At 32.6% G+C, this 61636-nt stretch overlaps 5 protein-coding genes, 1 long non-coding RNA gene and 1 pseudogene across 6 annotated transcripts; 3 read left to right on the forward strand and 4 right to left on the reverse strand.

Moving 5' to 3' along the window:
* Positions 1–8443: 8443 nt before the first annotated feature.
* On the forward strand, positions 8444–10229 carry LOC142527065 (PAN domain-containing protein At5g03700-like; annotated as a pseudogene).
* Positions 10230–17122: 6893 nt separating this feature from the next.
* LOC142527072 (fructose-bisphosphate aldolase 6, cytosolic-like) lies at positions 17123–19379 on the forward strand. The gene is made up of 3 exons (XM_075631791.1): positions 17123–17319; positions 17970–18197; positions 18288–19379. Exons 1-3 carry the CDS (start codon positions 17292–17294, stop codon positions 19106–19108), a joined length of 1077 nt encoding a protein of 358 aa, XP_075487906.1. The 5' UTR covers positions 17123–17291; the 3' UTR covers positions 19109–19379.
* Positions 19380–24216: 4837 nt separating this feature from the next.
* On the forward strand, positions 24217–24834 carry LOC142537186 (ethylene-responsive transcription factor ERF024-like). Its single transcript, XM_075642743.1, has one exon. It carries the CDS (start codon positions 24217–24219, stop codon positions 24832–24834), a length of 618 nt encoding a protein of 205 aa, XP_075498858.1.
* Positions 24835–29504: 4670 nt separating this feature from the next.
* LOC142537317 (UPF0481 protein At3g47200) lies at positions 29505–31160 on the reverse strand. Its single transcript, XM_075642857.1, has one exon. The coding sequence runs from the start codon at positions 30972–30974 to the stop codon at positions 29640–29642; it is 1335 nt and encodes a 444-aa protein (XP_075498972.1). The 5' UTR covers positions 30975–31160; the 3' UTR covers positions 29505–29639.
* A 3543-nt stretch (positions 31161–34703) lies between these two features.
* LOC142527082 (uncharacterized) lies at positions 34704–37975 on the reverse strand. The gene is made up of 3 exons (XM_075631802.1): positions 36947–37975; positions 35908–36082; positions 34704–35291 (listed from the first exon to the last, which is right to left on the reverse strand). The coding sequence occupies exons 1-3, from the start codon at positions 37706–37708 to the stop codon at positions 34813–34815; spliced, it is 1416 nt and encodes a 471-aa protein (XP_075487917.1). The 5' UTR covers positions 37709–37975; the 3' UTR covers positions 34704–34812.
* Positions 37976–46053: 8078 nt separating this feature from the next.
* Positions 46054–47109, reverse strand: LOC142537318 (uncharacterized). Its single transcript, XR_012818520.1, has 3 exons — positions 46982–47109; positions 46727–46900; positions 46054–46431 (listed from the first exon to the last, which is right to left on the reverse strand). It is a non-coding gene; the product is annotated as an uncharacterized LOC142537318 (long non-coding RNA).
* A 4605-nt stretch (positions 47110–51714) lies between these two features.
* On the reverse strand, positions 51715–55755 carry LOC142527091 (serine/threonine-protein kinase D6PKL2-like). Its single transcript, XM_075631808.1, has 3 exons — positions 55576–55755; positions 52859–54798; positions 51715–52727 (listed from the first exon to the last, which is right to left on the reverse strand). The coding sequence occupies exons 2-3, from the start codon at positions 54646–54648 to the stop codon at positions 51887–51889; spliced, it is 2631 nt and encodes an 876-aa protein (XP_075487923.1). The 5' UTR covers positions 54649–54798; positions 55576–55755; the 3' UTR covers positions 51715–51886.
* Positions 55756–61636: the final 5881 nt, after the last annotated feature.

The following is a 61636-nucleotide window of genomic DNA, read 5'->3' on the forward strand; positions in this document are numbered from 1 at the left end:
TTATCTTTTTTTCTTCTTTTTTTTTAGAGCAAACCCATTCCGCAGATACAATCTTGTGGCAAAACAAATTTCTATATGGGCGAAAAAATTAATTCAGTACTTATTTTTTTATTTGTAATATTCGAATTCAATATTTTATTTCAAATATCAAATATCTCGAAATTAGAATTTATATATATTGATTTTAAAAAATTCCTCTTTAATTATTTTTTCCATCTCTAAGTTATTCTTAAACTATTCACTCCGTTTTTAGTTTAGTTTTAACTCCAGATATAAAGAGATAAGCACTGTACTAATTACCGAGCAATGGTGTAAAAAATTCACAAGATTAACTTTTTTTCAAAAATTTCTTTTATCTTTTGATTATATTTGTTTCGATAAATAAAATCAAGTGATCAACTTTGGCTATGATTTGATATTTTGGTTTGATTGCAGAAACAAAAAATAATATTATTTAATGGCAAGTCAAAGCAAAAGGTGAATCAAAATCATATCCTTCATGCACAGTAACAGTGTATTGAAAACGAGTGGAATTTGAACTGACATTAATTCAATTTTTTCGTCAATTGACAATTGAAGTAAAAATGATTCATCATAACATAATTTAATTTTAATATATTCCCTCTGAATCTAAATCCATTTATTTATTTATTTATTTTTGTCGGTAAAAATGTAAAATTTATAGATCACAATAGTTCAAACATATAATAAATACTTCGGATATATCCAAGGAGCAGGTCTCTTGTGAGACGATCTCACAAATTTTTATCTGTGAGACGGGTCAATCCTACTAATATTGACAATAAAAAGTAGTATTTTTAGCATAAAAAATAATATTTTTTCATGGATGACTCAAACATGAGATCCGTCTCACAAAATACGATCCGTGAGATCGTCTCACACAAGTTTTTGCATACATTGAAATGACCATAACTAGGTATATAGTCATTGTTTACTACAAATATTCCTAATTTTTAATTTGTGAAAATACTGAGAATGATAAACTTGAAACTTTCAGCATCCACGAGTAAATAATATAAAACTTTTGTGATATAATATTAAATTTAAAAATAATATAATCATATTTTGTTCAATGGAATTTGGGAGTCGTTGATTGTAATTGATATTTTTGGATTTGAGTGGAATGTAACATTAGCAGTCAGCTGGAAAAAAAATAAAATAAATAACAATAAATCTACTTTCTATCCCACTTTCGGTTGATGTGATATATACGAATTTCGCTCCAATTCATCATATCTTCTTTGATTATTATTTTATTAATTAATAGTGAATTAACTCTCCATTTTTTTAAATAATTTTTTTATTCTATTTGAACAACAAAATCAAGATTAAAGGCAAGATACACTCGCATGCTATAGATCAAATTTAAGCCATTTTGTTTCATATACTTTCTATATTTGGATCGAATTTTTTAAAATTTTCAATAAAAAAAAGTAAAGGGAAGATGAAAAGATGATCACGTCCGATTGCATCATCCTTTACCTAATCTAAGATATCGTTGGAGTAAAATGTACGAGTCAAAAAGGGTAATCTATAGGATCTCCATGCAAAACATATGGGATTGAATCACTACCAAATCTCTTTATACTGTTTCTGCATGCGTAACACACCATGATTTTAACATTTTTTTTTCCCAAAATATGGGCACAAAAAATATAAGATAAACTTATGTTAACATATTATAATGACATACAATAATGAAATTTGTATTATACAACAAGTTTTTTGTGAGACGATCTCACATATCTTTATCTGTCAGGTAAGTCAGTCATGCATGCATTTACAATAATAAATAATAATTTTGATATAAAAAAATATTACTTTTACAAGTGACCCAAATAAATATATGTCTCACAAATTTTTTGTGATTTTTTTTTTATATATAAAAAAAGTAACTAGGAATGACTTGCATAATCTTGCCAAGGAACTCTTAACTTTTTGGTAGTTGCCTAACTTGGATAACATCGACTTGCGCTCAAAATATTAAAAATGGATTAAGGACACAAGTAAAAAAGTATGATATCTTCAATGCATGCGAAAGATCTACCCACTACGAAATATATATCACGCATTCAATTAAAAAAAATATCATAGACCAAGCGTTTGACTTGGCTATAACTATCCCTAATAGCACAATTCAAATATTTAAATCGTATAACGTCTCAAACGAACAAATATTGAAATTTCCAACAATAATCGAACATGTTAATCTTCACTCCCTGTAATTGCATCAACAGACTAAAATTGAGAATTGAATGCATAATTTTGGATATTACACAACTCTTTTAACTTTACTGAAATGTATAGATAATGGTTCAACTCGAGTCTTTTCAATCATGAATTCCATGCAGAATGACATATTCAATTTTGACATCTTCATTAGGTGTACCCCAAACCTTGTCACATCATGCAGATGGAAAGTTTACAATATCCTCACTTCTTCCCACTTCGGAGCACTATTGGAAGTTAGATAATTTCCAATTATATTAAATCTTAAACCTATATTTATTTATATTATATGGTCCTACCATTTATTTAATGTCACTTAGAAAATTACTTAATAGTAGTCGAAGCCGACTCGAGAAAGTACATTTACTTTTATAACCTTCATCAAGAATTGACTTAGAACCTTCCACAAAACCATCATTAATTAAACCTCTAAATAGGGCTAATACAGATTATAAACCAAATTTAGTTTGGGCCTGAAAACTTCAGAGGACCAAAATTGTGAGCCCAAAATATCATATAAATGAAGGGACTTAATTTAATTTGATTTTATTTTATTTATTTATACAAAATAGATTCATATAGGTGAGTATTGATCGTCAACCCCTACCAATACATAATTTTATAGACAGATTATTACAGAGTATTTACAGAAATTATTACATTAATTAGGGAAGTGCTGAGCTATCCTCAGCAAAAAACCATAGACACAACCTTAATTTATTAAAAGCTTAGAGATTATTTATGAAAATGGTTGAAACGTTGGTTAGGACTTGTGATAAACCAAGGCTACTGCAGTTACAGCTTCAGAAAATATTTTGCCACCATTCATTCTACTAGGAAAGCGACCAAAATGAATTTCTACGGCCGACGAAGAACAGTTAATCGGAACAAAAAGAATAGAATACTTGATCATCTTAGCTACATGATGATCTTATGCATGATATTCTTGTCGACGTTACAATATACGTTCAATGATATTATATTCTTTTATTTATATCTCGTTCCTAAATTTAGGAATTTTAGCCTTTTTTTCAATCCCCGAGATTAGTTGATGGTCACCGGTTATTAACAGAATTGAGCATGTGGAATGTACGTGCCCGAATTCTCTTTCAAAATGGTTATATCATTGAAGGAAAAAATCGAAATATGCTGCGAGGGGAGGAAGAACTCATCTCCTTTTAAAATTCGAACTTCATATTATAAAATAAAGAAGTAGTTGTATTTGACGTAAATTTCCAATATATAGAAATTCTAGAAGAGAGCCAAACGAAATGGAAAAAGTTGAAGTAGAGGGGAAAAAATAGGGTAAAATTTCAAAGTCAAACCCACTTAATTGTGGGTTGACCAATAAACATCCAATCCAAATATTTAAATATTCACGTGCCCATCAATGTCTCGATACAATAGGGATTTGAAATTTGAAACTTTTTTTTTTAATTGGTATATTCAGATAGTGTGCAAGTAGATACTAATAATAAATTTGACATTCAATTTTTCTACATACACATATTTTAGATATTTCACAAGATCAGACATGACCCCATCACAAATAAGTAAATATGTCTGAATTTTTATAATATATGAATAAAATATCTTTCAGATATTTCAAAAGTTATCAATGCAATTAGCTCGAAAATTTTATAGTATAAAATAATTGACTTGTGGCTTCCAGTTTATGAGTGGGTCTCATGTGAGACCGTCTCACGGATCTTAATCTGTGAGACGGGTCAACCCCACCAATATTCACAATAAAAAGTAATACTCTTAGCATAAAAAGTAATATTTTTTTATGGATGACCCAAATAAGATATCTGTCTCACAAATATGATTCGTGAGACCGTCTCACACAAGTTTTTGCTCCAGTTTATTGTCGTTGCACCTATCTTATCCCGGAAATTATTTTGCCGAAAGCCTACGTTCTATGGTGGGTCGAGTACCTCAGAGTAAAGTCAAACTAATTAAAACATCGTAATACTTTCCATTAAAAAAATATATTGTAATAATTTTCGAAAATAAATAGAGAGAAGCAACTATATATATATGACTTTTAAAATATAAAAGGTCAAAGAGGTTCGCAAGTAGCCAGCTAACAAAGGCACCAGCCCCTACCCAACCCTTTACAAATTAATAACAAAAAAATGATTGGAACAGATGATATATTCACAATAAAAAAATTTACTTTTTAATTGTGAATATATACACACACAAAAGTATTTATAATATTTTTAGTATTTAGTTTGAATTGGACTTCGATACAAGAGTAGAAATTCGGTGTTTGAAAAAATGAGTGGTTAAGCAGAATTAAATTGAAACGTGGACAAAAATAATGATTTGAGTAAATTTTTTTTCGAAAAAAATCAACTCAAGATTGATAATTTTAATTAAGTGCGGATGATATCAATAAAAAGTTAATATTAAAATCAATAAGATAAATTAAAATAGTTTTTTTGTTAACTCAAATGATATGAACTTTTGTACTCAAAAGTCAAAGACTCAAATAAGAGTCCTAAACTCATTAGTCGTCCTCCAAATGAAACGATTATTTTTGAGATATTTGTGTTTTTTATAGGCAAAAAATTGTGTTAGACGGTCTCACGGATCGTATTTTGTGAGATGAATATCTTATTTGGGTCATCCATGAAAAAATATTACTTTTTATGCTAAAAGTTTTATTTTTTATTGTGAATATCGGTAGTGTTGACTCGTCTCACAGATAAAGATTCGTCTCACAGATAAAGATTCGTGAGATCGTCTCACAGTAGATCTACTTTTTGTTTTTTGGTTTTTTGTAAGAGGAGAGTTGGAAATTCCTGTTCAATCTAACTACCAGTCAAATAAACGAGATTTTAACTCAAAATCAAATGATTTTGGAATGTTCACCCTTACATCTAACCTAATGGATCTATAGCTAATTATTTGTGTGTATAAGAATTGAAAATTCAGTACATTTATTCTCAAACTTATTATTTTTAAGAACATAATTGTAATGCAATGACATAAACATATCTATAAAATACGCAAGATAATCGTGTTCGATTCCAAGTGATGTCGAAATAACTCCGTCCTCGTGTACTAATTTTTTTGTTATAATGTTCTAGTAATATTTTATTTGTTGTTTGTTTTGAAATAATAAAATAAATTAAACATCGACTATTGATTTTGCACACTCAAATTTGAATAACCATACTTAAATTTATAATAATCAAAGCTTGAACCTGACGATTCATTAACGTGACAAGCTTTCTAAATCTTGATTAGAATATGCAAAATATTTTAAAAAGAAAATTTAACGAGGCCATTCACTAGCTTTTAAATGAATAATTAAAATTAAGCTTATTTTTCCTAAACATTTTTTCGCCCTTAGACCTTAATTTATTAAAATCCAACTTCCAAAGAATGGAAAAAACTTATCTAAAGTATACTAAACTATTAAGTATGAACCTTCAAAGTAATTAATTTGTGAGATTTAGCTTGTAATATATTACGTGTTAGGTCAATATAATTTACCTGATCGTTGTAATTAGGGATGTAATCGAGCCGAGCCGAGCCGAATTCTTGAATATTTGAGCTTGGCTTGTTTATAATCGAGCCGAGCTCGAACTTTATTTAACGAATATATTCATGGCTCACGAGCTTATTCAAGCTTTTATCGAACCTAAACGAGCTCAATAAATATGAATTGTACATTTAAATATTCATTAAATTCATTAAAAAATAAATTATACATTTTAAAAAATATAATATTTTTATTAAAATTTGTCAATTTATTATAATAAATAAATTTAATAGATTTTTCTATATATTTTATAATTAATGTGTTAAAACAATAAATTAAATATCAAAATTATTATTTCGCATCTAAGATATTACTTATAAATTTATTAACGAACATGTTCACAAGCTAACGAGCCGAATATTGTAGAGTTTAAACTTGATTCGTTTATCTTAACGAGCCTCATTAAAAAAGATCAAACAAGCTTTTATCCAATCGAGTTTCGAATAGTTCACAATCGATTTAGTTCATTTACATCTCTAAGGGCACCCACAATGGGTGTTATAACACCCCTCTCCATTGTCAGTTTATTTTTTTAAAAAAATTGGACAATTAGCGAAAGCTTTTCAGAAACCGTCGCTGATTTGCTGACACGCGGGCCCCACATGTTTTGAATTATTTTAATTATATTTTAAATTTTATGAACGCCCTCTATCCGGCTATTTGCGATGGATTTCCACAAACCGTCACTAAATGTTGTTTTCTTATTTAATGTTATTTAATGTATTGGTTTAAAGTAGCCGTTGGAATATAGCCGTTGCAAAGTAGCCGTTGGAATATAGCCGTTGCAAATTTCAATATACATAGACACCTTGTACTATACAAATCTTCATTCTACAAACATACCATTTGGCAAACACATACACTTGAATTTGTTTACTCCAAAATGTTTCAATATTCCAGTAGTTCAACCTCTAGCTCGACAAGTGAAAACGAAGCCCAAGTTGAAGTTGATGACGAAGATTATGATCCGGGGAAAGAGCAAATGTCATTGATACTTCAACAAAGTCAACAAATAGTTGAAGCATATCAAAGTAATAACGTGATGCGGCGAAGAAGAAGGTTCATCCAAAGAAATCGTGAAGCCGGGCATGCGAGGCTCTTCAATGATTATTTCTCCACAAATCCGGTGTATCCAGATCAAATATTTCGAAGAAGATTTCGCATGCGAAGAGAGTTATTCTTTCGAATAGTGAATGCACTTGAGGATCGTTCACCGTATTTACAGCAAAGGGACGATGCTGCGAGAAGAAAAGGCTTGTCACCACCACAAAAATACACGGCTGCAATTCGTCAATTGGCGTATAGAGTCCCGGCCGACCATCTTGACGAATACCTACGCATGGGTGAATCAACTGCCATCAAGTGTCTTTTCAAGTTCTGCGGATATGTGGTTGAACTATTTAGTGATCGATATTTGAGAAGGCCAAATGCTGATGATGTTCAACGTCTTCTTCAAATGCATGATGAAAGGCACGGGTTCCCTGGAATGTTGGGCAGTCTTGATTGCATGCACTGGGAATGGAAAAATTGCCCAGTTGCTTGGAAAGGCCAGTTTACAAGAGGCCATGGGTCACCGACAATCGTGCTTGAAGCGGTCGCGTCTCAAGACTTGTGGATATGGCATGCATTCTTTGGTGTCGCCGATTCACGTAATGATCTTAACGTGTTGTACGAATCTCTCATATTCAATAACGTCTTGCAAGGAAATGCACCAGAGATTAATTTCATGGTCAACGAGACTCAATATACGAAGGGGTATTATTTAACAGATGGAATATATCCGGAATGAGCCACTTTCGTTAAGGCTTTTCCTTGCCCGGAGGATCCAAAGAGGAGGCTTTTTAAGGAAATACAAGAGTCTGCAAGAAAAGATGTTGAACGAGCATTTGGGGTGCTCCAAGCTCGATGGGCAATTGTCAGAGGTCCAGCTCGTTATTGGTACAGAAAAAAGTTAAAATATATTATGTTAGCATGCATTATTTTACATAACATGATTGTCGAAGATGAAGGGGTTCACGTGACAAATTGGTACAACGATGAAGGTGACGAACCCGCACAACCCGTCCAGGGCTCAAACCGAGGATTTCATGAATATCTCCGAACAAATTCCGAAATACGTGACACTCATGTGCATCACCAACTTCGTGCCGACTTAGTTGAACATATTTGGTCACAATACAACAACAATCCTTGAATTAGTATTTTGCATCTTCTTTTAAGTTTAATTTATTTTCTTTTATTTTTATGCAAGTGTTATTTATTATTATATGTTGTACCGTTTTATTTTAGGTTTATCATAAATTTTTAATTTTAAATAAATGACACTCATAAAATTAAATTATTTTACGTACTAAATATATAAAAACATATTATTATTAATATAAAATAATAATAATTTAAATTTCTTAAAAAATTTGAAATTGAATATATTTAATTTAAAGTAAGAATAAGATGAATGAGTGGACAGCGAGACCTACAAATAATGAGTGTGAATGTTAAAATGAATGTTGAAGAATAAATGTGTTAATATAATGTGTATGTAACACGTTGACCTTACGATTTTTGACGAAGCAGTAGGTGTTAATTCGGGTGCCGTAATTGTGATTTATAGAGAATACTATATTGATATTTTGGGTTTATGGTCAACAATATATAATATAAAGACACGTGTGTCCGCTCGCAGAAGAAACCTACAAAAACACCACACTAACACTGTTTCTCCTTCCTTCCCGAATCATCAAAATTCAAAATTATGTATGTAACGCTTCAAATGAATAGCATCTTCAGATCACTGAATCATATCCTTCTCCTCGCAATTCTCTCTGCTCTGTATGGGATCACGAGCAGCTCGCATGCCGGAGAATCCCCAACGCCGCAGGAGCTTCGAATCGGATTCAAAGTAATTCCAGATCCGTCTGTTACATCTTTCCAACCTATACTCAGCGATTCAACTGGTAACTACTCATTCGGTTTCCTCAGAACTAACAAGAACCAGCTCACTTTATCTGTGATCCACGCGCCGTCTTCCGTGCCGGTTTGGTCCGAAAACACGAACCCTTTGGCCAGATGGGCCCACCCGACTGAACTTTTCTTTAATGGAAGCTTAGTATTATCCGACTCCCGCACGGGGGTATTCTGGTCAACCGATACTCTCGGGGACCGTGTTTGGCTCTCCAGTACATCGAATCTCCAAATCCAGAATCTTGATGGCGTCACTGTGTTGTGGCAAAGTTTTGATTTTCCCTCGGATACCCTCGTGGAAAACCAGAATTTCACCAGTTCCATGAGTCTGGTTTCATTGAATGGCCTTTATTCAATGCGGTTGGGTCAGGATTACTTCGGGTTACACGCGAATTTCATGGGTTCAAACTCGGGACCGGGCCAAATGTATCTGAAGCATGGAGCTCTAGAGGCTAAAGCGGATATAGTTGATGGTCATCCTATATACCTGGTTCTCAAGCCCGATGGATATTTGGGCATGTTCCAATTCGGGTCGACCCCGGTGGATGTCGAAGCTTTCAACAGTTTCCAACAAAATACGTCGGGTAATCTACGGGTCAGGATCGAACCCGACAGTAACCTCAAAGGGTATTTCTGGACCGGGTCGAACTGGGTATTAGATTACCAAGCAATATCCGACCCATGCGAGTTACCCAGTTCTTGCGGGTCGTACGGGCTTTGCACACCGGGAAAGGCATGCTCCTGTTTAGACAACCGGACAGTGGGTGACTCCGGAAAGTGCACGTCGCCGGAGAATCGGATTTTCGGCGACTTTTGCGGAGTTTACGACAACAGATACAAATTACTACGTAGAAGTGGGGTCTAACTGCCATTCAAAGAATTAATGGAGTACCAAAAAAAGGACTCCTTGAACCAATGCGAGTCTGCATGTGAACAAAATTGCACGTGCTGGGGAGCGGCGTACAGTAACTACTCGGGGTTCTGCTACATGCTAGGATTTCCCATACAGACACTATTGGCTGTCGGGGATGACACAAAAATGGGGTATTTTAAAGTGAGAGGGTGTAGGGAAGAAAGGGGTGGATGCATGGTTGGGGATAGGCCTGGGATTACTATTTGGGGCAATTGTGATATTTGTAGGAGTTTTGGGGTTGGGTTTGTATAGGATGAGGAAAGTAGGGGTAAACTGGTATTTAGAAGATGACAGTTGCGCTGGGATTGGGCCATACAAGGATTTGCGGGCTGCAAGTTTCAGGTCAATTGAATTAAGCGAGAGGTGACGTAAGGGGTGACGTCTGATTTTCTGGAGTGTTGCCGCTTAATTTTAGAGTTGTTTAGTCGATGTGGGAGACGTGAACCCACATGTTTCCTCACGTGTGGATGGAGAGAGAGTTTCACTTATCTTACTTTCATCAGCAAAAATTTTTAGATAAATTTTTTATTATATTTTCGAACCTTCTCTGGGCTTTGGTTCTTGTTTATATTCATCACTCATGTCTAATAGTATTCGATGCCAAGCATTCTTAGTTCAAGGACAAAAATTTGTATGAAATGATCTCACAGGCGTATTTTGTGAGACAAATCTTTTATTTCGGTCATTCATGAAAAAATATTACTTTTTATGCTAAGAGTATTATTTTTATTGTGAATATCATTAGGGTTGACCCGTCTTGCAGATAAAGATTCGTGAGACCGTCTCACAAGAGACCTACTCTAGTTTAAAATATTCCACCATAACATCATAAATATCATCAATATAACTAATTCAACAAAAAAATTAAGCATTTAATAAAATTTTAAAAAAATTATATAAATTATGATTATAATATTACACACACAACATGTGTATGCTGTGTGTATAAGTTACTAATTCTCGTATAATGACGGTGGTACATGTGTAATATATTACTAGTATATCGTTTAACAAAAGGTCACTTTGATGTACGTACGCCAACGGTTTGGAGATTAATTGCAACGAAATGTTCCATTTTAATCTTCCTACAATTTGGGAATATCGGAACAAGTATATTCACAAAATTGGATTCTTTTATAAGAAAACAAAAACAAATTAAACGATAATTATTAAATATTTTTACTAATTTTTAAAAAGAAGGGGGAAGCATGCTCAAATTGAAGAATTTATATTTACGAGAATAATGTTTTAATATTTAATAATACTAAATCACAACATTTTCCACTTTGCCCTACCTAGCATTTCGATTAACACAATCTTTTAACAGGCTGGAACATTTTTAACATGTCAGGCCCAAATTAAGTTATCTTACTTATTGGTCATCGTGTTACAAGATTTTGATTAATTGAGAACCGTATAATCTTGCAGCAGCAATACAGAAACAAATACTGCCGAGTCTAGTAGATAATTTGTATTTTATATAAGATTATCCATGTTTTGATCAATATCCAACTCCACGTATGTACATACATATGAGTATGTGTGATACATATACAGTTTTGATATACTGCACATTCACTGTGCACAGCTACGTGATCACGGGCCTATTGAATATGATGAAACATCGAAAAATTGAACATCTAACATGTGATTATCACATCAACGATGCTCAAATAACCGTGCACGATGGATGTACAACATAATAAAACTGTATACATATCAGTTTGAGCCTGATATAATTTTCTACTGGTCTTACTGAAATCCCCATAGTTGCGCAAAGCTCTAGGATCCCATCCGTTCATTATCTTTTTATAAACGGAAAGAAAAGAATGATAATTTTATCTTAGATTTTTCGCCGGTTTATCAAAATATACCAAAGTTGTTGCCATTTCCGAAAAATAAAAAAGAATGGCACATATAAATCTTCTCTCCTAACTTAAGGAACTCAACAAAATTATTAATATTTTTATTGTGTATAGTATATCTATAGATATAATTTGATTATTAACTATACATGCATGCCCTCGAATCATGGTCTTGTTGGTCCTTTGTGGTTTCTTGCTCCTTAAATTTGCTCATAATGCATGCCATCCTTAATTCCGAGGATATGGATGCGATAGATGCGAATGATCTTGTATCCACTTTGTCTTGTCCCAATATTGTCCAGTAGTGGAGTCAGAAATATGATTATTCAAATGCTAAAATTTTAAACTATAGAATTTTTTAATATTTTAAATTAATCTACCCGAGCTATTATCATATTATTCCAAAATTATACAAAATTTACATATAAATTTTATAAAAAAAATTAGGCCACTCGGACTTACACGCACGTGGCTCCGCCACTTATTATGCCTCTCACATTATTACAAGTTTACAACTAGCGATCTTTTGCATGTGTATATTATATATGATAGTTTTTTGTGTTTATTTTTATTTAATGATTTCTAACAATTATATTTTTTTATATTAGGAATTATATAATCATTTGAAAATTCCAAAAATTAAATAAAGATTACAGGAAAAATTTAGTAGTTTTAAAAATTTTGAAAATTGGATATGATAATGATAATAATAAATAAATATATAAATTTACTAGAATTTATTTTTTGTAATATTTTTTATTAAATGAAATAGAGTACTTTTAGAATTTTAAAAGAGCACTTGATATTTTTTTAAAAATACCATAACACCAAAATTAATTATTGTAGATGCATCAACCTTAATTATACACACACACACACACACGATATATGCATGCTATGGTCTATGTATCTTAATTTGTCAGTCATCTTAATATTATATTTGGATTATGAATTAATTATATCAAAACATTTTAATTTCATGAATTCAAAACATTTTAATTTCATGAATTATTGGTGTTAAGTTTTGAAGATTATATAATGTTTTCATGTCGTATCTGGACCGATGAGTTTGAATTTTATCAACCGATCTTATGTATTAACTTCGAATGGCCGGATTGGGTCTAGAATAATTTAAATTTGTATATAAATATGACGGACGTTTTAGTTTATAACACTGGAAGGAGATATAATTTGAATTTCAAAAGATTTCATGTAATTTGAACAAATATAATCATTTTGCATAGTTAATTTTGAACTTTTTTTTGCAAAATATATAATCCAATCTAAAAATTCACCTTGATTAGCAGAAAGCATGTGATTTTAGCACATTATAAACTACACATGGATTAGTAAAAAATGTGAGTCCCTCATCCAAATCATAATTTTCCCACATGCTAGAAGTCAAGATTTTGCTTTGATCTTTCAAATAAAATTAAACCAAAAGATATATGATTTTTTTAGCAAAACTGCTCAATCCGCTCAACTTATTTTATTTGTATATGCACGAGGTCTGCGCTAGGACACGGACCGTAAATGTCTTTCTTAAAAATGTACATAAAGTATATGGAAGCGTCGATGCATATTTATTATATGGTTTATTTAAACAAAATGAAAAAGAAAAATATTTTACGGAATGTGAATTGATTATGACTAAGAGGTAGCAAGATCCCTAGGAAAACGGGAACGGTGAACTCATAATGAAAATGGGGAAAATTTTCGAGAATGGGAACATGGATTTCACATTGGTATTAATGGAACCGTTGATAATGTGAAAATGAACTTACCATTTGATGGTTAGAGGGATTCGACGATAACTAGGTCGTTGAACTATGCCAGCCTTGTACTACAATTTATAGATTGATCAATCAATACAGTTGTTAGTTTTAATGAACAAACTTTAAAATAATTATGTCGAGATGTTGATGTTATGAACAAAAACTATTTTTAAGATTTAAAAATGATGTAGATGCATTTGATTTAAAAGCTAAAAATATTTTCAGTTAATGTAATTTTAAATGTATGTGATTGTGTGTGTGTCTATATATATATATATATATATAATGGTTTGAACATGTTGAGTCATTAGAGTCACTAAATTTGAATGTGTGCAGGTGAGGATGATGCTTAGAAAGGGAAAGGCTGACTATTGGGCAAATCCATAGCAAAGTCAGTACACTCCTGAAGACCTTGCACTCTGCTATAATTTAAAATTTAACGAACGTTGACGAGAGACTTTTTATTTAGCATGGGCGATTATTTATTTTATTTGTTGAATTTTATTGCCTATTAAGTATCTAAGAACCTTATTCAAATATTATTCTAATATTTATGTGTTATCAGGATAGTTCTGAAAACTTGAAATTTTTATTTAAATACGGTATCGATCTAAAATTTTATTAAAAATTTATCAAAATGAGGTTTCGAATATTTTTTTGATGAATAGTGTTTTTGTGAATTGTGAATCCTAAAATAATTTTTTTGTTTTATTTATTTAAAATTTAAGTCTGGGACCTTTCATATTTTATATTATATATACTAACGTTATCACTTGAATACGAGATATGAAATCGCATGTGGGGGGGATGAGATGTTTCCTCACGTTTCGTCAAGTCATATCATCATAATTGAACACAATAATTACTAGTATTAAACTTTATTTATACAGTAATAAATACTTTTAAAAAAAATAATTTCGTTCGCTTTATCAAAAATTATAGCGGACGATTCTTCAACAAAATAAGTTACTTGACACCCGACGTTTTCCATCCATCAAGTTTTCACACTTGCTCGTATATTTTTTGAAAGATGCAATCTTAATAGGCTTAATAGTTGGCATGAAGCTCAATTGAGCTAATTATTTAATGTAATTTGTGTCTGCAAATAATGCTTGTTGCATGTGTGATATGGAATATTCTCGAGTTGATTCCATGGGTAATAAATATATCCAATATGATCTGTTGAGGAGCGAAGATGTCGGAAGCCTGACAATCAAATAAGAGGAAATTCTATATTTTATTTAACAATTTAATTATTCAGAAGTAAAAAAAAAATCGTAAAAATCATATTGTTGTTCCTCACACACGTCACAAATTTCCATTAATTGCTCAAATTTTAGATGAATATTAAAAAAACAAATATTAACCGTGCTAGATTCTGAGTGTTCTACAATAATTTTTTTAAAAAAACATGCGTCTGATTAATATTTGACTACGCATAAATTCTGTACAATTGTTGAAATGCAATTATAATTTAAGAATATTCTATTTAAGGGTCAGCATGTATGCTATTGTGACCTCCAAAACTGACTCAATTTTGAATTCACCACCTCTTACGTCAAATGACATCAAATTATGTGTAATTTGGTCAATAATATGCATCTTGTGAGAGATTCGCCGATCTACTTTCGTGTGACAAGTAAATTTTATCTAATAGTTAAAGTGAAAAATAATATGTTTACCATAAAAATAATTTTTTTATGAATCAGTTTGGATTGGAGATATGTATCACGAAATTGATCTATGAGATATCTCACGTGAGTTTTTTTGTCTAACTAAACTAAGAACTGTCCAAAGTCAAATTAAGATTCAATAATTTCTTTTCGTAATATACGACTTTCAAATTGTATGTATTTGGACCTTTTAATCAAGAATTTGTGTTGCCTAAGTCATGGGTCACGCGTGATATATTCTAGAACCATGCTTGACATTCTAGGCCGTCTAATTTCTCAACTTTTAATATTATATATATAATAAAATTAAATAATTTATATGAAGAGAAAAGTAATATTTATCGTGACTTAATTATTTAATTAATAAAGAAATGTGGTATCACAAGAGGATCGTGAAAGATGAGGAGTTGCAAGCGTCATGAATATTTTTGAAAGAAAATAATATGTAACCTTTTGATTTAGTTTTGTCTTAGAATATTTAATTACCCACAAGCCACAAAAATCAATTTTCGAAATATAATTAATTTTAGATTTTTTATTTAAAAATTTTCAAGTCTAAATTAAATAAACAAGATTGAGACTTTGAACTAATTCCAAAAAATTTTATCCAACCGATTTGAGATAACCAGAATATCCTCTCACGTTCATTAATGAATATCTAGGACATCAAGTTTACAAGTGACCTAACTATGGTTAGAACGAGTGGTCCAGCTATGAACAGTCCAACTCATAGCGATGAAATCTAGGCTCAGATACCATGTTAAAATTGACAAATCTGGATCTAACTCAACCCAAAAAACTAGTTGAAAGAAAAAAATTGTTGAAATTCATATATACATGTCTAAAAATTTTACCCAATCGAGACAAAAGGCAAACAACACTATCCTTTCAAATGTTCCACGTCCCTTGCTAGTTGCAAAAAGTTGCTCCAGCCCACAGCATTTTTGTCCAAATTTATGTCTCAATTTTAATAACCTAATAATAAACTGAATGTTGAAATTGACATTATTATCTTTTGTTTTCCAATTTTACCCCACCCACCAAACTAACAGCACTTCCTAGTTTCTGCTTTTTTTTATAATACAAATTAATCAATTTATATTTTAAATAGTTTGTACTGTAATTAGTAAAAACGTGCAAGTGTTCGTGATTAAAATAAATAAATTATAACCCTAAAAAAATAAGTAAATTATGTAAAGTGGGGTATGTAATACATTTGACATAAAGTACGTCAGTTGTCACGTATTTATATTTAGAGGACACGATGATAATAAGAACAAAGTGTCGATTTTCAATTATTATAAAAATACAATATATAATAAAGTGAAGTAATCAACTTTTGAATAATAATTGTCTTCTTTTATTTAAGAATATCACAAAAAAGCATCCGAATATAAACCATATTGCAAAGATGTAAAAGTAGCATCATATTCACATATATTCGCTTCAATATAATTAATACAAGGTTTTTTTTTATTATTTACAACAAGAGTAGGTATTTTGTGAGACGATCTCACGGATCTTTATCTGTGAGACGTGTCAATTCTACTGATATTCACAATAAAAAATAATATTCTTAGCATAAAAAATAATACTTTTCATGGATGACCCAAATAAAAGATCTGTATAAAAAATACGATCCTTGAAACCGTCTCACACAAATTTTTGTCTTTACAGTGATGATCCACTTCACCAATAGCAATTTGGAAGTCAAAGTTTACCAATCATTTTAAATCTCAATATTATTTTAAAATTAGTATGCCAATTCCTTAGTAGGGAAGATTCTTAATAGTAGATAAAAAAATGTTACTTATAGATAAGTTAAAATAACTAAAATAGTTTTTTTTATAATATCTATTATTGAATAAAATGGCGCATTTGTAATAAATGGATAGGGTAATTTTTTTGGTATAATTTATAAATTCAATACAACTTAAGAATAATTTACTCATATTTATCATTGAATAATACAACTACTTTGATGAATAAAAACTTAAATAGTAAAAACAAAATTTCGAGTTGTCAATTTTAAACAATTATTTGAAATATAAGAAAATAGTAGGGGTAATATGGGGACAGGAATAATTTACTAATTTATTTAAGACAAATTTACTTTAGTTGGAGGAAGGGTCCAGATTACGAAGCGGAAGCGGTAACACTAAATGACCCAAACGGACTCGCTCTCTGTATAAGAACCCGAACCTATCCCCATTTCCTCTCCACCAAACTCTCTTCTCTCTCTCTCTCTCTCTCTCCGTTCATACTATTCTTCTCTCCTCGTATACTTCGCTATCGACGATGTCTTGCTACAGGGGAAAGTACGCTGGTAACTTTTTAGCGCTCTGAATTTTCGATCAACCCTGTTTTTATGTCGGATCGTGATTTTTTTTGCGGTTTCTTTTGTTTAATTTGGAGATCTGGTAGATGATCTATGTTTTTATGATATATTCTGGCGTGATGTTTGGTGTATTTGTTGATGTGGTTGTGTGACTCTGATTATATAACCTAAGATTAGATCTTTGTACTTTATATTTCTCACATCAGTTCATCGATCGATCTAGATTTCCCTTTGTACAGTTTAGCGACAGGCCTGGAATTTGTTAGATGGATTTTATATCTTGCTGTTTAATGACACAGATATTTCACAGATGATTTCTACACCCGTGGATTTGACTTTTGGTTTTTGGATCTAGATTCTTTTATTCGTGCTGTTTGGTTAGTTAATTATTCAGATTGCTCCCAAACCTTCGATTATTAATCACAGATCTTATAGGGTCAGGAGCATTCTGTTGATGTTTGATTCGTGGACTTAGATTGCCTGTCTGCATGCTTTTATGCGAATTATGATGTTCCTTATTTTCATTTGGCTTGTTTAGAAATGATCTCTATTATTTGTTAGATGGTTGCTCTTGCATCTTTTTCACCTATAACATTATTCTGCTTCCTTGAAGTTTAATAAACCTTCTATTTTTGTAGATGAGCTCATCGCCAATGCTGCATACATTGGCACCCCCGGAAAGGGTATCCTTGCCGCTGATGAGTCTACTGGTACAATAGGCAAGCGTCTATCCAGCATTAATGTGGAGAATGTTGAAACAAACAGGAGGGCTCTTCGTGAGCTTCTTTTCACGACGCCTGGTGCTCTTCAGTACCTCAGCGGAGTTATCCTCTTCGAGGAAACTCTATTTCAGAAAACAGCTGCAGGTATATATTATGGGGAAGAGATTTTGTTGTAATTTCTTGTAACCCCGTTTGTCTCTTAACATATGCACTGTTGGTGTTCTGAACTTACAGGTAAGCCCTTCGTTGATGTGATGAAAGAGGGCGGTGTCCTCCCCGGTATCAAGGTTGACAAGGGTACTGTTGAGCTTGCTGGTACCGATGGTGAGACCACCACTCAAGGGCTTGATGGCCTTGCCCAACGTTGCCAACAGTATTATACTGCTGGTGCTAGGTTCGCCAAATGGAGAGCTGTGCTCAAAATCGGTCCCAACGAACCATCACAGCTTGCAATCAACGAAAACGCTAATGGTCTGGCTCGTTACGCCATCATCTGCCAAGAAAATGGCTTGGTACCCATAGTCGAGCCTGAGATCCTCGTCGACGGTTCTCATGACATCGTCAAGTGTGCTGATGTCACAGAACGTGTCCTAGCTGCTTGTTACAAGGCACTGAATGACCACCATGTCCTCCTCGAGGGAACTCTCTTGAAACCTAACATGGTGACTCCCGGCTCTGATTCTGCCAAGGTTGCTCCTGAGGTCGTTGCTGAGTACACAGTTCGTGCCTTGCAACGCACGATGCCTCCTGCAGTACCTGCTGTCGTGTTTTTATCTGGTGGGCAGAGCGAGGAAGAGGCAACGGTCAACCTCAATGCCATGAACAAACTTAAAACCAAGAAACCATGGAATCTTTCTTTCTCATTTGGACGCGCACTACAGCAGAGCACCCTTAAGAGTTGGTCTGGAAAAGAAGAAAACATCCCAAAGGCACAGGCTGCATTCCTGACACGATGCAAGGCAAACTCTGAGGCAACACTTGGAACTTATCAAGGTGGTGGTGCTTTGGGCGAGGGTGCATCCGAGAGCCTCCATGTTAAGGACTACAAATACTAGGTGAAATTTTGTCCTCCTTTGAAACTTTTCGGCGTGCAGTAGAAAACGGAGTCCTAATTTTAGGAAGTTCTTGTTTTTAGTTTTTTTGTTGGAATAAAGCCCGACGAACATCAACACTCTCTGATAATATTGGATGGGTGCTATCTGTTTGTTTTTTTACTTTTCGGTGTGTTGTCTGAAGACTTGCCGTTGATAGCGCTATTGAGTTGGTGATTTTTACTTATGGATCGATTCTGGAATTTGGATCCAATAAATTTTCAAGTGCCTAAAACTATGTTTATCATTCCAATATTTTCTTGTTGGTAAACAGGTAAAGAGGCATGTCTTGCTATTAAGTTAAAACAAAAGCTATATCTAATCTTGTTTTATCAGCAAGATAAATTATCGGACATCTCGTCCTAAAAAACAATTAACTATATCAGTAAGAGGTCCTTAGGTAAATCGAGGAAATGTGTACGAGCAGAAATGACTAGAGAGTACAACAAACATCGATCTTTACAAGGTGTCGATAACTTTCAGTGGCAACCTAAGATTTCTAAGTCATCATTCAATCAACGTATACATAGAAACAATGATAAATCGTTTTTTCAAAAAAAAAAAAAAATCGATGAAGTTCAAAACATAATTTTTAACATATGGATGGAACATATTGCATTATTTTGTAATAAATAATCATTTACTCACTTATATCAAGTCGATAAACATTTTTTTTTCAAGAACAAGAAGAATTCCATTAAACTGTTGACATGTGCATACGTATATGATGTAAAAATGATGGAAACGAGTCAATGCACTCTACATCCTCCCTATCACATCGAGCAAAGTTAGTTAGTTTGTTTGTTTTATTAATGAAATATTTGGTTTTGGGAGACCATCCGTTTCTAATTTATGAAACCAGCGTAGCATCCATCCATTGGAAATGGACAAAACTTTGGGGATGGCAGAAAAAGCCTATCCTCAATTCAGTTAAGGCAGAAGGAAAATACCGAAATTGAAATTTTGTGAGGACGAGTCGAATCCCCACTCCCCTTAAGGACAAATTTTGGGTTCATCAGAGTGATTTGAAATTGAATTTCATACTCCGGCACAAGCAGCGTCCACACGAGCATAGAAGTATGCCATCTCAAGGGCGGCAGCATCCGCGTTACCCTGACACGGACATGGTGAAAAATATAGTAAATATTGGTGCAGGATAAATATGAAACTGTTGGTAAGTTGTCATAGTAGACGTTGCAACAAACCAGTGAACAATTCGAGAACAAAATGTAGTCGAGGCTATAGTTGGATTCTATCTCTTGAATACGAATTTTGTCCCACATACAATATTCATGTAACGCCACAATCGTCTCCCAATATGTGACTTGTGGTCGTGAGAAGTGCGAAGCACACCTTCAATTTGTCCTTTGCATCATGCACGGACTAGGTCCGATTGGTGCGTTGCATCTCCCTTCTCCTCGGTTGACTTTGTCGTGATCGACTTGATCACAGATCATGTCATCACAAGCGCTTATAATTGATAAAAAAATTATAATTTTTGGGATCTGTACCTGTTTAATTGTTAAAAAAATATTAACAGTAGTTTAGTTTAGTTTAATTGTTAAAAAATATGATTTTTCTAGGCTAATCTGGACTTATTGACAATTATGAAATTCTTCCTAAACCTGTCTTTTCCATTTATATGATTCAAATATTATATCATCTAAAGAAATCCAACTCTTGTTTTTTTTTTTTTAAAATTACAAAGTAGGTGAATGTTTTACTTTAACGAGGGATCGAACTCACGTTTCTCCCTTGTGGGGGAGATGTTTATGACATTATAACACAAGAAATATTGTAAAAGAAATCGAATTCTTCATCACTACTTGAATCCGTAGGTGTTGATCACCTAATAAAATAATTTATAGCACTAGTTGTACATTGATACATGCATAATATACCTAGTACCCGTGTGCTATAAATTATTTGCTCTGTTTTCAAATAATAATATTAAATGAATAAATATTGTTCTAAATCAATGTGGACCAAAGTGTAGCGAAGGTTTTTTTTATGTATCATTATGTTAAAAAAATCAATTCTTTTTAGAACTTTCATGTAGTAATTTATATAAAATGTAAACATGACCTAAATACTTTTGTGTCCAGTAACGCATCCTCTCCTCTTCTGTAACTCATCCAGACTCCAGTAGTTAGCGCGCAAATTAGGATCATCTAGTCCGGCATTAGTGGTTTCAACGCAAAGCACACCCCTTGCCCATACGTGCAACGTTTTGGCTACAATCTTACACCTTCACAATAGTATATTTACACATAAACGAACCTGCTTTCCCTTTTGTCTTCCGACTGTGGGAACAAAGCCCCAAATTTCCAATAGCTCATCTATCCATTAAACTGAGTTCCTAATTAGACAATTAATCTATATGAAGCTTTCTAAACAACTACATTCGATCGGGGTTGTCTTGAACTATGCCACATCCCGGGAAACATCCCATTTTGATGAAGGGTGAATGCGAGAACCATTTTATATTGAATCAGAAAATTGCACGACTCACTTTTAATAAGATTCAAATCCAAAATATTGATAAGATAAAAATGCCTACGCTGTAGGGTACTTTATGTTTTTTTTTTTTTTTTTTTCTCTGGGGAACATGCAAATCCCACTGTAAATCACTTTGTTAAAAAACTTTTAGTGGGCTCGGTTGTTGGGAGCTTCTCATTTTCTATGTTTACCCATTCATTTTTGTACAAAAAGTAAAATATATATCTATTAACCAAAATCTTTAAGAATCTAATCAATGGATGCCCGACTTCAAGTTCGTGGTGAATAAATTGCCAAGAAAGGTCACCATCATTAGTTTTATTCGTATATGGTTTCATTATGTTTCTAATTAGTGAGACCAAATGTTTGAAGTTTCTTTGTCGGTAATTAGTTTTTTAGGACGTGTGAAATATGAATTTATCGAGCAATTAGTCGGCTAACCATTTAGAGTTTAAGTAGATTTATCTAATACGAGGCGATCGAGTATATTATTCCTTTTGTCAAGAGACTACCTATCCCTATTGTGATTTTAAGTTTAGTTTAGTTAACACTTATAATTTATTTCTGCAAGTTGACTCGACCGTTCTTCCGGCTGGGATGAATTCATATTATTAAGGGAAAATTATGATTATTTTTATCATGTATTTAATTTGTCTGTTGATAATCTATACTTACAAATTCAATTTTATTTTTGTATATTTCAATTTTAGTCAATTTTTTCTTTGAGTGATATTATTGCACTGCATGTATCAACATCGTGTCGTTGCCAGATCAATGTTGCGTGAAAAAGAACTAAAATTGCAACAACAAAAAAATTAAGATAGATGGTAGAATTAAAATTTGACAACATAAAATGATCAAAATCACAAAAGAACAAGCATATATTACCAAACTTGTAGTTTTCTTATTATTAAATTGTTTACATGCTTGGTGTCAATTGCTCGGCCAAGAGCATTGTGAATTGTCATCAACAATATTAATAACGAGCAAATTGAATCCTGCATATTGAAGATATATCGGTTGCTAGGGAATCTCATAATTCAAATGATTATATATCAAAATTAGTATCAAACTGAAACTCTCGAAGTATGTTTAATTTGTTTAATAATTATGAGAATTTTTTTTCTTTTGTTAAAATAAATTGCACTTATTTAATCTTGGTGTATAAAGTATAGGAGTAGGTCTCTTGTGAGACGGTCTCACGATCTTTATCTGTACTGATATTCACAATAAAAAGTAATACTTTTCATGGATTACCCAAGTAAGAGATCCGTATCACAAATACGGCCCATGAGACCGTCTCACACAAGTTTTTGCCAAAGTGTAGTTAGAAATTTAATAAATTATACAATTAATTACAAGATAATTTTCAAATTAAAAAAAAAAGAACTAAGATACGTAGTTATAAGTTTTAATGAATTTTGTAAAAAAAGTATAGCATTTAATGATAACTATCATAAAAAATGAAGAATACTTCCTTATTTAAAAAATAAAATAAATTATATGAGTCTTATACAGAGATGCTACCTTATTGGTAATGACATAATTTAATTTTTTAAAGCCCTAAATTTCTTTCGATTTTCATGGCTCAATTTGATTATTCAACCCCATTATTGAACCCTAAATTATTTACAAAAGTCAAAATCAGTTACATACTCCTAAAAAATCTATAAATAAGGGAAAATTCTCATTCTCTATGTCGGGCAAACCCCTCTACATACAAGCTAGCTGGAGTACCAGTTTACGATTACTTTGATCCGTTTACAAGCACGTAGAGTAGTCCAGATAATTACATTTTTTGGCTAATTCACTACCCACATAGGTAATTTCATCATCTACTCAATATATGACACATGTGCTGAGTAATAAATCATGATCACTCATCCATCATCATGATTGAATGAGTGATCGTGATTTATCCATTGAATGCATGCATCATATGCTAAATGGATAAAGACAATACCCATGTGAATAACATGGACAAAATTGACCTCTTATATGTAATCAAATGTCGGAGGTTAAGATTCAACGTATTGCTGTTAACTAATTATTTAAATGCAATATTAAGCATAGATATTCGAACTAATTAGCGACGTTTGATTGGAGATCAAACAAGTTAAATTTATTTGAAATTTTTTTTCTTGTGGTGTTTCTTTCCATTTCCACTAATTTTTGGAAGGAAAAGTTTTTCATGATGGGATTTTCTTTTCCTTTCTTAAAAAATCTCCCAAACAACACTATTTTAAAATCTTCCTTTTAAATTTTAGCTTTTCCTTCCTATTTATTTCTCCCAAACAAATCCTAAAATAATCCCCCACCCCTTTAAATTTCACCCCTATTCACGTAAATACAGGAAACACCATCCAACCAAGAAATCCATCACCATTCCTGCGAAACAACCCACATCTCACAGCTTACCATTCTATTAACTGGTTTGCACCACCGCAACTTGGAATATCTTGATCTCAGATATCAAGAATTTGCAGTATAAAAATGGATGATACCGTAAAGTTGAGTATAAATCAGTCACTTCTTCATGCACATGCAGTACTCATTTGTGTTGAGTTGATACAATGTCGCAGTGTAATAACGATGGAAGTGGAGAGAGCAGTGTAAACATTTATCAGCCATCTGAGGGCGGAGCTGCTGCATCTTCCGGCAGGCACCCGGCTTACCGCGGGGTGAGGCGGAGGAAGAGTAATGGGAAATGGGTTTCTGAAATAAGGAAGCCGAGGTCGCCGAATAGGATTTGGCTGGGCACATTTCCTACGGCTGAGATGGCAGCGGTTGCCTATGATGTGGCGGCGCTGGCTCTGAAGGGGAAGGAAACCGAGCTGAATTTCCCCAATTCATATTCTTCTTTACCTGTTCCTGCTTCACTGTCGCCGCGGGACATTCAAGCAGCCGCTGCCAGTGCGGCAGCAGCCGCAGGGGCAGCCGTGGATGCATTAAGTGGAGACCGGTATGGGGGGATTCATGAAAGCCCGGTTCTGCGCCCCCAAAACTTGGGATTCGATGATCATTTTGTTGATGAAGATTTGATTTTTGACATGCCTAAGGTTTTGGAAAATATGGCACAAGGGATGATGATAAGTCCTCCACGAATTGGCTTTGGTGATGATGAAGAAAATATGCATGAAAATTCACAAGATGAAAGCACCCTTTGGAGTTTCCATGAAATTAACAAGTAATAGGTATTTCGAATTTTTGTTATACTATACAATGTTGGTTAAATGTCTCATGTGGCAAACATTTGATTAATATCACACATAGTGATTAAAAATATTAAGAAATTGTAATTGAACTAGCTATAATCGTGTTTTACTCCAATATTCCGTCATCGAAAAAGAGTGTCGAACGGAAAATAGGAGGTTATGTGAGTGTCCTAATCAAATGAAGTGTGTTAAATTTGAGGTGTGTGGTTTGTAATACATTTGTACTTCAATTAGTCAAGATTGATATTAAAAAAAGTTATGTTTTACACCGTTTTTCATTAATTATGTTTGAAGTAAAGTTTCAAAACATTCAACTATGACATCCAAAAGATAAATATTTGAAATGCTGTGTAATGTGCTTTGAAAATAATGATGATTGATAAATAAAATGAAATGAAAGGTTTGGTGGAGAATGGCTGCCGGGTAAGTAATTAGGGGTTTAGTCATAACATAGGAATCATTGGTCCCTTTGAATTTTAGGGTTTCGACACACTGTTTCATTGAATTTGTGCTTAGAATGATGAGTAGCGCAAAGCATGGGCCCAATATTTTCACATCACAGGATTTCATTAATTCAAAAACATCCTCTCCTCGCAGTAAATGGCATACAGTGTATACTCATTCTTGGTTGATATGTCATAATTAATACCTTGTTTCCATACATGATAAATTAGTGAAACTCAAGAACTAATCTAGTAAGAACACTTTGTTATGTTAGACGATTTATCACATTCAAAGCATATCGAATCGCGCCTAATTTCTATTCCAAATCAACCGTTGTCTCCTGTGTCCAAGACATTTTTTTTAAAAAATTAAAATTTTTCATCTATAATACATTATATTGTTACTTTTTTACAATTAGGCAAACCTTAAGCACTATGGGGACTTTGTATTTTTAAAATAATATTTTCAGACCAATTTGCAGAACGATATGTATTCATACTAATTTAGACTGGCGTAGCAGATCAATTTAATTGGAAAACTTTGTTGTTTGTCGGTCTCATCTTGTATCAGCATAGTTGATCAGCACATATTTGATTTATCTTGATGGTTTTACAGCAATAGTCTTGTCGGTTTAGTTAAATAAGCTTTCTGCATTTATGAATTTTAACTAAACCAGATTGGTTTAGTCTAATCATTAAAACTTATATTCAAATTTTTATCTCAACATTTAGTATTTATAAGTGAAACTAATACTTGTTAGGTTGATATTATTTATGTAGTTGGCCAAAAAAAAAAAAAATCAAAATTAGATTTATTCTTTTATTGAAGGCTTTACATGAAATAAACTGAAACTCAAATGCAAATGATTCCGACTTTAGTAAAAGATATGCAACGTGGGAAAAAAAATAGAAAAAATAAATGAACGGCAAAATTAATAAAAGAACATGAAAATTTCACTAATAATCACTAATTTTCCTCCTTGACAACTCCTACTCCTGCAATGTTCACGGCCTTCACTTTGAACCGCTCAAGCTTAGGCTCTTCCATTCCTCCCTGATTTGATGACAAAATATCACCGATATCTATACCTCTCTCCGAATTTTTAGGATCATTTGAGGCTTGCGAATGAGATCTTGATGAGTTTTGGAACAAATCCGAAACTACGCTTCCCTTGAAATCATGCAATATTTCTCTGAATTTTCTGTCAATCGTCCCATTCTTTCTGAATTTGAAATGCAGTTTCTTGCCTTGCTCGTCGACTTTCTCATGAAATCTTCTCAAGATTTTCGACGACTTGCCTTCATCATGTTCATTGTCTACATATATGTTGTTTTCTTCTTCTGATTCGTATTCCGGATACTCTTCGTGATCAATAAATGTATGGTTTTCGTCTTCCATTGATTCGATACTTGCATCGTGTGCATGGAAAGACCTGCAGGGTTGAGCAAATGGGTGTGATATTGAACTGCGAAATTCACTCGTTGCCATGTTTTGGTTTGTGTATAAGGATCGATGGGGAGGCCCTTTGATTTGGTCTGAAAAATGAATGAGTTCTTTTTTTTTTGGGTTTTGTTTTGAGTTTGGTGAGTGGAAATTGATTCAAATGAAGTGGGAGGTTTCCATATTTATAACCAGTTTTGGTCAATGGTGATTTGTTGACTAGTCAATGAGGGAAGATCTTTGGCTATTAATTAATGGAATGGTTGAAGGCTTGAAGCCTCCAAGTTCCAATTTCCCACGTGGTTTCTTTTAGCTTGCCTCTGTTTTTTACATGTTTTATTTGACTGTACATTTTAATTTTTTTAATGAAGGATGGCTGTATTTTTTATTCTTAATGTTACCGATAAAGTTATGTTCGATAATTTTTTAGAACTTAATAGATATTTGAAGTAACTTAATTCCTTTTACATCTTATTTTAAATATTAAATTTTCGAATAAAATGTCCTCGCGGGAAGAAAAGTTTTAAGAAGAAAGTTGTGCAAAATCAAATATGTATTTTTTTTAAAAAAAAGGAAGGTAGCACCAACCTTCTTGTTTTTTATTTAAAGGTCAACTACATGCAAATAATGAATCTATTATCCCCTTGGAGACTATTTTAATGTTTGGGAAGACTTCAATTTTGAAACCATCTAAACCTTTCAAAAACATAGATTTGTCCAATTGAGAATATCGCCCTCAATTAAATCCATTGTGATAATCCACTGATCGCAATGGACCACATATATTGTTTCTACGAAGTTCCACAACAACAAAAACACAAAATTTTTATTGAGATGATTTACGAGCTAATTTTGTGAGACAGATCTCCTATTTGAGTCATCCATTAAAAAAATATTACTTATTATTGTAAATATGGATATAATTGACTCATTTAAAAAATAAAGATCCGTAAAATCGTCTAATAAGAGACATACTTCTTATGCATGGTTGAATACATAATGTAAATACTGTTGAAACATTTCATGTTCACAATCTTGATTTTGATGTTAACAAAACTTGTTATTTTGTTACTAATGATTTATAGTAGAACGCAGGATACTATAACTGATCATACGCCGAACTGATCAGTTATCTCGCCTAACTGAAGCTTTCGAGAACTGCCAACTGATTGCCGAAGCTGAATCAAGTTCAACTGATGTATCGAAAACAGTTCAACCGATTGATCAGTTGTTAGGTAATTCTGCAGAAGACCGACCTTCAGAAGCCCGGCCAGCTGATAAAGTGCTTAACTGATGGAAAGTCCAACTGACAAGTTCAACTGAACCAGCGTAACCAGTTAAGCTGACGAGCCAACGGAATTTACTATACCAGTTCAAGACCAGTTCAAAGCATCGGTCAGGAATCTATCAGTACGGAAAACACGACAAGCTTATTCAATGGAATCCAGCTGTGTGCACTGTGTAAAATAGATGTACTATCAGTTGTACAATTAATGTACGTTGCAGCAAAGATTAAAGCCGAGAGATTCCTGGAGACTTGTCGGAAAATTCGAGACACAAAGTTCTAGGAACGAATTCAAGCTACCACGGATAAAATTATTGAGTCTCACTGTACGATCAGTTTCCTGCCTATATATAAAAAATCAGTGGAGACGAAAAGAGAGAGAGAGGAAAAACAAGAAGAGAAAGCATATCAAGAACACATCAATTCAAGTGAGAAAAGGGCATGCTTAATGCTTATCAGCTTTGAAGAAGCAATCAGCCCAGAGAGACATTTCAACGTGTTATCAGCTTAGTTTAGAAGCTCATTTTTTTCAGTTTGTGGGAACACCTTTCTGGTGTATTCCTTGTTCAGTTTCCACACACACACACACACATTCACGCACTCTCAAATATTGTCTTGCACAAAGACGTTAAACTTGTGTATGTAGTCTTTGACACACAGACGTTAAACAAGTGTTGGCTGAAAGGTGCTGCCTTCAGTCTGGGCTAGGAGTTCAGTTGAAGCAATAGTGTAAGTTTTAAGCTGAGTGGGTTTGTACAAGTAGTTGTATAAATCAAAGTCTTCTAGTGGATCCTATCCGAGGTGGTAGAAGGGGTGACGTAGGAGCAGTTGAAGTCTCTGAATAACCATAAACATATCTTGTGTATTTGACTGATTAACTGTTGTTTTCAAACTGACTTGATCAGTTAGATCATCTGTCAGTTCAGTTTTTACCATAACTGAACTGACATATGCGGCAACTGATTTTTTGTTTTTCAGTTATTCAGTTTACATAAGTTAAAATTTTTTCTAATATAACATGTTTCATCACGAAAGATTACTTCGAGTTTCTTCTTCTTGGTTTTTAAACCAAACTCGATTTAATTCATCGGTATTAACATTCTTAGAACACGGGCTATTGTAGCTCATTGGAGAATATAGTGTTTGAAAGCATCTTTGAATGTGCTAGCACACGATCCTTCAAATACCATCAGTCTAATTTAGTGGGCAAAAGCTAAATTAAAACAATTAACATATATTGCTGAAAGCTTGTCTCCGTGATGTAACGATCAAAATTTCCGACCAACCAAGAATTGTTTGTACCAAAACCAAATAATACATTCAATTTTCATGATCTTAAACGGTGGATATTGGGAGGATACGTACTTAGTAACGCAATAAATCCTAAGCTACTAGTTGTGGTACACGGTTCTTAACAAATATTAGACCTTATCGAACTAAGAATTTTTCCACACAATTTCCATATCCAACTTATACATTAAAAAAAAGAATTGCTGCTATATTCCTTTCTTTGGAAAAAAACCAAGAATAAATACAAAAATTCCACAGCAAAAAAAGAAAAAAGAAAATAAGAAAATCAAGATCAGTACAAACTCAAAACATCGTTGGAGGATCATGGATGAGAATATGACATAATAGTAAAAGTTGTCTGAACCACAGTAAGAATTAGCAAAACAAGAGCAGCCAAAGCCGAGATGAAAGACCAAGGAGTCTTGAAATAAGTATACTTGAAGCTCGCCCAATGCACATGCCAATGGTTCTTATAGTAGTTATTCACTTCATTAAACAATCCGGACAAATAACACATATCGATATCGAACGCCACATCTTTCCCAAGATTGTTGATGAATCTAGCCAATTCTGCATCCGTCCCGAAATAATTTTCGATGATGTTCCGATCGGATAAATATTCTACATCCGCTGCCGTATTGATCAAACAATCGAGCAACGTAGCGTAGGTGGTCATGTGCTTGGAGCATGCCCTGTGGCATTGTTCATATGCCACACAGTTTTGCAGAAACGCGCTCATAAAGTCGTCAATCGAGATTGTTGGCATTTCGATGACTCCGCGACTAAATTTGATGGCTAAAAAGCTTTCTTCCTTTCCGGGTTTTAGCTGGATTCCGGCACGGCGGAGCTTGGAAATACAGTGGATTACATGTGTGTTCGTGTGAGCGTTTTGACTAGGTTCCTGGTACCCGTTGGGGATGAAACTTGACCTCAGGAAATCTAGAACATGTTTCGCCATTAGACCCTCGAATTTCTCCAAGGAATCATCGGATCTTTGAAACGCGTTGTCAAAGAATCTCAGGGTAAGATTTCGTAAAGAGGGACCCGATTCTTCGGTGGGTAATCTTGTGAGATCAAACAAGCACTCAAGAACGAAAAATGGGATCTGATTTTCGAGTCTGATCAAATCCCTCAAGAAAAATGAGTAAACCCACGATAAAGAAAGCAAAGGATCGTCGGATTCAAACGCAATAACCCCACCAAACTTCCTGAAAAGCTCGATCATAAAACAACCATCAAGAACCAACATTTCCACAAATTCATCACTGTTAAAATTTATCTCTGCAGAATAGCACTCTCTGGCCCTGATTTCAATTGGGTAAACGGCTTTCAAGTAATCATCCAAGATCAAACCTTTACTCTTCGTGCGATTCAACAGAGTTCCCAAGAATCTCCACTTGTGTTCCTCGATCATTTTGAGGCGCGAATCGGCATGATGGTAGGGGCCAATCGAAACCACGTGGGGATGGTAGCTGCGGCCGTTGACATCGATTAGGCTTTGGGGGACTTTGAAAATGCAACAGGAGTTCCGGCCGGCGGATCGGCTGAGGATCCGTGGGGTCTCGGCGAGTTTTTGGTGCATCAGAGCTAAACGACTTTGGTTCAATTCCCATACTTCAATGGGATGTTCTGTGTTTTGTTTTAAATTTGTACCCATAGATTTTGATGAACTCGATGGTCAGGACCGTAGGAGAAAAGATACAAGTGTAGCTATGATTTCGTGCAAAACCGAGATTCCCCAGCTTAAGTTGAGTTTTTGGGCATTAACATATTCTTGAAAATATGTCACTTTTACATCTTTTGCATCTTCAAACAAATTTTTTCACGAAGAAGGAAAATAATCAAGATTGTACCGTCATTGGGATTTACTTTGTAATCATGGGATGTGTTGGCAAAATAACAAATGGCTTAGCCGAGAGTTTCGAGGTCTTTGCTTCTGATCTAGCCTTGTGTGAAACTTCTATTGGATGCTTTTAACTTTACATACTAAGATTAATCATTATTAATGTAATTATGGAGTTTAAAGCAAGGTTTTGGCTTTGAAGTGATATATTTTTTATAGTAGTTTGTCCAATAAATAAACTGCTTATTGTATTAACGAAAACATTTCAGATTATTAAACAAAATCAAATACTAACCTAATTCTCAAGTTCAAGTTTCACAATGATTTATATTATATATCCCGACTTCATAAAATATGTAAAAGTTGCATCTTGATAGACATGATGCATGCACTCAAATAAATAATTGTTAAGTTGGGTTAGTTTGGCATGTACCAACTAATCCATTGGGGCAGCTAAGCCGCCGCAGCTCAAAGTTGGACTTGGAAGGAAGCATGTAATACGAATATAAGAGAGAACACCTTTCAAAAAAATTTGGTCTTTTTCTCTTGTCTAAATTACGAAACTGTTAAAATATAAACCTTGTTTACTATCTATATTACTATATAATTAAAGTTGATGGCCCTATATTCTATACGAGTTTCTTTTGTCAGTTCAATGTATCACCGATAGAAATTTCTTATGCGATTTTCAATACTTATTTTTAAAAATTGTGAATAAAAATAAGATAAGATGAGATATATATTGGATGTGATGAATCATATTGTCACGCCTCGAGTTAGAGCCCGCGACTGTACAATAGTTTTCTATAGTAACTACTTCGTATTCGTCTTCGGAAACGATTAACTCAAGTTGCTATAAAAGTCCATTGTAGTCCATTATAAATTCATTTAAATCTTTAATTTTTACCATTTGAGACAAGATGTATCACATATATAGTTTTGATATGTTGTTCACTCATCATACTCACTAATAAGATAACATATATATATATATAGTTTTGATATGTTGTTCACTGATATACTTACCAATAAGATAACACTTATCTATTGGATGTGAACATCCAATAGATAAATGTAATTACACAAAAGTGTACATGATTTCATAACTATATTTACATAAATCTATAAATGGTAGACATTCTCTCTAAAAACCCCAATTAAAAAGCCCCATAATTTTTATGCAAGCTATTAAGTGAGTGAATGGACCTAAGCTCAATATGTGATTACATATTGGTCCAATAACTAATGGGCCATCATATATTTACACTGCGTGTTATGAAAAACATTATAGAGGTGTTTGTTAAAAAAGAAAATGGACCAGACCCATTCTTGCAAATCTTCCGAGATTGTTAAATAAAAGGTAAAATTGCAATAATTAAGTTGGTTTATTTTTTGTTTTAGTTTTGTAATTTTTAATTTTGTAACTTTCATTTTTTTTTGTTTATTTGTTGTACTAGTCATTTACTCATTTTTAAATCCAACTCTTTTTTTGCATCAAGCCAATATCCAAAAATATTATTTATTTTGCATCGGTGTGCTCTTACTTGTTCATGGTGTGAAAATAAAACTATATTATATAGATTAAAATCTATCTGAACAAAAACTAAAGAAAACAACGAGCTTTTATCATCTCATTTTGAAATATTTGACGTTGTTTTGTTTTACTTTCCCATTTATTTTTGTTTATATTTATTTAATGTGTGTATTTTAAGCTCAGTTCTTGTTCCAAAACCTTTGTAAGAGAGCATAAATAATAAATAAGTAACCTCGACGAGTTTAGTTGTTTCTAGTAAAAAAAATGATTAAAAAAAACAAGTTATTAGATCACAACCGAACTTTTATAAATTACATCAGACAAATCCAAAACAGTTTACACGAGTAAAATTATAATTTTTCATTCTACGAAATCTGGAACTTAATTTTTGGTAATTTTTACGTGGGCCATATGCTAAATTTTTTTTACGGAACAACATATATTTTTAAAATAAATAAATTATCTTCGTTCATAATTACTTAAATTTAACTGTAATATATTTTAGAAAATTCATCTCTAAACTCCTTAATTTAATATAATATCTAGATTTTGTACATAAAAAATTACGTGATATTAAAAAAAAAAAACTATTACATACCAAAAAAAATCTGATTTATATTGCACACAAATGTGTGCATAAATAATATGACAAAAAAAAAATAAGCATTAAATTAATTCTTAAAGCAAATGTACTAATGTGGTTCAACTTTTATAGAGTGGATGCGATAAAATTATCCATATCACATGTTAACAACTTAATTCTAACTGTAAACCAACTTTTTGTTTAAATACGATAATAATCATTTGTGCCACCGAATTCGTTCGGAACCGACCGTAGGAATATTATTTCAATTAAATATTGTTTTATTTGGTGTGGGCCTAATTATTGAATGTGGGTTCAAAATTTATTCTTGAATTTTGTTACATGTAAGCCCAGCTTAATAAATCTTACCAGTGGATTATTTTTTTTAAAAAAAATTTGTTTCAATTTGGTCAATGATTTAAAAACTATTTCATCAATTAGTTTACAGATGTTATTTTAACTTATTTTGAAGTAAAAATAAAAATTGACAGAAGGATTTTCAAATCCAAGACTTGAATATGAATTATTTGTTTGATTCCTTTCCAGATTCAACGAGTTTCATCAACCAAGAAAAAAATATTAAAGCCAAAATTGAAAATTAATCAAACTCAATCTATTTATAAAATCACAAAAAGTATCAGTTTTCTTCTTCTTCTTTTATCCAAGTTTAATTATGTTTTCCAAATAATAATGAAGGCAAAAACTTGTGCGAGACTGTCTCACGAGTCGTATTTTGTGAGACAGATATCTTATTTGAGTCATCCATGAAAAAGTATTACTTATTATTCTAAGAGTATTATATTTATTTTGAATATCGGTAGGGTTGACTCGTCTCACAGATAAAGATTTGTGAGACCATCTCACAAGAGACCTACTCAATAACTAAAAATGGTTGACTAAATTAACTCAAATGGATGGGTTGGGCCATCTATTTGGTAGTTGAGCCTTATCAATCTTCTTCGCTTTCAATGATATAAATATACATTTTTTATGACGTACATATCGCAACAAATCTTACCCAAATATTAATCACACGTCATTTAAATAGTTTATAAATATAAAAATTCATATAATCTTCGAAAAAATAATCGCTTTAAGTAATATTTAAACTTGGATTCGTTTTAACTTTGGAAAAAAGCGTGGAATAATTAATGTCGAAAATTTCAGCAACTTACCCTAACTTTTAAACTTCTTTATTCCATATATGCGCAACAATGGATGTTACTTTTTATCTACTTCCGGGCATCTTTCAAAAATTAATTTTTTAAGAAATCTTTTTTTATATTGGCGACCCTTTGATTCTTAATATTTTATATTAATAACTAACATACTTTATTAAAAAATTAAATCGGAAGATATTTGATAGTAAGAATTATTAATTTGCATGTACAAACCCATACAGATAATTTAATTAATAGATAAAAAGGGTGAAAAATAAATTTTATATGAAATTTGTAATAAGGAACATCATTTTTCCCTATCCCCTGAAAATTATATTGGAATTCGGAAAATAGCAAACACGAGTGTACAAGGAATCATGTGCAATCATGATCCATGCAAAACAATTCTCCATGCAATTCTTCCACAAGCATTCCAAATAATTCAAGCTCGAACTCGGCTGCGATCTCTTTCACCACTTCCTGAGACCCATTCCATCCATCAAAATCCATCTTGAAATCCAGATCAATCATCCTATCAATGGTATCGAACTCTACTTCTTTCCATGAACCCAACCGATTGAAAATTCTACCGAAAACGACTTCTTTATTACCCCTTAAAGCTATTTTTCCTTTTTCCTCGACTATCGGTTGAGTGGCAAGGTTCTTCAGGTTTATCGACATCAAGAAGGTGTCGTTCCTTGACAAGGGTTCGTCGTCTTGGTCGGGTTCTGTTATTGTTTCTTGGTCGAATTCTTCGTCAGAACTGTCGAGCATCTTTCTCTCTAGTTCTACTGGATCCAATTCTGCAAGTTTTTCAAATCTTCTGAGCCTGTATAGTAGCTGCTGTTTTGCTCCTACATGATCAATCACAAAAAAAGGTAAAAACGATTGCTGTTTTTTTTTAATATAGAAAATATTATGCATATGATATATAAATTTGAAACTTATTTCTTCTAAAGCTAAACTCTAAACTCTGCCACGATCCCAAAAAAAATTACATATACACGTACATAATTGCCGTATATACATATACATACATGTACACACAATACATCGATATGCATATACATATATATGTATGTATATCGTATACAGTGTTACATTAAAAAGACATCAACACAATAACAGAAGGTATAATTATCCTTGTCGATTTCCCAATTCAGTAATGGCGAAAGGACCCTAGCATTTATCACGCGGGGGGTTATTCATGTACATCTTCTATTTACTATCTTGCGAGGACAAAAACGTGTCACGTGTGACTGAGAACTGATGTCGCGTTACAGCAGTTGTATTAAAAGCGCATGTCTGTTTCTGATCCCGTTTAGTTGGACTTTAGAAAAACAGTCAAAATCAGATGAAGATGAATAATTTTGACCGTGTATGTTAATATTTAAAATTTTAGTACATGCTTATGTTATGTAACAGAATAATAAAAATAAATAAAAAAAAAGTTTGTAAAATATGGCTTACTTTGAACATTTGCGTAACTCCCATCGAGATCATGATAATCTTCTTCGGATTCTTCTCCGGTTTCATGGCCATCCTCGTCCTCGAACGGGGGATCCAATATCGATACCGGACTACAATATTTTTTATCTTCATCGGCTTCGTCTTTCAGACTTTTGGTTTTATGATTTTCTTTTTCCTATTGAAATAAATGAAAAGTTATTATGATTATTGGCATATTCTATCGATGACGATAGCATTGTCATAATTGATGATACAGATCAAGTTAATTTGAAATAAAGCTACCCAAATTAAAACTAAAAATTTTGCAATATACAATATTTTCCCTAGACATTTACCTAGTATTTTCCATGATAATGAAGTGGGAATTAAACCCTGAATGTCGACATTTGGAGTGCGACTACTCATACATATAAAATTAATAATTATGCATATTGAATGTGGGAAGTTATACGATTGGTCAAATATTAAAACAAAATTAAGATTTGTCGTTTAGTTTTGGGAGACAAAACCAATTTTTTTTAAAAAAAGATTTGATATCGAAAGTACATAAATGTATATTCAAAGAGATAAAATGATTATTCAAAACTCCAAAAAATTGGACTGTCGATAACGTTAGAACAACATTCAAGGGTATAGTGATCATTTTATTTCGACATTCCGTCTCCAATTCAGACCTTACCGACAGTACTAATTAAACAAGTCAAATGTACGAAAAGTTTTCATTATTAGTTTTAACAAATTCTGGACAAATTATTACATACAAATATATGTATATATGTATATATATGCCAGCTTTGTATGTAATAAAAATGGACGATCAAAATATTTAATCTGTACATATAATTAGTCTCTATTTTAAACTTAAAAATGCTGACCTTCATGTATGTATACACAAATTAAAATTAATCATTTTCAAGAATAATGATTATTCCTTTCATAATGAATCATTTTCAAGAATAATAGTAAATTATTAAAATAATTAATAATAATAATAATAAAATGTTCTGGAAAAAGAAGTGAATAAAGAAAAAGTGCAAACCTGTGTTGCGGGCAGACGGGGAGAAGCCGCAGGCGAGCAGAACTCCGGCTTCTGGACGCCGGCGCTTCCTGAACACGACGGGCTTCGGCGCAGAGAAAATCTGAAAGGGCTTTCGCAAAATAGCAAGTCTTCGGAGATAAAATCATTTTCCACTATCTCTTCCAAGCTACGATACCTGCAACTACTGGTTGAGGCCTCCAATTCAGTCGCACGGTAATCGCAGGAGCACGAAATCCTCACATTTTCTTCAGTTATTCCCTCCAATTCTTCCTGGTAATTCGTCGAAATTTGGGTTTCGTTATTCCCAATAGCACGCTTTTTATTCTTGCTCCGATCCTTGAGTCTTTTGAACAAGGAACCAAACAGCCCAAACCCAGCTTTGTTGGTTTTCGACTGCCGCTGCTTCTGAATCCTCACCGCAGCTTCGACAAGCATAGCGGCGGTTCTGGACGGGACATGGAGGAACACGGTGGCGCCTCCGCATGGAGACTTACAAGGGCTCTTGAGCGGAGACGGAAAGGGGGATCTTCTCAAGTCCGGCGAGTTCTGAAACGACAGGAAACAAGCATGCTTGCATAAACTCCCGGGTTTCGTAAAACAAGTGGGAGCTGATTCAATGGGTTTCTGCTTTTTGATCTGTAACATGGTTTTCTGAGTTGGGTTCTTCAACTGGGATCTCCTCTCCGCGATGTAATTCTTCAAGCGAAATGGCTCCTGATTCTCTTTCAGCACTTCATGCAGCAACTGCTTATGATCAGCCATTACAGACAATTTTGACTAAAAAGGCCGGTTTGATGAAAGACAAACGATTACAGAAGGTGAAGAAGAAGTGCTAGGAATTGGGGGTTTTATAAATGGTGTTGGATTTGAAAAGATGGATATAGAAACCTCGACCTGAGAGGGATTTGAAAAGTGGGGCGAGTGAGATTGAAGAAACAGAATTTTGGCGTAATGGCGAGGGGACAGAAATAGAGAGAGAAATCGGAAGATTTTGCTGATTCAAAGATCGAGGCAAGGTCGTGTGATAATTTACACGTAAATTTAATTTTCAATCTAAATATTTTAATTCCAACACACAATTTGTCACCCTTGTTTAAATAATAATATTATTAATTGATTCCAAGGATTATTCAAATATTTTAGATAAAATAAAGCAATTTTAATTCCACCAAGTTCCAGAATTAACTTAAATAAAAATAGGTGCAAACGAAGCAAAATTTGTGGAAATAATATTTCATTTCTTGGTTATTATTGGCAGGGCCTTTTGGTTTATTTTTAATATACAAATGTTTCTAAATGATGACCTACTTTATAAGTGTTGGGTCGATTTTAACACGTGGAAGGAACCAATTTCATTATTTCTCTGCACTGTATTTTAATTTTAAAAAAATGAAATGATAATTAAAAGTTTGTCAAAAATCATTCTTCTTTTTCATGAATCTAAATTCAGTGAGCCTGAGACTGATCAGTTTTACGAGAAGTTAGATTCCAAGTTGCTTATCATTGCTGAATTGACTAAATCTGTATACTAAGTACAAATAATAATTGATCAAAATTATTTTACAAATATTTCTCATTAATTACAAATTAATATGACACTTAATAAATGTATAACGAACTTTTAAAAGCCACAGTACCAAGCGGAGCAGGCGAGAATGCTTAAATCACGAATTAAATTTAAAAGTGGTTGAAGCAGCAATTGCAGCACTATCTTTAAAAGTGGTTGAAGCAGCAAATCTTCTGCGCCTGAGACTCCTGATCAGTAGCCATCTACCCTTTTCTCATTTACCTTATTTTCTTAACAAAAACATGATAAAAAATCACGCGAGAAAAATATTATTTTTTATTGTGAATATCTGTAGGATTTAACCGTCTCACAGATAAAGATTAATGAGACCGTCTCACAAGATACCAACTCTAAAAACAAACAATAACAATACAAATGAGAACTGTTAAATAATTTCATCTTAATTAAGTGATATTAATTTATCTTCATTATATTTGTTGTAAAGACCGTCAGAATGATCACGATCTGGAGTTGGGTGTTTGTATTATTTAACGAAATATTTGGATTAATAGATTTTAAGTCGTGAATTTCAAATCAATTCATTTGTTTGCATAAATTTATATTGCTTCAATTTTAAATTCATTATGTAGATAGTGATAATCGCAAATACAACAACAACAAAAATTTCATCTTAATTAAGTGATATTAATTAATAATAAAAAATGTAATTACAACAATAAATTTTTATCGAGTCAACATTTTTCAAATATATGACAGTCTACCAATCATCACGTGGTCATTGTAGCCATTATCACAATGACAAAAGATATCATACCTAAATTATCATGTAACAAGTCATAAATGCTACATCTATTTTCAGAGTTGGTTCGTACTATTAAAGAAAGGTTGATCTTTTGGGAAATTTTTTTTTTAAAAAAAGATAATGATTACAAAAACAATTAAATGAATTTGGAATATTTCTTTATAAAAAATATAACATTTTTATATTTTCTTTGGTAGAACTCTCTTTTCCTAACACGCTAAATTCGGTCCCCTTATTTCGATACATCCATTCTAGTTCAAAAATATTGGTTATTTCATTTTGTTATCTTTTCTATGGAGTAATTCTGAAATTTTCGACAATTCGAATCGGTCGGTGACGGAACAAGGCGTCTCCATAGCTCAATTCTCAAACCTTGAGTTTCCCTATTATAGAGCATATGGACAATAGGTAGAATACACTAGAGTTGAAAGCCCCCATGGAGGAAGCAGTACGAGTGCTGCTGCAGCGTTATGAAATACAAAACCAAAACGCATGCGTGAAAAGGCCACTTTATACACCAAATCATATGCAAATGGGATTGTACCCTTTTTCTTTATGTCTAATCCATTCCCAATCTTTGGTACCCAAAAACTAACTTTAATTCAAAAAAAATTTACTTCTTTCTCTTTTAACGTACAACTTCATGAGATATATCTTGTGCATGATTCGAATACCATCACTTGAAAAAAGTGAAGTGGTGTCCCACCATTTTATTTTAACCTATGGTGCCTTTCAATTGGAGCGTATAAGAACTTCCTTGGTAAAAAAATATATATATATATATATATATATAGTTTTATGGTACGAATAGGAAATTTTTTATTTATTTGGTTGCACGATAGACTTTATTTTTAAGAATTTGAGTTTTTCTATTTTTGTCTATAGCGTGTGACTTTTATTCTGAAGTGCAAGATGCAAACAATTGGCAATATTTATATGGTTCTCTTGTATGGTTTTGGTTTTAAAAATTTTTGTATCTGATACCCTCATGAGGATACGGGTCATGGATCGACCCGGGATATTAAGTGGATAGTCCAGAACAAAGCCAATGTGCCGGGTATACCCGGGCACTACGCCAGTACCCGGGCTCTCAAGCCAGTACCCGGGCTCTCAAGCAAACACCAGGGTACCCTACTACCCGGGCCACCTCGAGAATTACATCACACTCTGGTGATACCCTCATGAGGATACGGGTCATGGATCGACCCGAAATATTAAGTGGATAGTCCAGAACAAAGTCAATGTGTCGCATATACCCGGGCACTACGCCAGTACCCGGGCTCTCAAGCAAACACTCGGGTACCCTACTACCTGGGCCACCTCGAGAATTGCATCACACTCGAGTGTGATTGGTACAAGCCGTCTAATCTGTCAGTATCACTTGGGCTTGGAGTGTCCTAGAAGTCATCAGAAGCTACAAGTATGGGCAGCCGACTTGCCATACTTAGTATGTGACACGAGAATCAAGGTACCTACCCCGTTTTTCTACTATAAATAGCATGTATTAATGTCATTTATAGATTCTGAAATCTTTGAGCTTTCAAGCACTTACATATTTCCTCTCAAATATTGCTTTTGTTCATCTGAAAACTTGTTGACTTTAGCATTGGAGTGGCTACGCTAGACACCTCTCCGGCGCCCATTCACGAGTTCCTTTCTTAGTTGCAGGTGTTGCTGCAGCCACTATCTTTACTCAAATTCTCAAACACTAAAAATTATTAATTCGATCAGTTGGAACTTCTTACCCAACTCATCAATTTCAACGGGATTGCATCAGTATCAATTTTGAATAATGTGGCCTGGGAATTTATATCGGTTTAATTTTTGTTTTAAAGTGTTAAATTATGTAATTTTTCACTGTTTCTCTTGTTATTTATAAGATGCCAGCCTCTAAGTAATCCAGAATTTTGATTTATATAAGTTGTCCTTTTTCTTTTTGGATTTGATTTGACAAATTTTCAAATTTTGATATCAATAAAATATTTTTCTAATTTATATTTGGACGCTTATTTATAATTATTTATAAGTTGGGCTTGAGAGAATAACAGTGGAGCAATAGGAGAAGACGTTTAAATAATGTTCAAGTCGTTTCTTCCAAAATTGTAAAAATGAGCAGTGATAATATAATTTGATTTTCTAGTATAAATTGTATGGTCTTTTTACTAAAAGTTTGTCACTGATGAATTGTTTTTATGATTAAGGTTATCTTTCGAATTTACAATATAACATTTTGGACTCAAATAATGAAAATTAAATTAATTTTTTTTTGCGTTTTTATATTTTAAATATGTTTTTTTAAATTGAATTCATGAACTTCTTATTGATTTAAGTCTCAAGTACAAGGGATTTAAAGAAAAATTCCCTCCCTATCATTGAATAGGATTTGGAGCTAAATAATAAAATTTAGCTATGCTATGTGCGCAACCATATTCGTCTTACATCGAACATAGGTCAGCTTCATGTTTCCGATGTCATCCGGTAGCTTTAAAACTTCAAAATCACTTCTTCCAATATGACTCGGGTTTTCACTTAGGTTGGGGACTACTTGAACCGCCAACAGAGAACCTCGGTTTCATCACTTGTTCTAATGATATGTCATATCCAGTATTGACCGAGTTCTTCATCTTAGCCTGTATCTACATCTAACCTCCAGTTTTCAGGTTCGATCGCTAGCATGTACTTCAGTAATTTTAAATTAATTATTTAGAAAGAAGTACAAAATAAGTATATTTATAGCTATAGGGAAGAAAGTTAATAAGCCATCTTTACACATATCACATATCGTTTTTGTGCGAATGATGAGAAATTGATTGATTACACAACTTTATTTTGTCTAATATTTGATTCAAGTTATACAAAAGATTAAAATCATATACTAATCTTATTCAAATATATCGATTTTTTTCATTTTTATATTATGTATCATTCATCATCTCATTTACGAACCAAACATTGTTTTTACATACTAATTTTACCATGAAATATAATATCTATCATAGATAATAGCAAAAAAGAAAACGAAAAGAAAAACCATAATTCATTATTAAAAAAATTGTTTGGAATAATTTAACGTATATTAGTTAAAAAAACATACTAACTTTACTATAGTGAAGTATATATAAAATTGTCATTGGATCTAAACATCGATCGAATACTAACTCAAAAACAAATACTAACATGGCTTCACGGGATGGGGTCAATAAATCTAAATGTTTTATGTACAATTGCTGTTTTATTAAAGTAAAATTTGAATTTTATTTCTATATTTTAATTATTCAATACGCGACGTATGAGTATTTATATGTATGCTTTAAATTTTAATTTTAGATCTATTTTTTCCATCTCCGATTTAAGTCAAATCACATTTTATACCCTTTTTTTGGGAAAACAAAAAATAGGACATAAAAAGCACGTAAATTTTTTTTTTCAAAAAAAAAAGGATTTATATCATAAAATATAATATAAAAAGCATTAATCCTCCAAAAAATTCGAATGATTTTTTATTTTCAATTTTATTTTAAAACACACAGAAAATGGGTGGAAGCAGTTAAGAACGAGTTCAAAGACAGCTGTGAGAAACATAATGAAACAAAGTTTGTCTTGTCAGAAAGTTTATTCATTTATTTAATTGTGGAGACACTGTTAAATTTAATTTATTATTATTTTAATTTGAATCGCACAAAGATAATTAATCAGGTGAAATGAGCGAATTTGTGCATAGATTATTTATTTAATCTGAAAATTAAAATTATTTATCTCTTAATTAAAAACTTAAAGCGACAGTTAGCATAATTTGATATATTTAATGATTCCCGACACATTTGTCTACTTAAAGACTCCATCGTAAGTCCATGCTAATTAGTAATTACCTGTCCATTTGTAATTAACTAAACACGTTTACTCGAATTTTATCGCTTGTGGGATTTGTCCTAAGTGGCTATTTTTAAATTAAGAGAACTTAAATTTTTAAAAGAGTTAATTAATCTATTGATTAATTACACGATTTCTATGACCGGAAGAGTATCCAATGCTGAAGGCCTAAGTCACTTCACCTTCACCCCTCGTTATTTATTTAAATTTATTATTTTTGGAAATCAAGAAAATATTCGAGCACAACATTTAATGCATTCACCGTGGATTTAAAAACAAACTTTAGGAATTTCAAAAAACAACCTAGTATGCTAGGACCTTTTTCACGCTTAAAAAGAAGTTGAGACGAAGTTGTTAATAATAAATTACTTAGTGAAATAGGTCAAATAAATTTCTATCCAAGATTTAAAAGTTGGCATATTCTCATATAAAGGATCTCGGAAACCCCCCGAAGTAGGCTTTTAAGGACATCATGGGATATTCGAATTCAGTATTTGCATCGAATATTCAATCAAGCATGGCATTTTCTTCTGAAATATTAAAAAAAATTCGTTCGAACAATAATGATACAATGTTAATAACTTGAACAATATTAGTGTATTCTATGTTACATCGAGGGAATTAGGAACAATGTGCCATGACTTTTATTTAGCTGCAGGCCACACACATTTGCCACCCGGCTAATTTGTCCTTTTCCAACTTTATTTTATTGCATTTGAAATGAATCTGTCGGGCGTTGGGACATAATCGACAATCCATGCACGTTTCCTAAATCTTAGTCGCCACAAAATATAATTAATTCAAGGTAACCTGCTAATTTTTTCCTTAAAACTTTGAAAAATTCGCTATAGAGTTAGTTTTTTCAAATTTTAATTTATTAAATTTGCATCATCATCATGGTAATATTTGCAAGTAAATGTTTTGTAAGGTTCCATACAGCGAACAACTAAATCATACGATTGAGCCTTAAGTGAAAACTCCATGCAATCAAATAAAAACCAGTTTTGTACATATATATATTTATAAATTTACAAATTTTTTTTACATATTATTATATTGTACACAAATTTAGATGCTAGCTTCAATCAAAATTCGTCGACACACGGTCCAATGAGATACAAAAAGATTCACGAATTTGTATGCAAAAAAATATAATTTTTCGTGTAAAATAGTAATGTTGAATTAATACGTTGAACCAGATTCAAACAAAACAAAACAAAACAAAATGTATTTATATAGCAACCAGACGAATGGCTGTCCTTGGACAAACGACTAAAAGTCGCATGTTTAATTCATTGTCCGTTTCCCTATCGTGAGGAATTTTCGGTCCATGATAACATTAATTGGCAAATAAAATAAAATACTAAATTTTTTTGAATATAAGGTTAAACGCTTTTTAAATTGCGATGTAACAGAAAATGATAAAAACTTGTGAATTAGAGAGTAAGGTGACAGACAACCTTCACCTCAATTCTATTATTGTTATATGGTTAGATGTCAATGATTTGGTACCAAGATAAGAAATGATTTTTGAAACTTCGAGATAACTCAACTCCAAAAGTTATATATAAGGAGAGGATTGTCCAAGTTCATATATATAACTTATGACACAAACTTGTGTTAGACGGTCTCACGGATCGTATTTTGTGAGACGAATCTGATCTTATTTGGGTCATCCATGAAAAAATATTACCTTTTATGCCTAGGAGTATTATTTTTTATTGTGAATATCGGTAGGATTGACCCGTCTCACAGATAAAGATTCGTGAGACCGTCTCTACAAGAGATTTACTCGTAACGTATAAGGACTTAATCCAACATATATGGAACATCTAATACACTCCCTCTTGTCTTGATCTCTGATGTTTGAAGTTTACAAACATTATCGGGTGATCCTTAGTGCAGTCCAACATATAACGGTGGATCTTGACTCTGACACCATGTTAAAATTAAAACTTAAATCCAACTCAACCCTAAAAGCTAATTTACGAGGAAGATTTTCCAAATCGATATAAAATTCACAAAGATTTAATCCAGTCCATGTTAGACAATTAAAATATATCTTTGATTTATCTAATGTTTTGCTAGAATTCTCTAATAATTAGAGTTATATATCATTTGATTATCCATATATATTTTTATTTATTATCTCCATATAATATTTTTATTATTTTTAAATTTATAACTATAAAACTGAAAAAATACAGGTAAAACTATACAATTTGAAAATTTTTCCCTAGGACAAAAACAATATTTTCCACTAGGTAAAATATAATAATTTTATTATTTTCGCATTTTTTACTATAAAATAAACAAATTCTATAGATAAAAACGATAAAATTTTAAAAAATTTATGCCGAGCTAATACCTGGCTTTGCCCATATTGTAGTTTGCTTTCAAAGTGGGAAAGTGTAACCATAAGGTCTCATGTTTCAAATAATATTTCATTGGGATATCATGCATTAAACTTATATTTCCAATTAAATTTATTTATATAATTACTTTAATTAATTTAAATATTAAATTTTATTTAAAAAATTATAATTATCACTTAATTTAATGTAATAATACAACGTTACTATTAAAATATATTACGCGTATTACTACTATTAAGATAAAATAATTATATATAATTTTCATAGTTATTTAATTAAAATTTGATTTCTTTATTCAATTGAGTATAGAATTATTAAAAAAAATTTAATTATTTATGTGAGTATAGACAATTTTGTCATTTTTTATTTTTTATTCGACTAAATTCTGAGTTAGGATGCGTGTGCTACATATTTAGAATCAAATGGGGTTATTACCTCAAAAAACTCTCCATAAAATTATCACCAAACCCAGATTCAGTGAGGTGAAATTTGCAATTTCTCCTATTTGCTTTTATATGCCGAGTAAAAAAAAAAAATTCAATTTTCGATCCCTCGTTATTATAGCTAAGAAATTTATGGCATAAAAAAGGAAGACAAAATTGAATCAAGTGGCTCGTGAAGACAAATCACGATTGTGCGGAGTTTCTTCATCTCCATTGGAAGTTGAGGCACTTGATACCCAAAGCGAAAATCGAAACAAAAATCATCACAAAAACCAAATGCACCACACCAACAACGGGTAGAAAATCATGATCATAACCTAAGTTTTGTTTAAGGTACGCTTTGACTGTCACAACACCAGCTCCAGGCACTTCTATTCCAGATGTTAAGCCCCCAACTTGAGACGTAACGACCACGTATATCGTCCACTCCACCGGAGAACTGCTACATATAACATCTCTATAGCCACCTGCAAGAAAAACAAATTCAAACTGTAGTCTTTTATATCAAAGAGCCGAGCTTTAATCTTTTTCTTTTCAAAAGGATATGGATTATTTTCGGACCAGAATTTCCATGTCTTTATACTATAATCTCTAACTAAACTTAAGGGTGCGACTTAAATGTTTACCCTGCGTAGTAATATCAGGTTTTGAACAGCCTGCTGCCACATAAGACACTTCAGTTTTCTAAATTTCCAGTAAAAACTACCGAATACATTGTATAACTTGAATATGTAGATTGAATTTTCATGTTATTCTTGATACCTGTGAAAATGCACAAGGAAAAGACAGAATACATTCCAGCAGCACGTTCTCGATTAAAAAACCGTTCTCCCGACAGAAACAACGCTTTGCACAGAGTTGCTGTTGCTGGACGCCAGAAATAGAATAGCTGAATAGAAAGCACCCAAAAGATTTTGAAGATCTTGTAGTTTTCCTCTGTCAAAAACTGTTGCATTTAGACCGCCAGTAAAATGCAAGTTACGGCAACATATTGGAAAATTAAATGGCGAAACTTACGTCTACTGTCCCTTTTTCCAAACGACGGCACCAAATAGAATACAGATCATGACGGTCATGAAAACTCGGATTGCATTATATCGAGGATTCCTCCAATAAGAGCAGAACTGCTTCCAGAAACAAGCTTTGCACTGATCGAAAAATGGTTGAGAGTACTTCGTAGGGTAAAAAATGTCACGCCTCGGGACGGGAGGTTGGTTGACACCGGCGTTAGCTCTCAAATTTTCATTCGAAAACAACAAGTCTCAGAAATACAAAATTCAGATACCAGTCTTTTATTCATAATATTCATTGTCTGATACAGCTCAAAGAACAAGTGTTTTACAGCGGAAATGTAAAACCAAACATAACATCATTTTAACAGATACAGTGGAAACATAATTTAGAACAGTCTTCTTCACCAGCCCAGAATTGAGTCTGCTCTTCCTCTTCTAACAATTCTTCCTCGTTGTGATATTGTTGTCACTCAGTAAGCGGGGGCGGGAATAACTCCCAGTTTTCAAAACCATTTTTAAACAGAAACAGTAATACGAATGATATACAGAAATTCTCATTTTCAGAACAGAAATCAGTATTCAGAAATCAGTAATTAGTAATCAGGAAGTTATCAAGTAAGCACTGAGTACGTTCGTGAATTTCATGGCTAAACTGATATCAGTCCCCTATATGTTCTCTTCTCTAAGGGGTGAGGCCAGTAATCAGTAATGTTCAGAATATATATTCCTACCATTAGTTCACTAAGTTTCAGTGCTTCAAAAATCAGAGATCAGAAATACTTAAAACATGAATTATCAAACTGGTTTCAAGATATTTATACATAGCCCACTTACAGTAATTTGCTATAAGGTTTTGGTAGAAGTCTGGAATCTGCTTGTTCTTGCTACTGGTTTCTACTGTTCGAAAATAAGCACTCTCTTAGCTCGAAAATTCAAGTGATAACCTCAAGATTTGTGTAACACCAATTCAGAGGTTTGAGGGTCTTATTTATAGGTAAAATTCTGACTGTTAGCCTCCCCATTTAATGGCTATAATATGACATTAACAGCCTTTATTCCATGTTAAATGCTTCAGTTACAAGTCATAAGCTGAATTAGTAACTGTCTGCTGGAATCTCGCTCTTTTGGTGCTGGATTTTACCTGTTGTCTGTTGCGGGATTCTAATCTGCTGTAAAGATACCAGCTTCTGAATTAATAGCTTCTGCTGAAAATTTTGCATTGCTACTGAAATTTCGTTAGCTGCTGCAAAAATGCTAGCTAGTGCTGGAAATTCGGGTTCTCGCAGAAAAGATCCTTGGATCCCGGTGGAGGTGTGCTTAGTTCTTTTGTAAGTTCTTGTTTACTCGTGAAAACTTGTAATGCAATGGGAAATGAGATTCAGATTAGCTTACAACAATAAAATCAAGAAGTAAAGATTTCCTATTTGACTTACTGATAAAGGGAAGAATTTGCATAAATGCCAGCAAAATCCACTCCAAGTTGATTTTCTACTGCTGGGGTGCTGATATCCAACATCCAGGTGGCTGGATTATTCCCGTTCTTGATCTTAGGAACCCCGGGAAGTGCCTATTGAGTAAGATCAAAATGATGGTAATAATTACGAGAATACAAGGATGGTAATACCATGCTTGATTTCTGAGTGACAATACACTTCAAAATATTCTGAACTCGTAATTATTACCATCTCGTCCTCCACTCTTCATCAGAAGGAGCTGTACCAAATGCTCTGTTTATTGCTAAGACGCTCGATGGACAGGTAGAATGATACAAAAAAAAAGCATGAATATTTGATAATCTGTACTATACTTCATCAAAAGCTTCGAATATATCTATACTCTCGGTTGATGAATTATGCAGACAACGGTTCTGCCAGCATCCACCGTATTTCTCACAGCACGCATGACGGCATGACAATAGCGGCAGCTCTAACATCGAGACCAGATGTTGGTTCTTCCATGAAGATGATGGAGGGGTTTTCTAGCAACTCTACCGCGATGGTTAGCCTCTTTCTTTGTTCGGTTGGAAGGCCATCAATCCCAGGTTGCCCGACTAGCGAGTTTCTTATGGGATTAAGTTCCACCCGTTCCATTACTTCTTCCACAAACATCTTTAGTCCAGATGGTAAAGAAAAGGTATAATTTGTAAATCATATTTTATTCCATTGGAGTACAAAAAATCACAGAAATAAAGTTAATGAGACGGTACCTTTCGTTTTCGTTTCTTTATTTCTACTGGCAGCAAAATATAAATCTTGAAATAGATTCATGTCACAAGAAATGTACGTACCCTTAAACCATCATCAAGCTCCCCAGAAAGTGAGAGCAAGAATGTCGTTTTTCCGGCACCAGGAGGATCCAAAAACACTATACAGGATTGAAAGGAATTTTATTCCTTGATATATTTTCTTTTTTATCTTTAATATTTTGCCTTTTTAGACATGAGGATAATCTCGAAATTGATGATATGATCTCGTATAAATTCAATATGTGATATAAGACTATATTTGATATGACTCTTAATATCTTTAAGATATGATATCACAATATCTTTAAAATATTATCCTTGTTTTAAAAAGAGTTTGTTTCCTAATGAAATTGGTTTTTCTATGTTGAATAGGACTCAAAGGAGAAAAAACAAAAGAGAGGTGGACGATATAGAGCATAAAACTTTCGGAGAGACAGAGATGCATTTGTACGAAGAAAATATTTTCTGATTGAAGCAATCTCGCGTCGTTGATAAAGTGTTACTGTGAAGTGCTGACTATATCTGAAGACAACACATAATCACTGTTTTGATTAGTGCGCTGATTTTTGAAGATTTTTTCACTTCTCAGTTGATGCATCCTATGTATTTTGGTTATACGGTTTGTTAGAGGTTTAGGATGAAATTTGTTACCCGCCTTAATAAGGGAGTTGTTTTATTCTTTCACTAGTATTGGTTTTTGTAAACTTACAAGTTTTTCTAGTGAATTATTTTGCCCTGAGGCACCGCACAAGTATTTTATACTTGTGCATAATTTATCTCTCGTATCTCGTATTATTGTCATTCCAGTTGTGTGTTAATGTGTTAAACTATAATTTCCGTTGCATGTTGTCGTGGGTGTTACAACACCTAGGCACAACACCTACATTCTGATACACACAACACTCACTCTCGTCACATTCACCATGTGGAAACGGAACTTTCAAGGATCATCCTGATTAGCAAAAACTTGATATTTACACAAACCAAGGAAGTGATGGTCAAATATTTAAGAGAATCGACGTAAATTTTAAAAATAGATTGATGCTTTGATAATCCCATTAACATCTTTTAGTATTTGAATGTTTTTTTCCTTCGAAGTGGCTAACCGCAACAGTACCAAATTTTTTTTTTCCGAAGTGGCTAGCCGCAACAGTACCAAAACACTCTTTGATCCATTACCACCCAAAATACAGAAACAGAAAACTTCTATTACTTTCTTGAATTTTACGCAATGATTCAATAAGTGTGATCAAAGAAGAAAACACCCATCTAAAAATTCTGATTAGTACTCATAGAAACTCATGAATGGTTGATCCAAAGTATGTCGGAGTATGCCTCAATAGAATAAACTGCTGCACTAAACAAAGCGGCAATGCTCTTTTTCCAACATAGACGTCTCCATCAACGGACAAATGCTCGTACCTTATCTCGATTTTTGTTGCGTCTATTTCCACCCTACAGAGCCACCATACAACACTTTACATCAAGAATCCTTTGGCACACAAACATTAGATCATCATTCAATAACAAACAAGCAGATCACCTATCAATGCGGCTCATCGGCCTTTGTAGAAACCTCTCATAGTCATCCTCGACAGCTTTAAGAATTTTATGCATCAAAAGTTTCTTCTCATCGTGCCGAGCTTCCGTACATCGATCTCATTGGCTTTCAGTTTTCTCCTCCCCATTTTCAATTAGCTCCGTCAGCACGCCTTTTCTCAGCCGCTCATACGTGGGCAGCCGTTCAATGGGGGCCCACCGCAGATCTTCCTCGTCATCCTCTCCGAAGCTGCGGCTGAATACACTGGTGGCGTCTGCCACACGTCTTGCAAGCTTAGCCGCCCAAAATATGTCCAAGTATGATGACTTCTAACTGTTCTATCCAGATCATCGCCAGCCAAAATCGTGGCCATTTATCGTTGCAAATATCTTTAGTTTCGTAAATGGATCAATATATATACGTCTGAATCCACCGAAGCTATGCACATACACATTGCGTATAATATAATATATTCAATATTATATGTTAAATATTAAAAATATATTTTATTTTTTAAATAATTAGTTTAGTTATTCTATTTATATACAAAAATGAATTTTTTTAATATATTTAATATTATTTTGATTTTTATATCTAAAATAAAATATAAATAAATCGAAAAGTTATTTGTCCTATCTACCATAAATGCTTAGAATTACTAATATATACATAAAATTAAATTTGCATATATGTATAATATAAGGGAAATTTTGGAAAAAAAAGTTTTGGTGTCCCTCTAATCCGTTCAACTATTTTATGTAGTATGGATGTTTGGTTGTGCTTTTCATTTAAACAACCCTTGAATTAAGCCAATGTTTTCAATTTGATTGCTTTTGAAAATGCATCCAAATTGTAATTTATGAAATACCAGATACAAAGATGGTTTGATCTTTTTTCTCGTTTGACTCAGTTTGGCTTGGTAATCGAACACCCTGACTTGCAAATCATGAGAGAAAGCGAAGATATGCACGACTCCCGGAATATGCAGTCAATGTACATCCTGTAAATCTAATATTAATAAATTCTAGTTCATATCTGGCAACATTTTCAACAATACACATTTAACATGTTACTACAAGATGATGGAGTGCCTGCTCTGTTCTCATAAACATGTTTATAATCTCTTAGAACAACTCGAACTCTAGATGCTCTCCGTCACCACCACAATTTACCAACTTCTCCCCCTGAGATGGGGCCATTGGCAAATGTCCCGACTCATGGAACTCGGGTATCTGAGGAGGCGTGGCACATCGTATGAGTGCCCAATTCAGGCCTTGGAAAAACGGGTGTCGTTTGATCTCAGCAGCTCCTGTTTCTGTACCCAAACGATACGTGGGGTCCTTCATCAGTAAACCTCTGATGAGATCCCTGGCCTGAAAACTAGCAATAGGGGTGTCCGGAAATTTGAGACTCTGCAACACAACATTAGTCAACGTCTCATCATTTCCAGAGCCTTTAAAGGGCGTCTTCCCGTAAAGTAGCTCGTACAGAAACACGCCAAATGTCCACCAATCGACAGCACTACCATGGCCTTCGCCTTTGACGATTTCTGGAGCTAAGTACTCATGTGTGCCAACAAAGGAGTTGGACCGTGCATCTGTTGGTTCTGCCACGAGCTGAGGTAACAATCTAGCTTGTGCTGCTGCTGCATCGGGTTTTAGCTTCCTCCTCGCACCTGAAGGTAGAAGCCTAGGACTAAAGCACGACATTTTACAGGAGGGGCCGCTACAAAAAGGGTCTATGCAATTAGACCCGGCACATGGTCCAGAGACCCGAGGCGGCTCGGGTATTGATGAAGATTTAACTAGAGTTGGGTTAACTGTACATCTAAGCGAAAGGTCAAAATCTGATAGCATAATGTGACCATCTTTGCGGACAAGAATGTTTTCCGGTTTAAGATCTCGATACACGATACCTAGCATGTGCAAATATTCCAGAGCAAGAAGCACCTCAGCCACATAGAATCTGCAAGAACCATATGTAGAAGGAATTAATAAAATGACCAACTTAAGAAACGATTAATTGGTCTCATATTTCTCTTTTGTACGCTCCTTTTCTGTTATCGAATCCATGATAATGGACCTTAAACTTCATACCTTGCCTCCTGTTCAGGGAAACATCGCCCGGGCTGCTTCTGCCGGAGGACATGTAGATCTCCACCAGGACAAAACTCCATAACTAAACATGATAAATTGTCCGACGTAAATTGGGCATAAAGTGTCGGGAGAAACGGGTGATCCAACATCTTGAGAATTTCTCGTTCCATATGAGCTCTAGGCATCTTATTCTTTCTTGCCAAGAATTCGTTATCCATGACCTTTATGGCAAATAGGCAGTCTGCTCCTATCAATTCGGCAAGATAAACTGTACCAATGTCTCCGGAACCGAGTTTTTTAAACAAGTTAAAGTGACTCAGCCCCAAGAAACCATGTTGGGTAAGGCGGCTGATTGCTTCCCAACTCACATCCTTAGACATATGAGGTCTGTTTCCAAGAGTTGATCCACTTAGATTGCTCTCTTCACTAAGGCTAGTGGTGCTGCTACTAAAATCACAAACACTGCTTTTTGAGCTTTGGGAGATATCCCCTTTTGTTTTAACAACGAGAGTGCCTCTATTTTCCCAATGGGTCTGAACTCCAACTGGTTTGCTTTCATTGCTCATAATGCCAGTAAAAACTTCAGCACCAGTAGTTTCTTGGGGATCCTTGCTCAAATCCTTCAAAGAACATTGGCACTTGTGGCATATCAAATCCCTAGGACCAATGTTCAGACCGCAACTTGCTTTGTAAGAAATTTTAGAATCTATTTTCTTTGGTCTTTTTATGACAAGATTCTTGCTTATGATGATTGATTTGACTGAACGAGAGGTGCTCTTGGGTGCAGTCTGCAACTTCGATTTCCGTTTCAATTTGGCTGCTGTTTTACTCACTGGTTTCGAGTATGAGTAATCTATATTTGGGACACTTAGCACCTTATTTGAGACTGAAATTTTCTTGTCCGGCTTTGGCATACTATCACCGCCACTGTGATGGGGCAGAACTGAGACCTTGCTGTGTGCTTCTTCAACCGTGCTTACAGATCCCACTATCTGCTTATCAGTTTCTAATGCAAGTGATATGTTGTCATGCACAAGAGAGGATTCTGCACCCTTAGGGAGTAAAGGAAGGGGAAAATGAGAAGAATGGGCACCTTGGTTCATGGGCTTTGTCTCAGGCTCGTCAAAGTGCTGCGGAAGCTTTATGGAAGAACAATTATCAATTTCTCTTTCCTCATTTGAAGCACATTTTGGGTCTCTTACGATTCGTTTGCCATCTAAACTAGGGCATGGACTTTGGGTTCCTAACTTCAGCACAGAATCTTGAATCATACCAGGTACCAAGTTTGGAGAATTTGAGATACTTTCTTGGAGCACCGGAAATTTTTTAATTTCCGGCTTTCCATCTTCATGTACGGAGTAACCAGATTCACCAGCTTCTGTTACAACAGACCTGTACAATTCTGTGATTCTACTGGCTTCCGAGATCCTCGGAGATGCAGTAGTCATCGACAGCCGTTTCATGGCAGCCACCTCTGCAGCCTGAGAAATACACAGTCCCCTGAGAGCTTGTTTCAAAGAGACGGGCTCGGAAAATCCTATCCCTGATGAATGAGAGCCAGCAGCCCGCATAGGCTTCTTCGAAGCATTTCCATGAAATTCGGATAGATCTATACTCTTGGATGCTCTAAGATTGACAGCTTCGAAAAGCTTGTCAATGTCAGCTTTTAATGGTTTGTTTGATCCATTTTTTGTGTTTGGCAGCTTTTGTTCTTTTTCCAGTGCTCTAACATGACGAACTGTTTGATCCTTCAACTCCACTATTTCACATTTCCCACGAAAAGAACCCATTACTTGGAACGGCTAATTACGATTTGCCTGTCGTTTTCTCAAGAATGTTACAGATGGACTTCATGGAAAATGGAGTCAGCATATAGATCATGAAGTTACAAAAGAGTAAACGTTCCCACGATTAATTTTCCAGGTCTCCAACACGCATACCTGCAGGGACAATGGGGAATAATTTGAGTCACCAAGTTGTTTAGCATAGATTCTTCCCCTCAAAGATAGGAAAAATCAATATTTGTGTGAAAATTTCAAGGTCATTTCGTAACACATTGCATCATTCCATACATGTTCAGGACTGGAATTTATCAACTGGGAGAGACATGATGGCCGAAACTTGTACTTTCTAGAAACATTACAAGATAAATTTAAAATTTTTCTGTGACTACCCTGTCCAAAGAACAATCACAATAACAAAAAATTTCAAGCCAGCATAAGCCGAATGTTCGGAAAACACAGTAAAGATTACAACCTTTTAGTTTTTTCATCACTAAATTGTCAGATAACAACAAATTTCACCGAGTCAAAATGTACGAATTTAAAAGAAAATGTAAAACAAGCAGAAAGACTAATATGAAAAAGAAAGTGTTTATCGTGAATCAGATAAATCAAAACAGTGTAACAGAATGAAAAGAGAACCAAAACAAACCCAATAACTCCAAAAAAAATCATGAAAAAGATAGTATATCATTAATATTACCCATAAATTAGAATCCCAAGATCGGTAAACAATGTACAAGAAACAAGACATAAATGTAGATGATAGAAACATTAAACAACACAATCGTCCCCTATAAAAACAAAAAAAGCACATAAATCTTAAAAAAACAAATAGTTGCATTTTTCCAAGAAATGAAGCATCCGAGAGAAAAGTTGAAAACTTTAACAAAATAAAGAGCTCAGCAACGAAGAAATGTAGTAAAATCAGTGCACCTGAAGCCCTGAGAGATCCCCTTAGGCGTTAAATTAACACAAAACAACCCACAAAGGTAGCCATTTTTCTCAGAAATTGCTGTGGAAGCTCAAGGGGTCACCAAATAGAAAGAACCCTAGGGGGTTTTATGATTCTCAGAAGGACAAAGATGTCGCTCTCACATCATTTTCCTCTCTCTTTCTCTGTAAAGACTGTTTATGTTTTTCGCCTTTCTATATTCCAAGAAAGAAATGTCGTAACAGTAAAAAATAATAATGTCCCGATTTCATTTAATATGTAATATTAAATAACATAAAAAAATGTATATAATTGGCTAGACTCGGAATCCATTATTTTAATAGTAAATTTGGTTTAAATTCCAACACCTAAAAGTTAAGCTCGCATTCACTTCTTGTGAAAAAATTATGTGTTCGTACTAATGCACAAAAATATATCTCCAGTTCTCAGGACTCATATGTTTTTTCCAGGAAGAAAATGAGTACAAAATATTAATATATATTATTGATATTTGAATACAAATTGTTTCAGATCTTATACAAATATATGATTTTGAGTATTCAAACATGCATAACAAGTATTAATATTAATGAAACATTTATTTTTTCGGATAAAGATCGGTACAAAACATTTAAAATACAGTACTAATATATTATATTTGAGTATCAACTGTTTCAGATCTGATACTAGCAAATGTTGATATTAATAAAGTTATTCTAATTTTATACTCAAACTCTTATTTTTTGTACCAAATCTAAAATAGTTAAATAATATTATAAATTAGTATCATATTTTCAATGTTTTGTACCTAATGAGCCTAAGTTAGTGCATAAACATTTTTATGTATGCCAGAGAGAGCAAACACATGTTTTTTTCTAAAATGAACTGAACTCAGAAGTTTTGGGGATTTAAAGAAAATTCACATTTATTTTAATGATATTTTTAAATATATTGATATTAATGATATATAATATGGCAATGGCACAACGTACTTATACAAATTTTTTGGTAATTTATTTGATTTATATTTAAACTGAAGTCATGTCATGATAATAAAAATTATTGAGGAGTCATCCTAAACGTATATTCTATGTGCGACAAAGTTTTACATTTATGGGAGCTACTTCTAGATTTGGATAATTGGTTTCTTCAAGCCAAAATGAGCATGTTTGTGTTCTAAACGAGAGGTAATCGTGATTCACAAGTCTACATAATTAGAGATAAATGATAAACTAATTCGTTAGTTGGGGGATTTACTCTGTATAAATCGAATGATAGTGGTTGTGGTTTCATCTTTATCTTTATATATAAAAAAGACAAATGAACAACATTATATAACAATTTGAGTTAATTTTTTTTATAACGTCAAGATAAATACGATTAGATTAGTTGGTATATAAACTTATTGTGTAATCATGCTTGTTCGGACATGAGAACAACGTGTGATATTTTGTATGTGCCGTCATAAACTAATTTTTTAAATAATTTACTTATAATTTAATAACTCGTGATAAATTAAATTGAAAAATTAAAACTTTAAAGTAAAGTATAACAGTTTTGCGTGTATTTTTTGTGTACTCGACACTTACTTTCTTTTAGCACAATTATAACATGCAAGGGAGGTCCGAAAAAAACAACATGCAGGAGAGAGAAATATCAAATATATTAAATACATGGAAACAAATACAAACCCTAATATTAATTTATATTAGCTCGTGATTTTTCACTATATTAACAATATATTTCATAATTCGGGTATGAAATTTTTGTAAATATTTTTTGATGATAAAGAAATACAAATATACTAGAAAACGAAAACAACAATGGATAATGTTAATGTTTTTTATTTTTAAAAATATTTAGTTGAAATCTAAAAGAGTCGATTTGACTTTCGAAAAGTGCATCATTAAAGAATGCCTTAATTAAGAGAGCATCTGTCATGGGATTGAGATTTTAAATACAAATTGTTATCAGATTGAGAACTTTCTATGCTCCACCGACGAAGTAGTAGATTTTATATATTTTTTTACATTTTTATTTTTTTTTTCCTGAATATTATATTTAAAAACTTGTGATATTTTATTTATAAACTCTCTAGATATTTTTCGTGGATGTGTATAGTTTAAGTTTAAAGATTTATCTTTCAAAAAAAAAAAAGTTTAAAGATTTATTATTATTATTATTATTATTTTATTTTATTTTATTTTTTTATTTTTTATTTTTAAACTATCTAGATATTTTTCGTGAATGTGTGTAATTATGAATGCGATATTTTTGGACTACACATATATATATTATTGCTATAATTATGGACAGAAGATAACATGTCAGCAAATGAAGCCAAGGGCTAGTCAGCAGTGAGCCTACTTGTACTGTTTGTGTAAAATATCAAGCTGTGATTGAGCATTCATCTCTATGTATTTTAAATCATTATTTAATCTATTGCATCATTTTTCCATATACAAATTATTGATATATTTAGTATTTTATTATGATGTTCCGTAAGTACTTTTCGGTTTCAAAATAATAATCATAATAAATTTCCTCGAGCCAACGAACACATGTTTCAAGTACATCTCATCCACATTTCAAATATGTTTAATTTTTATTAATTAAAATTTAATTTCCGTGAAATTGAGCGATGAAACATTTTTATATCATGACTAACACGTAGGGATAAAATTACATTTTTTAATTTTGTCAGTTGATCTGTTTTGTATTCTAATTTTATAATTTATCGAAATTTGATTTTAATATAGTAAATTAGATTTTGTTTTTTCATCCTTTTTTCTTTCCGAAGCAACTAAATTAATTAAATATAGTTTATTTCGAACTGATTATTTCCAGTAAGACATATGTGACGAGAATAAATCAAATATTACTCAAATTAAAATTCATCATATAAAAAAAATTTAAGCAAAACGATCTCCAATACTTTAAAATGAGAAGAAAAAATTTCATCGTTTTATTTTATTTTTGTTAATGTATATTTTGATATATGTAATATAAGTTTTACTTTTGTCACATAAGTCACGTATGAGAATATCAATGTCAAATCAACAATATCCGGTCAATTTAGTTGTTTCAGGAAAAAAATATGACAAAAAAAAAAAAAAAACCAAATTACTATATGAAATCAAAACTCTGACAAATTACAAAACTAAAAGTTAAAACATGTCAACTTACATGACTAAAATTATAATTTTCTCACACTTATATTTTATTCTAAATTTAATTGACATATAGATAACAACGAGGAAAAACTGATATAAATTAATTGACATATAGATAACAACGATGAAAAATCAATTTTTCTATCGGACAACTACCATGCTATACACTTACTAATGAACAATAGACAAGAGGAGAAAAGAAAATAAATGAGAGAATTCAAATAATGACTTATGAATGAATCAATTTATTTTCAACCAAAAATATATTTTATAGGGTATAATCGAGTGATATATATTTGGAAGGATTATAACAGAAAAGAGAAGAGAAAAGAAGATAGAAATAAATGAGAGAATTCAAATAATGACTTATGAATGAATCAATTTATTTTCAACCAAAAATATCTATTTATTGGGTTATAATTGAGTGATATATATTTGGAAGGATTATAATAATGGAACTATATAAATAAATATCATCAATCATAATTCCATATAAATATAATCATTTATAACACTTCCTTTTCGATGATTATTCATGTAACAACTATTTATTCAGAACCATATCTTGGGAACATATTATTTGAAGAAGATGCGAAGATTCAAATGTTGCCTAAATAAAATTTTAACAATAAAATTTTTGGAAAAATCCGAACGAAATAAAAAGAATGAAGCAATAGATACACTCGTTAGGAGTCCTCCAAACTATGGATGCGCTTCTTCAAAATTTTAAAGTATGCCTAGTTGACAAATAATTCATTAACTGGCTCGTATACATTATGGCTCTTTAACGAGATCTCACCAAACACCGTAAACAAAGAGTAGGTATTTTGTGAGACGGTTTCACGAATCTTTATCTGTGAGACGGGTCAACCTTACCGATATTCACAATAAAAAGTAATACTATTAGCATAAAAAGTAATATTTTTTCATGGATGACCCAAATAAGAGATTCGTCTCACAAAATACGAGCCGTGAGACCGTCTCACACAGATTTTTGTCGAAAACAAAATACATTATCCATCGAGTATTCAATAAGTTGTGGGACTTCAGACATAGTTTGCAGGATCATGTGTTGAATGTCAGGATTTTAATTTATAATATTAAGATATATACATATATTTTTTTGTTTTCCTGGTGTATTTTTATTATATAAATAGAGTATTTAATAACTTCACAGGGTAAAATATGCATAAAACTCGTATTTGTAAATCTATTATTACTATCATCATTAATTTTTTTAAATTTTTTAGATAAATAATTGCGCTTATCTGTTTGGTGGGTACAACTAATGCGATTTCACTACATCATTTAAATTCATGATTTGTTGCTCTATTATTTAAACCGTTATTTAAATGATATTATTTGTGACAAAAGCAGAAGCAATATCTATTTTTCATATGATATATTCTTCGACTACATAAACTTTTTTCTTTTTCGTTTTTGAAATACTGGGAATGAATCAAGGACTAGGGGCTCTACAAACCTATAAGGCTATGTTTGGTAGCCATGATTAAGAGAATTATTATTAATAATCATCCCTTATCTTATGTTTGGTTCATTTTTAATTTAGCTTAGAGGCCTTTGATTATGATTGAAAGCCCTCACTATTTATGTTATTTGTGATTAAATATCCCTCCTCAAAGATGTGATAATGTATAATTCTTGAATAGTAATAATGATAAATTAATATAATATTTAAATTTTTATTATAATTTTTTATAAATTAAGTTCATATATTTTTATTATTTTCAATCATTTTAAAGAAAATAAATTGTAATACAAATTTATTTTACATTAAATTTTTATAAATTTCTAATGTTGTTAATTAATTTTTTTATAAAAATAAATATTTATTAAATTCTAATTTATTTTGTTTAATGATTATCGTAATATTTTTAAATATATTTTTAATAAATATATTTAAATTAATTTTAATAAATGTAAATTATAATTATAAATATTTAATTATTTATCAAATTATTTTAAAAATATTTATAATTATTTTAAAAAATAATAATATTGCAATTATTACTAAACTTTATTTAACATTAACATTCAAAATATTATTATTATTTTAATTATTAAAATAAATGCATATTTACAAATTTATTTCTAATAAATATATTTAAATTAATTTTAATAAATATAAATTATAATTATAAATATTTAATTATCTATCCAATTATTTTAAAAATATATATTTAATTAATACTATGAGCATTTTGGTCATTGTAATAAAATTTACAAAATTAATTCATCATTTTAAAATCATACCAAACACCATGTTATTTATCCCACCATACTATTAATCCATATATCTCATTTTTTAATCACTCTAATTACTAATCATTTACTTATCCTATCACATGTACCAAACGGAGCCTAAGGGTATGTTTGGTGTGGCATGATAAGTAAATGATAGATTATTAAACTTATGTTTGTCTCATTTTTTATGGGCCCAATTAATCAAGAAGTCCATGATAAAAAAAACATATTTGATTGAAAAGACATCCCATTGTTTTGGTGGGATTGATAATCTAATTCCTAAAACATAACATAAATTACCATTTTACCCATAAAAGACTCAACATGAGAGATCTACAATTTTAGATCTGCTCTTCGGCTCAGGTTTTAGGAAATCAAAAGATTCTTTGGTCAGGGTTTACGGTGGTAAGCGTTCGATTTTTTGCTGATTAATTTTTGAAATTTCATTTTTTTCCTTGAATGAAATTATTTAAATTGAATTGAAATTTATGAGCTTTGAAGGTTTGAACCTCCGTGATTTGAACTCTATTCTTTGATGGTTTATATTTTTTTTATTTGCACACACATCACATAAATAATTTCATGATGAAACTAAATAAAATTTAAAAATAGAGAAAAAAATAAT

This window comes from Primulina tabacum, chromosome 2 (assembly GCF_025594145.1).
Source record: "Primulina tabacum isolate GXHZ01 chromosome 2, ASM2559414v2, whole genome shotgun sequence".
Taxonomy (NCBI): Eukaryota; Viridiplantae; Streptophyta; class Magnoliopsida; order Lamiales; family Gesneriaceae; genus Primulina; species Primulina tabacum.

Coding starts and splice junctions, on each gene's coding strand:
- LOC142527082 (XM_075631802.1), bottom strand. CDS start 37,708: ATGGCTGATCATAAGCAGTTGCTGCATGAAGTGCTGAAAGAGAATCAG. Junction 36,083..36,946: donor CCCGTCTGCCCGCAACACAG/GTTTGCACTTTT, acceptor TTATTTCAATAG/GAAAAAGAAAATCATAAAAC. Junction 35,292..35,907: donor GAGTTACGCAAATGTTCAAA/GTAAGCCATATT, acceptor TTGATCATGTAG/GAGCAAAACAGCAGCTACTA.
- LOC142537317 (XM_075642857.1), bottom strand. CDS start 30,974: ATGGGTACAAATTTAAAACAAAACACAGAACATCCCATTGAAGTATGG.
- LOC142527091 (XM_075631808.1), bottom strand. CDS start 54,648: ATGGGTTCTTTTCGTGGGAAATGTGAAATAGTGGAGTTGAAGGATCAA. Junction 52,728..52,858: donor TTCCCTGAACAGGAGGCAAG/GTATGAAGTTTA, acceptor TGGTTCTTGCAG/ATTCTATGTGGCTGAGGTGC.
- LOC142527072 (XM_075631791.1), top strand. CDS start 17,292: ATGTCTTGCTACAGGGGAAAGTACGCTG. Junction 17,320..17,969: donor CTACAGGGGAAAGTACGCTG/GTAACTTTTTAG, acceptor CTATTTTTGTAG/ATGAGCTCATCGCCAATGCT. Junction 18,198..18,287: donor ATTTCAGAAAACAGCTGCAG/GTATATATTATG, acceptor CTGAACTTACAG/GTAAGCCCTTCGTTGATGTG.
- LOC142537186 (XM_075642743.1), top strand. CDS start 24,217: ATGTCGCAGTGTAATAACGATGGAAGTGGAGAGAGCAGTGTAAACATT.